Source organism: Dendrobates tinctorius, unplaced genomic scaffold (genome assembly GCF_039654945.1).
Source record: "Dendrobates tinctorius isolate UK_male_01 unplaced genomic scaffold, ASM3965494v1 ptg000086l, whole genome shotgun sequence".
Classification (NCBI taxonomy): domain Eukaryota; kingdom Metazoa; phylum Chordata; class Amphibia; order Anura; family Dendrobatidae; genus Dendrobates; species Dendrobates tinctorius.
In genome coordinates this window covers 2,021,736-2,093,824 of record NW_027361754.1, presented here as the reverse complement: position 1 = coordinate 2,093,824, position 72,089 = coordinate 2,021,736, and the positions used below count along the sequence as shown (strand labels likewise).

General features: G+C 44.5%; 1 protein-coding gene across 2 annotated transcripts; it reads left to right on the top strand.

Annotated features, from left to right (window-relative positions):
* Positions 1 to 37,013: 37,013 nt before the first annotated feature.
* Positions 37,014 to 71,736, top strand: MSANTD2 (Myb/SANT DNA binding domain containing 2). 2 transcript variants are annotated; one of them, XM_073584879.1, is made up of 5 exons: positions 37,014 to 37,484; positions 59,074 to 59,326; positions 59,529 to 59,675; positions 69,649 to 69,706; positions 70,587 to 71,736. In XM_073584879.1, exons 1-5 carry the CDS (start codon positions 37,038 to 37,040, stop codon positions 71,413 to 71,415), a joined length of 1,734 nt encoding a protein of 577 aa, XP_073440980.1. In that variant the 5' UTR covers positions 37,014 to 37,037; the 3' UTR covers positions 71,416 to 71,736. The 2 variants fall into 2 exon arrangements, with proteins under 2 accessions (XP_073440980.1, XP_073440981.1); XM_073584880.1 differs by lacking the exon at positions 59,529 to 59,675.
* The last annotated feature ends 353 nt before the right edge of the window (positions 71,737 to 72,089 follow it).

Genomic DNA, 72,089 nt, shown 5'->3' with positions numbered 1-72,089 from the left:
TTCACCCTCAGACCAATGAGCAGATAGAGAGAACAAAACAGACCTTGGAGTCGTATTTGAGATGTTTTATTTCCGCTGATCAGGATGATTGGGTTTCATTTTTGCCCTTGGCTGAATTTGCTTTAAATAATAGAACTAGTTCTGCCACTTTGATGTCACCTTTTTTTTGTAACTTTGGGTTTCATCCTCGATTTTCTTCAGGGCAGGTGGAGCCTTCTGCCTGCCCAGGTGTTGACACTGTGGTGGAGAGAATGCACCAGATCTGGGACCAAGTGGTGGATAAGTTATCTCTCTCCCAGGAAAAGGCCCAGCGGTTTTCCAATCGACATAGGACCATTGGTCCCCAGTTTAAGATTGGTGATATGGTGTGGTTATCATCAAAAAATATTGCTATGAAGGTGGCTTTTCCTAAGTTTAAGCCTAGATTTATTGGACCTTACAAGATTTTGGAGATTATTAATCCGGTCTCTTTTCGTTTGGCTCTTCCTGTCACATTTAAAATCCATAATGTGTTCCATAAGTCCTTGTTGAAGAGGTTTGTTGAACCAGTTGTTCCTGGGGTGGCACCTCCAGACCCTGTATTGGTTGAAGGTAACATGGAATATGAGGTAGAGAAAATACTGGATTCCCGTCTGGCTAGACGGAGACTCCAGTATTTGGTTAAGTGGAAGGGTTATGGTCAGGAGGATAATTCCTGGGTCTCTGCCTCTGATATTCATGCCAAAAGATTGGTGCGTGCATTTCATCGGGCTCACCCTGATCGCCCTGGTGGCGTGGTTGAGGGTTCGGTGACCCCTCCTCAAGGGGGAGGTACTGTTGTGAGTTCATTTTCCCCTTCGTCACTGAGGTCTGGTGAACTCCCTATTCTGGTGAAGGAAGGTAATGAGCCTGATTATCAGGCACCTGAGTCTAATGAGGATGACTGGCTGAGTGGAGTCACAGACTGGATATAAGGCTGCCGACGCCCTTCTGCCCTGCGGGTGATTTCTCTGTGGACTCCTAGGACACCAGTCTGATTCCTGCTCCTAAAGCTAAGTTTTCTGTTTTGGCTGTTAGCCTTTTTGTTTTTTGTTTTCCTTGCTTTTCAGTATTCTGCCATCCCCTGCTGGGGTGAGCTGAATCTCCTTTTGCCTGTAGCTCTGTCTTCAGTATATTCCTGAGTGCTGACATAGCTTTTTGAAGCCTAGCGTCTTCAGGGCCTTTTTCACTGTCAGTTTGTTGGCTCTTATTTTCATAGGGTTTTTCACGGATTGCAGACAGCAGCCTTCCTGTCCTTTCCTATGTAGTTAGCTTGGGCCCCTCTTTGCTCTGTCTATCTTTCTGTCTGTGTTAGTATTTTCATCTTGCTTCACTGTCATTATATGTTGGGGGCTGCCTATTGCTTTGGGGTCTGCTCTGGGGCAGTTCAGATTTCCCCTTTCTTTCTTTAGGCCTATTTAATTCTCCGGCTGTGATCGAGGGGTCTAGGACATCGTAGGAACCTTCCACGGCTACTGCTAGTTGTGTTGATAGGTTCAGGGGTCTGCAATCCGATAGCTGCCAACTTTTCTGGTTTTCTGGACTTAGCTAGCATTTCTGTTTTTGCCTCCTACGGTGACTCAATCATAACAGAAACTCCTTTGCACTGCACGTAATACTGCTGATCAAAACAAAAATTATTGTGATTTAATATGAAAAGAACAGCCTGGATAATAAAATTGCACAAGTAAGGAGAATAGTTGCTAAAATTAAAAAGGTGGAAATCCAAAGCTTTGATAATTGCAGACTGGGGTATCGGCGTATAAAGGGCAATTACATCACACATAACCCAGTGAAAATTCTTCTTCCATCTAATACTAGAGAGGTGATCTAGAGCATCTTTGGTATCTTGCAAAAACCCTAGTGTCCATGCACATAAGGGCTGTAGTAAGGCATCCAACCACTGACTGAGATGCTCTGCAACTGAACCTATGCCTGAGATTATTGGCTGCATGGGAGGGGGCAATATGCATTTGTGCACTTTTGGTAAAGCGTGCATAATGGGTAAAATCGGAGGATCAACCTTGAGATATTCAACTTGATTTGTAATGAAAAGATCGAATGCAAATCCCTCATCAATTAATCTAAGTTTCAAGCTTAAATTGTTGAGTTGGATCATGTCAATTTTCTGTATGTAGTAATGTCCTATAACAACAAATTGACTTGATTGCGATACATCTCAGTATCCATAACTATGACTATTCCACCTTTATCCGTGGTTTTGACGGTTATTTCAGGTTTATTTTTTAAATCCTGTATAGCTTTATATTGGGACAAGTTCAGATTAGACTTGATTTTCTCGTTGTAGCTGCTGTGTCCAATTTTTTAAGCTCTCTTTCAATTACCATTTGGAAGCGGTCCATGCATTCTACTTTGGACTGAACAGGGTAAAATAAAGAATTTTTTGTGTGAAAACCTTCAGCATAATTTACCAACTTCTGATCAGATGGGTTGTTTGCATTGAGATCATATAGATTCCTGAGAGTAATCTGTTCTAAAAAAGTCAATCCATGAAACTCATTGGAAGTTGTGTTGCTACCTGTGACAACTGGATCAGATGAAGAAAAATAATGTCTCCTAACCCCTTAACGACCGCCGATACACCTTTTAATGGAAGTAGTTAAGGGTACTTAAACCACAGCGCTGTTAATTAACAGCGCTGTGGAAAAAGTAAATAGCATCCACCAGAGTCGGAATTTCTCTGGGGTCTCGGCTGCCGGAGGTAGCCGAGACCCCAGAGAACATGATTTGGGTCTGTATTTACCGACCCCAGTGTTGCGATCGCTGTTATTAACCGTATAACAGAAACAAAAAAAGACGCTATTTAGCGTTTACTTTCTCCTCTGATGTGATCGCACATCAGAGGGGAAAGGAGTCCCCGGGTCCCCCGATCTGCCCTGGTACCTCCCGGTGTCCCCCCCCATCCTCCAAGGGCTCCCGCAGCTCCTGGCGTCTTCTTCCTGTAAAGAAAATGTCGGGAGCATGAGCAGTGCGCCGCTGAGATCTGCCGGCCGGCACTCGGCAGATTCCATTCATTCATTCCAGGTACATTTTGATCACTGTGATAAACCCTATCACAGTGATCAAAATAAAAAAAGGTAAATAAACCCCCCCCTTTATCACCACCGTCGTTAAGGAAAAATAATAAAATAAATATATATTTACATTTTTCCATTAGGGTTACAATTGGGCTAAAGGTAGGGTTATGGTTGGAATTAGGGTTACAATTAGGGTTGGGATTAGGGCTACGGTTGGGATTAGGGTTAGGATTAGGGCTATGGTATATTTCCACGTAGCGTATGCTGTAAGGATTTCCTGCCGACTTAACGCTGCGTACAGCCGCAGCGTTCAATCCGCAGAGTTCAGATGTTACAGCATAGTGGAGGGGATTTTATGAAATCCGGTCTCCACTATGCGTGCAGGGACGAGGGTGTCATATCCAAAATTACGGACATGCGGCGCATCTTTCTAGACCACAGCATGTCTATTTATTTTGCGGAGACATTCCGTCTCCGCAAGATAAATAACCCAGTCTATGGATAGGATGCGGTGATTCCGGATGTGTTCAATGAACACATTCGGAATCACCGCACGTACAAAAGCCGGCAGCGCTTTTGGCCGAGCTGGGTATCTGCTGCGTCCAAAGCGCTGCCAGCACGCAGCGTGGAAACATACCCTTAGGGTTGGGATTAGGGTTGTGTTGGAGTTTGGGTTGCAATTAGGAGTGTGTTGGGGTTAGGGTTGTGATTAGGGTTATGGTTAGGGTTGGGATTAGGGATGTGTTGGGGTTAGGGTTGGAGTTAGAATTGAGGTGTTTCCACTGTTTAGGCACATCAGGGGGTCTCCAAAAGCAACATGGCGCTACTATTGATTCCAGCCAATTTTGCATTCAAAAAGACATACGGTGCTCCCTCCCTTTTGAGCTCTGCCATGCGCCCAAACAGTGGTTTCCCCCACATATGGGGCATCATTGTACTCAGGGCAATTTGCACAACTTTGGGGGTCTAATTTCTCCTGTTATACTTGGGAAAATAAAAAATTGTGGGCTAAAAATTAATTTTTTGGAAAAAAAATGATTTTTTAATTTCACGGTTCTGCGTTAAAAACTTCTGTGAAGCACTTGAGGGTTCAAAGTGCTCACCACACATCTAGATAAGCTCCTTGGTGGATCTAGTTTCCAAAATATGGTCACTTGTGGGAGGTTTCTACTGTTTAGGCACATCAGGGACTCTGCAAACGTAACATGACGCCCGACCATTCCATCAAAGTCTGCATTCCAAAAGTCACAACTTCCCTTTTGAGCCCTGACGTGTGCCCAAACAGTGGTTCCCCCCTCATATGGGGTACCAGCATACTCAGGACAAATTGGAAAACAAGTCTTGGGTCCAATTTCCCCTGTTACCCTTGTGAAAATAAAAAATTACGGGCTAAAAAAAAATCATTTTTGTGGAAAAAAAATATGATTTTTTATGTTTACAGCTCTGCGTTATAAACTTTAGTGAAATACTTGGGGGTTCAAAGTTCTCACAACACAACTAGATAAGGTCCTTGGGGGTCTAGTTTCCAAAATGGGGTCACTTGTGGGGGGTCTCTACTGTTTAGGCACATCAGGGGCTCTGCAAATGCAACATGACGTCCGCAGACCATTCCATCAAAGTCTGCATTCCAAAACAGGGCTCCTTCCCTTCTGAGCTCTGCCGTGCGCCCAAACAGTGGTTTACCCCCACATATGGGGTATTGGCGTACTCAGGACAAATTGCACAACAACTTTTGTGGTCTATTTTCTCCTGTTATCCTTGTGAAAATAATTTTGGGGCAAAAAGATCATTTTTGTGGAAAAAATATAATTTTTTTTCACAGCTCTACGTTATAAACTTCTGTGAAGCACTTGGGGGTTCAAAGTGCTCACCACACATCTAGATAAGGGGTCTAGTTTCCAAAATGGTGTCACTTGTGGGGGGTTTCCACTGTTTAGGCACATCAGGAGCTCTGCAAAGGTAACATGGCATCCGATCTCAATTCCAGCCAATTTAGCATTGAAAAAGTCAAATGGCGCTCCTTCCCTTCCGAGCTCTGCCGTGCACCCAAACATAAGTTTACACTCACATATGGGGTATAGGCATATTCAGGAGAAATTGCACAACAAATTTTGTGGTTCATTTTCTCTCTTAACACTTGTGAAAATAAAAAAAAATTGGTTCTGAAGTAAATTTTTTGTAAAAAAAAGTTAATTTTTTCCTTCTACTTTGCTTCAGCTCATGTGAAGCATGTAAAGGGTTAATTAACTTCTTGAATGTGATTTTGAGCAACTTGAGGGGTCCAGTATATAGGATGGTGTCACTTTTGGGTATTTTCTGTCATGTACACCCCTCAAAGTGACTTTAAATGTGATGTGGTCCCAAAAAAAATGGTTTTGTAAATTTTTTTGTAAAAATGAGAAATCGCTGGTCAACTTTTAACACTTATAACTTCCTAACAAAAAAAATGTTGTTTCCAAAATTGTGCTGATGTAAAGTAGACAAGTGGGAAATGTTATTTATTAAGTAATTTGTGCGACATATCTCTCTGATTTAAGGGCATAAAAATTTAAAGTTTGAAAATTAGAGAAAACCACACATAAAGGAAAGCAGGGGAAAAACCAGCAGCAGCAATCATACAGTGATATATGCAGACCCAGTGGTATCTACAGCTGATAACCCCACAGACTATATAATTATAATTGTTAGGACAGTCAAATCACTGAACACAGCACAACACACAAGAACACATTGACCATAAGTCCTGAATGTAAAAATATATATACTTTATTATTTTATAAATAAAGGTACTTGAGGTATTTTAAAAGTAACAAAGCATCAGTGTTTTATAATTATAAAAATATACATAAGAGGGCAGTACTATCCATTTCATAAGGGCATATTATTGCAGTAAATGGTGCAAACAAATGCACTGTGTTCCAAATTATCATGCAAAAAGAGTTTAGGAGTGATAAGGTTACAATTTTCTTGTTTGTCATTAAACTCATTGATGGTGATGTGTGTCAGGGCTCTTTATATCACTGAAAGCAATTGCAGATACCTGTGCAAATTAGTTTGGCAGGTTTGTCCAAATAAAGGCAAGACTACTTAAGAAGGCTGTTCCACATTATTAAGCAGCCTACATTTTTTGTCAAAATGGGAAAGAAAAAGGATGTGTCGGCTGCTGAGAAGCAACAAATTGTGGAGTATTTAGGTCAAGGCATGACTACAATCAACATTGCCAAGACACTTCATCGTGATCATCGCACAATCAAGAAGTATGTAACTGATTCCCAGCACACACGTGTGCGTGCTGATAAGGAAAAATTGAGGACTCTTTCCAACAGGCAATTGCGTCAGGTTAAAAGAGCAGCTGCAAAAATGCCTTGTCATAGCAGCAGACAAGTTTTTGAAGCTGCTGGTGCCTCCAACGTCCCCCGAACAACAAGATGCAGGGTCCTTCAGAGGTTTGCAGCTGTGCGTAAGCCATCCTGTCGACCACTTCTATCCACTGTACACAAGCAGAAATGGCTCCAGTGGGCCAAACGATACATGAAGACTGACTTTCAAACTGTTTTTTCACCGATGAGTGCCGTGCAACGCTCGATGGTCCAGATGGATGGAGTGGATGATGGCTGGTTGATGGACACCCCATGAAAACACGGCTAAGGCGCCAACAAGGAGGAGGTGGCGTAATGTTTTGGGCTGGAATCATGGGGAGATAGATTGTCGGCCCCTTTAGGATCCCTGAAGGGGTAAAGATGAACTCCATAATCTATGTGGAGTTTCTAAAACAGCACTTCCTGCCATGATTCAAGAGGAAGAACCGTGCTTTCTGCGGCAAGATCATTTTCATGCATGATAATGCACCGTCTCATGCTGCAAATAACACATCTGCATCTCTGGCTGCTATGGGCATAAAAGAGGACAAACTTATGGTGTGGCCATCATCTTCCCCTGACCTCAACCCCATTGAGAACCTCTGGAGCATCATCAAAAGGAGTGTCTATGATGGCGGGAGGCAGTTCACATCTAAGCAACAGCTCTGGGAGGGTATTCTGTCCACATGCAAAACAATTGAAGCACAAACCATCCAAAAACTGACAAATTCAATGGACTAGAGAGTTCAGAAGCTTCTTTCGAACAAGGGGTCCTATGTGCAAATGTAACATCACCTAGACTAAAGTTTTGACTTGAAAACTGTTTGATTTCATTTTGTAATAATCTGTTAATGCTTATAATTTCACAATTGACCATTTTTTTGTTCAAAATAAAACTAAAAAGGTTGAAAACTCTGCTGTGCATAATAATTTGGAACATGCATTTTGAGTATTTATTTTTAAAAATATACTGTTTTCATAGGCAGTTTGTTCAAAAACATTGCAATTATACTAGAATATTAGATGACTGGAAAATAACAATGACTGCAATTCATATAGGTAATTTAGAGAAAATATGAGGAAATATTTTTTGCATAATAATTTGGAACACAGTGTATATATATCAACTGTGAAAAAAAAAATTTCTTCAGCTCATGTGAAGCATGTAAAGGGTTAATTAACTTCTTGAATGTGATTTTGAGCAACTTGAGGGGTCCAGTTTTTAGAATGGTGTCACTTTTGGGTATTTTCTGTCATGTACACCCCTCAAAAAAAATGTTTTGGTAAATTTTGTTGTAAAAATGAGAAATCGCTGGTCAACTTTTAACACTTATAACTTCCTAACAAAAAAAATGTTGTTTCCAAAATTGTGCTGATGTAAAGTAGACAAGTGGGAAATGTTATTTATTAAGTAATTTGTGTGACATATCTCTCTGATTTAAGGGCATAAAAATTTAAAGTTTGAAAATTGCAAAATTTTAAAAATTTTCACCATATTTCCATTTTTTTCATAAATAAACACAAGTCATATCGAAGAAATTACCACCTGCATGAAGTACAATATGTCACGAAAAAACAATCTCAGAATCAGCGGGATCCGTTAAAGCGTTCCAGAGTTATAGCCTCATAATGTGACAGTGGTCAGAATTGTAAAAATTGGCCTGGTCATTAAGCTGTAAAATGGCTCTGCCACTAAGGGGTTAATAATTAAATTACGAACAAACTTGACGACATCAAGCAATGTATGAAATAGGTCAAATTTTTTATCAGGAGCAAAATTTAATCCCACAGAAAGAACCTGCATCTGTTCCTCAGATAGCGTGCAACCAGAAATATTCAAAACATTGGAGTATTTCTTTAAGAACGATTCTTGTTCTAGTTGCGGGTGCCATTCTTGTGTTTGAGTGTTTACGGCCCCTCCGTCTTTTGCGGGGTTTTTTTAAACGCTGTTTCTTAGGTTGATAATAATATGAAACATTTGATTGATCTGAAAAGGAATTACTCCCTGTGTGAACTTCATCTGAACTGCCTTCACTGGATTTAATATCGGATGAACTGAATGAAACTCGTCGCTGAGGTATATCAAAATTATCATGACTTTTTTCAATATGGGGTGCAAGGGCTGCGGTGAATTATGCCATCTGCCCCACTCGTATACCTGATTTTTCTGATAATCTGATGTGTCAGGTTGGAATTTATTTTTCTTGCGGATCATCCTGGAGCTTTCTAATTTAGACACAGATTGTCGGATATTGGATAAAAAATCCTTGTCCTCAGTGTTATTTTTCTTTTGCAGATTTGAATTAATGGAATTAATTTCAGACTCTAAATTCATTAATTTCTCCTCTTCATATTTCATGATCAGCTGCATTAATATGATGGAACAACTGGAAAGAATTTGGTTACATTCCGACACAAACTCCTGTGAAAAAATAGTGGTGGGTATTTTTGTAATTCTTAGTCCCCTTGGGATCATATTTTTGCGGACATAATTAACCAAAGTTGTAAAATCCCACCATAATTTGGTTTCACCAATCATTAATTTCTCCAACTTTTTAATATCCACAGAAGAATTATCCACAAATTCAGAAACTAAATCTGACGAGTCCAATGTAAATAACTGAGCAGCTTTATGTGCTCGTTCAAATCCTGTATCCATGTCAAAAAATATCAAAAGAAAGGGCAAAAAATAGCCCAACCACAATTTATGCTGCAGTCAATAATTTCCAAAGTTCAGGAATTAAATGCAATGATGCAACAGCTATCAGGTGTGCACGGTAACAAAAACTAGCATGCAAATTGAAAAGAAGAATCAGCTCACCTGCTGCAGCATGTGGTGTGAGGAAGCACGGAATCCATGTAGTTTCATGTGCAACAAATCCCCCCCCCCCCCCAAAAAAAAGGGGTAAAAAAATTCAAAAAAATTCAAAAATTTATTAGTTCACAGATAAAAATAGGATGAGACAGAACATAGTTCACATGGTCAAGTGTAGCAGTTTCAAACACGCTAGATGTTCTTTCTCAAAGCTACCATGTCCTTTTCCTGAAAATGTAGCTTTGAGAAAGAACACCTAGCGTGTTTGAAACGCGTAAACTACTACACTTGACCATGTGAACTATGTCCTGTCTCATCCTATTTTTATCTCTGAACTAATAAAGTTTGGAATTTTTTGGAATCTGGTCCACCTCCCTTTTTTTTTTGGATATGTTGCACATGCAACTACATGGATTCCGTGCTTCCTCACACCACATGCTGCAGCAGGTGAGCTGGTTCTTTCTTTTTTTCATTGTGCATGCTAGTTTTTGCATTTATTTATTTAAATCACAATCAATAGAAAATTTCCAAAAGATCACATAACAAAAACAATTAAAACCACATGATAACACATAAAAACAATAGTTAACCCCTTTACCACCAAGGGTGGTTTGCACGTTAATGACCAGGCCAATTTTTACAATTCTGACCAGTCCTTTTATGAGGTAATAACTCAGGAACGCTTCAACGGATCCTAACGATTCTGAGATTGTTTTTTCGTGACATATTGGGCTTCATGTTAGTGGTTAATTTAGGTCGATAATTTTTGCGCTTATTTGTGAAAAAAAAAGGAAATTTGGCGAAAATTTTGAAAATTTCGCAATTTTCAAATTCTGAATTTTTATTCTGTTAAACCAGAGCGGTATGTGACACAAAATAGTTACTAAATAACATTTCCCACGTCTACTTTACATCAGCACAATTTTGGAAACATTTTTTTTTGATAGGGAGTTTTAAGGGTTAAAAGTTGACCAGCGATTTCTCATTTTTACAACAAAATTTACAAAACCATTTTTTTTAGGGACCATCTCACATTTGAAGTCACTTTGAGGGGTCTATATGGCAAAAAATACCAAAATGTGACACTATTCTAAGAACTGCACCCCTCAAGCTACTCAAAACTACATTCAAGAAGATTATTAACCCTTCAGGTGCTTCACAGGAACGAAAGCAACGTGGAAGGAAAAAATGGACGTTTTAATTTTTCCAACAAAAATTTTCTTTTAGCATCAATTTTTTCATTTTCACGTGGGTAACAGGATAAAATGGATCATAAAATTTGTTGGGCAATTTCTCCCTTGTACATCGATACCTCATATGTGGTCATAAACCACTGTTTGGGCGCACGGCAGGGCTCAGAAGGGAAGGAGCACCATTTGACTTTTTCAATGGAAAATATGCTGGAATATTTAGCGTTTGCCATGTCGCGTTTGGAGAGCCCCTATGCGCCTAAACATTGGAGCTCCCCCACAAGTGACCCCATTTTGGAAACTATACCCTCCAAGGAACTTATCTAGATGCATAATGAGCAATTTGAACCCCAGGTGCTTCACAAATTGATCCGTAAAAAAAAATAAATACTTTTTTTTCACAAAAAATTTCTTTTAACCTGTTTTTTCATTTTCACATGGGCAACAGGATAAAATTGATCCTAAAATTTGTTGGGCAATTTCTCCTGAGTGCACCGATACCTCATATGTGGTCATAAACCACTGTTTATGCACGCGGCAGGGCTCAGAAGGGAAGGAGCGCCATTTGACTTTTTGAATGGTAAATATGCTGGAATATTTAGCGGTAGCCATGTCACATTTGGAGAGTCCCTGTGTGCCTAAACATTGGAGCTCCCCCACAAATGACCCCATTTTGGAAACTAGACCCTCCAAGGAACTTATCTAGATGCATAATGAGCAATTTGAACCCCCAGGTGCTTCACAAATTGATCCGTTAAAAAAAAAAAGTACTTTTTTTTCACAAAAATTTTCTTTTAGCCTCGGTTTTTTCATTTTCACATGGGCAACAGGATAAAACGGATCCTAAAATTTGTTGGTCAATTTCTCCTGAGTACACCGATACCTCATATGTGGTCATAAACCACTGTTTGGGCGCACGGCAGGGTCCGGAAGGGAAGGAGCGCCATTTGACTTTTTGAATGGAAAATTAGCTCCAATCATTAGCGGACACCATGTCGTGTTTGGAGAGCCCTGTGTGCATAACATTGGAGCTCCCCCACAAGTGTCCGCATTTTGGAAACTAGACCCCCTAAGGAGCTTATCTAGATGTGTGGTGAGCACGTTGAACCCCCAAGTGCTTCACAGAAGTGTATAACGCAGAACCGTGAAAATAAAAAAAAAAAATCTTCCCTCAAAAAATGATTTTTAGCCCACTATTTTTTATTTTCACAAGGGTAATAAGATAAACTGGACCCCAAAAGTTGTTGTCCAATTTGTCCTGAGTACGCTGGTACCCCATAAGTGGGGGGGGACCACTGTTTGGGCACACGTTGGGGCTCGGAAGGGACGTAGTGACGTTTTGAAATGTCGACTTGATGGAATGGTCTGCGGGCGTCATGTTACGTTTGCAGAGCCCCGATGTACCGAAACAGTGGAAACCCCCCACAAATGACACCATTTTGGAAACTAGATCCCCTAAGGAGCTTATCTAGATGTGTTGTGAACACGTTGAACCCCCAAGTGCTTCACAGAAGTGTATAACGCAGAGCTGTGAAAATAAAAAAATTTTTCTCCACAAAAATTATTTTTTTTAGGCCCCAATTTTTAATTTTCTCAAGGGTAACAGGAGAAATTAGACCCCCAAAGTTCTTGTGCAATTTTTCCTGAGTACATTGATACCCCATATGTGGGGGTAAACCACTGTTTGGGCACACGTCGGGGCTCGGAATGGAGGCAGCAAAATTGGCTGGAATAAATGGTGGCGCCATGTCGTGTTTGGAGACCCCCTGATGTGCCTAAACAGTGGAAACCCCTCAATTCTATCTCCAACCCTAACCCCAACACAACCCTAACCCCAACTCTAATCATAACCCCAACACACCCCTAACCCTAACTCTAACCATAATCACAAACCTAACCCCAACCCACCCCTAACCCTATTTCTAACCCTAACCCTATTTCTAACCCTAATTGAAAAATAAAAATATTTTATTATTTGTCCCTATGGGGGGTGATAAGGGGGGCGGTGATTTACTTTTTTTTTAATTTTGATCACTGTGAGAGTTTACCACAGTGATCAAAATTAAAAAAAATGAATCTGCCGCCGGGCGCACTGCGCATGCGCCCGCCATTTTCCAAGATGGCGGCGCCCATAGACCGGGACGGCTAGGGGGGTGAGTATTGTGGGGGGGATCGGAAGGTGGGGGGGAGCGGAGGGAAGGGGGAGGGGGCAGATTGTGACTGCGGCGGCGCCGTCAGTCGGTGGTTAACTTAGTGTCTCCAGCCAAGTCCGATGCTATTTCAGCATCGGCCATGGCTGGATTGTAATATTTCATCAATTTTCATTAATGAAATATTACTATCGCACTGATTGGCTGTTAAAAGTGAAACAGCCAATCAGAGCGATCGTAGCCACGTGGGGGCGAAGCCACGACCCTGTGGTGAAGAACAAAGCCCCCTGTATCTGCGGGACGGGTGACCTTTCAGTGACCCCGGTCACCCGACCCGCAGGGGGGCTTTAACCCCTTAAGCCCCAAGGGTGGTTTGCACGTTCATGACCGGGCCAATTTTTACAATTCTGACCACTGTCCCTTTATGAGGTTATAACTCTGAAACGCTTCCATAGATCCCAGTGATTCTGACACTGCTTTCTCGTGACATATTGTACTTCATGTTAGTGGTAAAATTTAATTCATATAACTTGCGTTTATTTGTGAAAAAAACGGAAATTTGGCGAAAATTTTGAAAATTTCGCAATTTTCCAAATTTCAATTTTTATGCCCTTAAATCACAGAGATACGGCACACAAAAAAACTTAATAAATAACATTTCCCACATGTTTAATTTACATCAGCACAATTTTGGAACCAAAATTTTTTTTTGTTAGGAAGTTATAAGGGTTAAAACACCATTTTATTTTTACGGACCACATCACATTTGAAGCCACTTTGAGGGGTCTAAATGATAGAAAATACCCAAAAGTGACACCATTCTAAAAACTGCACCCCTTAAGGTGCTCAAAAACACATTCAAGAAGTTTATTAACCCTTTAGGTGCGTCACATGAATTTTTTGAATATTTAAAAAAAAAATGAACATTTAACTTTTTTTCACTAAAAAAATACTTCAGGTTCAATTTTTTTTATTTTACCAAGGGTAACAGGAGAAATTGGACTGCAAAAGTTATTGTGCAATTTGTCCTGAGTATGCTGATACCTGATATGTGGGGGGGAACCACTGTTTTGGCGCATGGCAGACCTCAGAAGGGAAGGAGCGCCGTTTGACTTTTTCAATGCAAAATAGGCTGGAATTCAGATCGGACGCCATGTCCCATTTGGAGAGCCCCTGATGTACCTAAACAGTAGAAACCCCCCACAAGTGACCCCACTTTGGATACTAGACAACCCAAGGAACTTATCTAGATATGTGGTGAGAACTTTGAACCCACAAGGGCTTCACAAAAGTTTATAACGTACAGCGGTACAATTAAAAAATCATTTTTTCCACAAAAATGATCTTTTCACCCCCCAATTTTTATTTTTCCAAGGGTAACAGGACCCTAAAAGTTATTGTGCAATTTGTCCTGAGTACGCTGATACCCCATATGTGGGTGTAAATGACTATTTGGGTGCATGGCAGAGCTCAGAAGGGAAGCGGTGCCATTTGACGTTTTTGGCTGGAATTGAGATCGGACACCATGTCGCGATTGGAAAACCCCTGATGTACCAAAACAGTGGAAACCCCCCACAAATGACACCATTTTGGAAACTAGATCCCCCAAGGAACTTATCTAGATGTGTGGTGAGAACTTTGAACCCTCAAGGGCTTCACAGAAGTTTATAACATATAGCGGTACAATTAAAAAATCATATTTTTTCCACAAAAATGATCTTTTCACCGTCAATTCTTATTTTTCCAAGGGTAACAGGACCCTAAAAGATATTGTGCAATTTGTTCTGAGTGCGCTGATACCCCACATGTGGGGGTAAACCACTATTTGGGCGCATGGCAGAGCTCAGAAGGGAAGCAGCGCCATTTGACGTTTTTGACTGGAATTGAGATCAGACACCATGTCGCGTTTGGAAAGCCCCTGATGTACCAAAACAGTAGAAACCCCCCACAAATGACTCCATTTTGGAAACTAGACCCCCCAAGGAACTTATATAGACCTGTGGTGAGAACTTTGAACCCCCCAGTGCTTCACAGAAGTTTATAACGCCCGGGCATGAAAATAAAGAAATCGTATTTTTTCCACAAACATCATCTTTTAGTCCCCATTTTTTTTATTTTCCCAAGGGCAACAGGAGAAATTGGACCCCAAAAGTTGTTGTCCAATTTGTTCTGAGTACACTGACACACCATATGTGGGAGAAAACTACTGTATGGCACACGTCGGGGCTCGGAAGGGAAGTAGTGACGTTTTGGAATGCAGACGTTGATGGAATGGTCTGCAGGTGTCATGTTGCCTTTGGAGAGCCCCTAATGTACCTAAACAGTGGAAACCCCCCACAAATGACCCCATTTTGGAAACTAGACCCCCCAAGGAACTTATCTAGATGTGTGGTTAGAACTTTGAACCCCCAAGGGCTTCACAGAAGTTTATAACGTACGGCCGCAAAATTAAAAAATCATATTTTTTCCACAAAAATGATCTTTTCACCCCCAATTTTTTTTTCCCAAGGGTAACAGGACCCCAAAAGTTATTGTGCAATTTGTCCTGAGTAAGCTGATATCCCACATGTGGGGGTAAACCACTATTTGGGCACATGGCAGAGCTCGGAAGGGAAGCAGCGCCATTTGACTTTTTTGGCTGGAATTGAGATCGGAGGCCATGCTGCGTTTGGAAAGCCCCAGATGTGCCTAAACAGTGGAAACTCCCCACAAATGACACCATTTTGGAAGCCAGACCCCCCCAAGGAACTTATCTAGATGTGTGGTGAGCACTTTGAACCCCCAAAGGCTTCACAGAAGTTTATAACCCCAGGGCGTGAAAATAAAAAAAAAAACATTTTTTCCACAAACATGATCTTTTAGTCCCCAATTTTTTTTATTTTCCCAAGGGTAACAGGAGAAATTGGACCCCAAAGGTTGTTGTCCAATTTGCCCTGAGTACGCTGATGCCCCATATGTGGGACAAAACTACTGTATGGGCACACAATGGGGCTTGGAAGGGAAGTAGTGACGTTTTGGAATGCAGACTTTGATGGAATGGTCTGCGGGTGTCATGTCGCATTTGGAGAGCCTCTGATGTGCATAAACTGTTGAAACCCCCTACAAGTAACCCCATTTTGGAAACTACCGTATTTTTCGGACTATAAGATGCACCGGACCATAAGACGCACCCCTATTTTCAGAAGGAAAATAGGGAAAAAAATAATAATGTGTCAAATGGGGGTCCGTCTTACAGTCCGAATTCAGCTTACCTGGGAAGGGATCCGGCACAGGTGGAGTAGTCACAGGGGTCATTCAGTGGTCCAGGCTCGTGCGGTGGCGGCGGCTCTGTGCTGGGGCAGCTGCACTGGGGCTGGTGGGCTGTGCAGGGGCAGCTGTGCTGGGGCAGGGGCAGCTGTGGGAGGGGCAGCTGTGGCAGGGGCTGCTGTGCTGGGGCAGCTGTGGCAGGGACAGGTGTGGCAGGGACAGGTGGGCTCTGCGGTGGTGGCAGCGGGCGGCGCTCTGCAGTGCGGTGGTGGCAGCGGGCTGTGCTCCGGTGCAGGGGCGGCGGCTCCGCCGACGTTTCTTCGCAGCCCGGAGGCCACCGCACACCCCTTGCTGGGCGCCGCCATGTTGCGGTGGCCTCCGGGAGCATGGCCGCCGGCAAGATGGCCGCCGGTCCGGGGACGGCGCATGCGCAGCTTCAGATCTCGTGCCGAGATTTGAATCTCGCCCCCCGAGATCTCGGCACGAGATCTGAAGCTGCGCATGCGCCGTCCCCGGACCGGCGGCCATCTTGCCGGCGTCCATGCTCCCGGAGGCCACCGCAACATGGCAGCGCCCAGCAAGGGGTGTGCGGTGGCCTCCGGGCTGCGAAGAAACGCCGGCGGAGCCGCCGCCCCTGCACCGGAGCACAGCCCGCTGCCACCACCGCACCGCAGAGCGCCGCCACCACTGCACCGCAGAGCCTCGCCCGCTGCCACCAGCGCACCAGGTACCGTGCATTGCGACCATAAGACGCACCCCCCACTTTCCCCAAAAATTTTGGGGGAAAAAAGTGCGTCTTATGGTCCGAAAAATACGGTAGATCCCCCCAAGGAACTTATCAAGATGTGTGGTGAGCACTTTGAACCCCCAAGTGCTTCACAGATGTTTATAACGTAGAGCCATAAAAATAAAAAGATAATTTTTTTCCCACAAAAATATTTTTGCCCCCAATTTTTTATTTTCCCAAGGGTAACAGGAGAAATTGGACCCCAGAGGTTGTTGTCCAATTTGTCCTGAGTAGGCTGATACCCCATATGTGGGGGTAAACTACTGTTTGGGCGCATGGCAGAGCTTGGAAGGGAAGGAGCACCGTTTGACTTTTTCAACGCAGAATTGGCTGGAATTGAGATCAGACGCCATGTTGCGTTTGGAGAGTACCTGATGTGCCTAAACAGTGGAAACCCCCCAATTCTAACTCCAACCCTAACCCCAACACACCCCTAACCCTAGCCCTAATGGGAAAATGGAAATACTTTTTTTTAAATTTTATTATTTTTCCCTAACTAAGGGGGTGATAAAGGGGCGTTTGATTTACTATTTTTAGCGGGTTTTTATGTTTGGCAGCTGTCATATGCTAAAAGACGCTTTTTATTGTAAAAATAGCTTGTGCATCACCACATTTTGATAGCTATAATTTTTCCATATTTTGACCCACAGTCATGTGAGGTCATATTTTTTGCGGGACAAGCTGACGTTTTTATTGGTACCATATACGGGCACGTGACATTTTTTGATCGCTTTTTATTCCGATTTTTGGGACGCAGAATGAACAAAAACCAGCATTTCATGTATTTCATTCGGGGATGCGTTTACACCGTTCCGCGTGTGGTAAAATTGTGCATAGTGCCGTGTCAGCTGATAATCAGCTGACACCAGGCCGCGATCAGCGGCGCTCTCCCCCAGGGGCGCCGCTGATCGCTATGACGTACTATCCTGTCCATGGGAATTAAGTCCCAGGTCACATGGATGGGATAGTACGTCTGATGGCAGAAAGGGGTTAATAAAGCTAAAACAAGTTTCAAACTTTTTTGAATTGTTTTAGCAGTGCCCGGTATTAACAGGCGAGACTCGTCCCGAGTTTCTCACATGTGTGATCTCGGTCTTAAAGGGAATGTCACCCCATTTTTGGACTATAAGCTGCCGGCACCGCCATCAGGGGCTTATCTACAGCATTCTGTAATGCTGTAGATAAGCCCCCGATGTAACCTGAAAGATAAGAAAAATGAGTTATATTATACTCACCCAGGGGCGGTCCGGAGTGTGTCGCGGTCCGGCTCCTCCCATCTTCTAGCAGTGACGTCCTCTTCTTTGCTTCCCGTCGCGGCCCCTGCGCAGGCGTACTTTCTCTGCCCTGTTGAGGGCAGAGCAGAGTACTGCAGTGCACAGGCGCCGGACCTCTCTAACCTGGTCCTGACCCGAGAACCGGACCGTCCTGGGTGAGTATAATTTAACTCATTTTTCTTATCTTTCAGGTTACATCGGGGGCTTATCTACAGCATTACAGAATGCAGTAGATAAGCCCCTGATGGCGGTGCCGGCAGCTGATAGTCCAAAAATGGGGTGACAGATTCCCTTTAAGGTGACATTCTTTTCTATGACATTCATGCCCATAAGCAGTAGACTGTTTAGGATTGATCCTACTGCCAGTTTCCCTTTAAGTGGTATGCAACTCTTAATGAATTTGGTGCATCCTCCTGCATCACTCTCCTTATACCGGGTGTAGGAGGCACCCGTCGTAAATAGGAGCCTATATCTGTGTCTCAACTGGAATATTCAGTCTTCTTGAAAGTGCTGACAATGTTTGGTGTTTCTGGCACGCACAGTACTGCTTAAGGAATGTGCCTCTGACTGTGGAGCCCCATAGACAAAAGCTAATAAATTACGGACAGTGCCCAATTTACCCCCCCTCGCACCACTCCCCTCGGTAATGTACTAATTGGGATGCCCTGCTGTCCAATGGTCCTTAAAGGGGAAGGTATCTACGGCCACACTTACAGGGGTTAAATCTAGGTGCCCAGGTCAGCAACTTCCTTTTCCCTCCGGTGGTCACTCACTTGGAAACTTTGGAAAGTTGAGCGAATCTTCTCTGATATTTGGGCTATAGGGGGTGATGTAAATGTGACGTCTGTGTTTGGTGCTGTTACTGTATCATTATAACGCTGCAGAGCGCTCTGCTCGATCGGGTTTGACCGAACGGAGCGCTCTACAACAGCGATCTGGGGTCGCAAACTGGTCACCAGGCGTCCCCTAGCAGGCATTACATTAGCACCTGCTGGAGACAGCGTGGCGACAGGTCCGTGAAGTCTCACACCGTCCTCCGCGCATCCCCGTGCAGGCATTACATTAGCGCCTGCAGAGGACGTTGCAGAGAACAATTCTTGGGGTCTGTAACCGGTCTCCAGGCTTCCCTGTTCAGGCGCTGTATGAGCGCCCGCAGGAGGCAGCGTGGAGACCGGTCTATAGCTGTCCCGGCATCGTTCAAGCCGGGACAGGAAGTGATGAGATGGAGGGGGCGGAGCCGGATAGTGACGCGCCGGAAGCTGGGCAAGGACTTCAGACCCCTGTGCCCAGCGTGTCCCAACCCACTGACGGTTACCGCGCCTAGCAGCTCCAGACCCCGCAGACGTCTTCCCCACTTGTAGCTGGTCCGGATGGCGGGTGCCCCTCCCAGACAGCTGACCCACCCACGCCGGAGGAACCTCGCCCGCAGCAGGAGTGGGCACCAACAGGGGAGGAAGAGCGAGAGGCAAGGCACCGGATCCAGAATCCCGGCCGGTACATGGGCCAGGTGGGGAGCAGGGGGTGGCGCGAGGAGCTGGAGGTGCAGCCGTGGGATATGCAGGGACCGCTGTGCCTGGGGAGGGAACGGGGGGCTGGGATGGCTCGGACGCTGTGAAGAGATGATGCAGGGATATGAGCACTGAGGGTGCTAATCATAGTTTGAATCCAGTGTTCACCTTCCTGCGCCGCTCTCAGCTGCAGGGCCTCGATCCATTCGTCCGACATGGCTACCAAATAAAGAAATTTTGCAAACCCCCGCCTTCTCATATCCCGACAATAGCAGTGCTTTAGGTAACGCTATAAATGCCCCCTTGCTATACAGCACAGCGTTATCGGTTATAGCGGATTCACATGCCCCTAACACCCCCCATAGCTGTAATGGATGCAGGTGTAGACACCATACATCTTCCCAATCCTCCTCCTATGATTCCCGTGTTAATTCCCACTACCCCTCTTAGAGTCGCCCTTCCCGTTATGACTGCAGACACAGGTCACATACTAGCCGACGCAGAGATAGGGAATCTCAATCCACATCAGGAGGATCTGAGGCGTCTCTGAGTCCCGATAGGCGACATCGGGCGCACAGCGAATGACAAAATTCGGGGGGCTAATTTAGAGGTTTTCAGCAGGGAGACCGATTCCTCAGGGCTTACAGCCATTATGACCACCAGGTCGTTGCCCAACATGGACCTAGAGTTCCGCCATCACCTGGCTTTACTCAGGCTCCATCGCACGACATTCAGTTACACGCTCCAAATATGGCTCTCAGCCGGGAAGACGCCTCTTAATCCCCCGGCCCTTCCAGCCACTGCATTAGCCAGTCTATCGCCCTAGCAGGAGCCGGAGTTCATCCATCCTTAGCTATCACCCCTCCTGCACCTGCGGGAGCAGGGGTTCCACCAGCATCGGTCACCACTCCATCACACGACGGTGAGTGTTAAAGGGTCAATGATGAATTAACGGTGAACGGGGTAATCACAAGGGAGAATGAGCTAGCCTCAGCGATTAAGGAGCTAATTCAACACTTAACGCTACTATGCGGTACAGCTGAAAACAACACATTTCAGTCAGCGAGTCTGCACAAGAACGCCTTTTTCTGCGGGATCAGCCCGCTAGGCGCACACATAGATCAAGAGACTAGACAAAAAATATGGAATAATGACTACGTCGACATATGGTTTCTATTGTCAGTCGACCAACAGACAGTGGACAGAGAAAGGAAAAGCGAACGGTTATACGATAGGAATAGATTGAAAATAGCACAAACCATGAATAATTGGCTACAAGCGTTCGCAGTAATGGGCTGTATTATAGGCCAGAAGCATCCGGAACGTTGCTCCGAATTATTTATATATCGGAATCTGATATATAATTCGTATAAATCCCATGGCGGTTCAGCCTGGCAGCGGTATGATGAGTTCCGCAGGCGGCTGGCCCTACAGCCTGATCTAGGATGAGGGGGTCAAAGCAACAGATGTGTGGCTGCGACTGATATCGCAGAAGCAGCCCCCCTTTTCATCCGCAACCACTAATTACTCCGCAGGTCAACACTCAGTGGTCGTACGAAAACCCGGGGCCTGCTGGCTATTTAACGAGGGAAGCTGCCGCTTCCAGGGGCTATGTAAGTTTAGACACGACTGCTTAGCTTGCGGGGGGGGGGGGGACACCCAATAGCAAGGTGTACTCGTCAAGCAAACAAGGCGCCTACAAGGTAAAACCTTGGTGAGCGTAACCGCGATGGCCCCCTGGCTAGACCTCTACCCTAATAAGGAAGCGGCACGGCTATTACACTCTGGCTTCACAGACAGTTTCTTTATCCATATCAAGTTTTTTTTGTTTGTCGGTCCCAAAAACTCTGCTCCCTCCTACTTGACAAATTTAAAATTACATCAAGTCATTTTGGTGTCCCGCTATCACCCGAAAAAACAGTCATAGAATCATAGAATCGTAGAGTTGGAAGGGACCTCCTGGGCCATCTGGTCCAACCCCCTGCTCAAAGCAGGATTCGCTAAATCATCCCAGTCAGATGTCTGTCCAGCCTCTGTTTGAAGACTTCCATTGAAGGAGAACTCACCACTTCTCGTGGCAGCCTGTTCCACTCATTGATCACTAACTGTCAAAAAGTTTTTTCTAATATCTAATCTGTGTCTCTTCCCATTCAGTTTCATCCCATTGCTTCTAGTCTTTCCTTGTGCAAATGAGAATAAAGTTGATCCTTCTACAATGTGACAGCCCTTTAGATATTTGTAGACAGCTATTAAGTCTCCTCTCAGTCTTCTCTTTTGCAAACTAAACATTCCCAAATCCTGCAACCTTTCCTCATAAGACAGGGTTTGCAGACCGGTCACCATTCTGGTCGCTCTTTTCTGAACTTGCTCCAGTTTGTTGATGTCTTTTTTAAAATGTGGTGCCCAAAACTGGACACAATATTCCAGATGAGGTCTGACCAAAGAGGAGTAGAGGGAAATAATGACTTCACGTGATCTAGACTGTATGCTTCTGTTAATACATCCTAGAATTGCATTTGCCTTTTTTGCTGCTGCATCACACTGTTGACTCATATTCAGTCTGTGATCTATTAGTATACCCAAGTCTTTTTCACATGTGCTGTCACTTAGCCCTATTCCTCCCATTCTATATATGCTTTTTTCATTTTTATTGCCCAGATGTAGTACTTTGCATTTCTCCCTGTTAAAAACCATTCTGTTAGTTGCTGCCCACTTCTCCAGTTTATTTAAATCTTTTTGAATCCTCTCTCTCTCTTCTCTAGTATTAGCTATCCCTCCTAGCTTTGTGTCATCAGCAAATTTAATCAGTTTACCCTCAATTCCTTCATCTAAATCGTTGATAAAGATGTTGAACAATACAGGGCCCAGGACAGAGCCCTGTGGTACCCCACTTGAGACATTCTTCCAACTGGATGTGCAGCCATTTACGACCACTCTTTGGGTCCGATCACTAAGCCAGTTATGAATCCACCTAACAGTTGCCTTGTCCATTCCATACTTAGTCATTTTTTCAATAAGGATTGTATGAGAGACTTTGTCAAATGCTTTGCTGAAGTCAAGATATACTATATCTACAGCATTTCCTTGATCCACCCAATCAGTGATACCGTCATAGAAGGAAATTAAGTTAGTCTGACATGACTTATTAGTTAGAAACCCATGCTGACTCTGTTTAATCACTTCATTCTTATCCAGGTATTGACATACATGTTGTTTAATAATTTGTTCAAAGATCTTTCCTGGTATAGAAGTCAGACTCACCGGCCTATAGTTGCCTGGGTCCACCTTCTTCCCCTTTTTGAAGATAGGAACAACATTTGCTCTTCTCCAGTCTTCTGGCACTTCTCCTGTTCTCCAAGAATTTTCAAAGATTATGGAGAGGGGTTCAAAAATTTCTTCTGCTATCTCCTTCAGTACTCTGGGGTGTAATTCATCTGGACCTGGAGACTTGAATTCATTTAGGTTAGCTAAGTGTTTCCTCACTATCTTTCTGTTTATAGATATCCTGGATTCTTCTATTCCCTTAATAGGACAGTGAATAACAGTTGATGTTGCATTTGCTTTCTGAGAGAAAACAGATGCAAAATAGGAATTTAAAAGTTCAGCCTTCTCAACATCCTGTCTTACCATTTCATCATTTTCATCCTGTAAAAATCCTATAGCATCTTTGACTTTTCTTTTACTTTTGACATATCCCCAAAATCCTTTATGATTGCTTTTGACATCTCTTGCAAGCCTCAGTTCATTTTCAGCTTTAGATAATCTGATTTGTGCCCTGCAGGTTCTGCAGACAGCATTATATTCTTCTTTAGATATGCCTCCCTCTTTCCATTTTATAAACATTTTTTTCTTCCTTTTTAGCATGTGCTTAAGTTCTGTGTTCATCCATCCTGGTTTCCTTAAATGCTTCCTATTCTTCCCTCTTTTCGGAATTGTTAACAACTGTGCTTTGAGAATTTCATTTTTCAAGATTTCCCATCCTTCCTGGACATTTTTGTCTTTAAGGATATCCAGCCATTGGATCCCTCCAATTCTCTTTCTGAATCCCTTAAAATCTGCCTTTCTGAAATCTAACCTTGACGTCTGAGTCTTCACAGGTCTTCCACCTCTAGTAATCCAAAATTCTAAAATAGCATGGTCGCTACCTCCTAGGGTCCCAGCCACTTTTACCTCCTCAACCATTTCCTCCCTGTTTATAAGGATTAGATCCAAGGTAGCAGTTCCCCTTGTTTTCTCCCTTACCTTTTGGAAGATAAAGTTGTCAGCAAGAGAGGATAAGAATTTCCTTGACCTGTTAGTTTTGCCTGAGAGAGATTCCCAACAAATGTCTGGATAGTTGAAATCTCCCATGACAACTATGTCATATTTTTTGGAGAACTTGGACATCTGATGCATAAAGAGTTCATCTATATCTTCGGCTTGCACAGGCGGCCTGTAGTAAATGCCTACAATGGTGTCCTTTCCATTGTTCTGTCCTTGTATTCTTACCCAAACAGTTTCCACAGAACTCCCAGTCTCTGAAGCTTCAATCTCTGTGCAGATATACACGTTTCGAACATACAATGCGACACCCCCTCCTCGTTTATCAAGTCTGTTTCTTGCAAATAAGTTGTATCCTTCTAGTCTTGTATTCCAATCATGTGTATTGTCCCACCAAGTTTCAGTGATTCCAATTACATCATATTTCTGTTCCTGTGTTAGTAGTTCCAATTCTCCTTGTTTGTTGCCCATGCTTTGTGCATTAGTATAGAAACATTTTAGTTTGTGATTGGTTTCTCTTTCTCCAATATTTTTATTAATTAGATTCTTTCGTCTTTGTTCTTCCTTTCCACTTCTAATAGCAGAGTTCTCAATAGCATTTGTCAGGTGTATGGCTTTTTCTGGTCTTTTGCGTCCCTTCCCATGTTGTTCTAGTTTAAAGCTCTCCTTACAAGTGTAGCAAGGCGACTTCCAAATACATGCTTTCCAGTCTTCGTAAGGTGCACCCCATCTCTAGCAAGTAGTCCATCGTATAAGTAGTTCACTCCGTGATCCAGAAATCCAAATCGTTGCTGACGGCACCATCGACGTAGCCAGTTGTTCACCTGCAGAATCTTATTCCACCTCCTTGTTCCATGGCCATCCACTGGGAGGATGGAAGAGAACACGACCACCGCCGCTCACAGTTCTTTCACTTTCTTGCCTAAGTCTTCAAAGTCTCTGCAGATGATTTCCAGGTCATTTCTTGCGGTGTCATTTGTCCCCACATGTAGTAGCAGTCGAACCATGCAACGTACTGCTTTTCTTGGGCATTGAAATAGACACCAATGCGATGGTCTTTCGGTTACCTACAGAGAAAATTCAGAAAACACTACAGATGCTGGAAGATTTCTGTAATGTTAAAAAAGTCACCCTCCAACAGATGCAGGCCTTGCTTGGCCTACTGACATTCGCCAGCCGCGTAATGCCGGTCGGCAGAGCATTCTCTCGCAGATTCTTTAGCAACAAAGGGCATTTCCCAGCCAGGCCATAGAATTAGGCTTACTCGCTCGTTAAAAGCAGATTTAGTTGTGTGGAAATCTTTCCTGCAATCATACAAAGGTCATACATGCGTCATGGCTAAAGAAACGTCAAAGACATAGAGCTTGCAATAGGATGGGGGAAAAAACATGGTTTTGCAGCAATCTATAATGACCAATGGTGCAAAAGCAACTGGCCGGAGCTATGGACCACATCACGCTGGGGACGCGATCCAGCTCTGTTGGAAATTTCCTCAATAGTTGCATCTGTCAAGATATGGGCCAAGCAGTTGAGAAACGCCAACATTCGGTTTCAAACTAAAAATATGACAACCGCTAAGTGCTTGAACCATATGTCAGCTGCATCTTTGCCCATATTTGCTCTTTTACGCCGTTTAGCCCTGCTATGCTTAGAAAACAATATCTGGTGTTGAGCCACACTAGTGGCGGAGATAGATGATAATCTCATTAACCCACTTTTATCTTCTGATTGGCAGGCCTTCAGAACAGTTTCCCAACCTTCGGGCATTTAGTGTTCGCCATCCCTATGGGACACAGCGGCCAATCACTGATGCCCTTAATCCGTGCCTCAGTTTCGCCGGCTACCTGGCAGGTTTATGGTAAGGCTTGGGAAGAGTGGTGCTCATTAATTCAGGGTAGACCAGTTGACAAGTGCGACCGAGCAAGAGGTGTAGTGACAACGGAATTTTTGGTTCGGTTAAGGGAAGGGGCGTCGGGTACAGCAGTGCAACAGAAATTATCGGGATTAGCTTTTCTCTTTCAACTAATGGGGTGGGCCAATGTAACAAAACTCTTTTTTATCAAGAGAGCCATCAGAGGGTTGAAAAGGCTTCAACCAAGCCAAGAATGTCGCCACCCCATTTCACTGAGTTTATTGCATAACATTATTTCAATGGCCCCATCGGTCTGCAACACGCAATACGAGGCTACCCTCATATCAGCAGCCTTCACTATCGCCTTTTTCGGTGCACTGCGCATTAGTGAATTGTTACCTCGATCAAAAAGTGCGTCGGAAGGCGGTTTAATTAATAAGGACATAGTCATATGCAGTGACGCTCTGCGCATACGAGTGCGAAAATCCAAATGTGATCCAACTGGGAGGGGCACGTGGGTGCTGGTTATATCAGAAAATGACCCAGTATGCCCACTTAAAATAGTCAAAGATTATGTGGTAATAAGACAGGAAAGCAGATTTTTTTCTCGCCCATACAGACGGGTCCCCCCTTACCAAGTATCAATTTCAGGCAATTTTCGCGTTATGCTTAAAAAAAATCTGGCACTAATCCGAAGGAATACGGGACGCATTCTTTCCGAATCGGGCCAGTCACCGAAGCTAGGGCAGGAGTATCGGAGGCCGAGGTGCAGAGAATGGGTCGATGGAAATCCACATGCTTCGCTAGGTACATAAGACCTGATTTCCTGAACTAATACATTTTATCTCTTACAGGAGTTGAAGTTTGGGTTTTAGGACATTCATGTCTATTGGGCGGCAAAGAGGGCCGAGCTATGGCCTGGTGGAAAGAGTCTAGGCTTCCCGGGCCTAGAAGTCAACTGGAGGGGGATAAGAGGCCTCCAATGGCAACAGATGTTCCAAGAGATGGTTGACATCTCCAGGAGAGTGAAGCGCCCGGTGATAATTGTGCTACACGTTGGGGGCAATGATCTTGGCAAGCGTAAAATCGCTGATCTCTACAAATGAATGACGACAGACATCGAACGTTTTACCTGTTTATTCGAGAATATGGTATTGGTGTGGTCACAAATGATACCACGAGCTGTCTGGCGGGGTGCAAGAGATGAAAAAAGCCATAGAACGAGAAAGAAAAAAGTCCTTGCGCGGATGGCAAAATTCATGAGGGGAAAATGTGGCATTGTTTTTCGTCATCACCAGCTGGAAGGAAACGGCACAGGATTATTAAGACCGGACGGCGTTCACCTTTCGGATATCGGCCTCGACATATTTTTGTCCGGCTTGCAGGATGGAGTTGAACAGGCCCTGATGTTGATAGGTGGGGGTCGGAGTCCTGTGTAGATCATACAGTCATGGCCAAAAGTTTTGAGAATGACACAAATATTAATTTTTACAAAGTCTACTGCTTCATTTCTTCTAATGGCAATTTGCATATACTCCAGAATGTTATAAAGAGTGATCAGCTTAACAGCAATTACTTGCAAAGTCAATATCTGCCTAGAAAATGAACTTTATCCCCCAAAACACATTTCAACATCATTGCAGCCCTGCCTTAAAAGGACCGGCTAACATCGTTTCAGTGATTGCTCCATTAACACAGGTGTGGGTGTTGATGAGGACAGGGCTGGAGATCAATCTGTCATGATTAAGTAAGAATGACACCACTGGACACTTTAAAAGGAGGCTGTTGCTTGGCATCATTGTTTCTCTTCTGTTAACCATGGTTATCTCTAAAGAAACACGTGCAGTCATCATTGCACTGCACAAAAATGGCCTAACAGGGAAGAGTATCGCAGCTAGAAAGATTGCACCTCAGTCAACAATCTATCGCATCATCAAGAACTTCAAGGAGAGAGGTTCCCTTGTTGCCAAAAAGGCTCCAGGGCGCCCAAGAAAGACCATCAAGCGCCAGGTCCGTCTCTTAGAAGTGTTTCAGCTGCGGGATCGGGCTACCAGCAGTGCAGAGCTTGCTCAGGAATGGCAGCAGGCAGGTGTGAGTGCATCTGCACACACTGTGAAGCGGAGACTCTTGGAGCAAGGCCTGGTCTCAAGAAGGGCAGCAAAGAAGCCACTTCTCTCCAGGAAAAACATCATGGACAGACTGATATTCTGCAAGAGGTACAGGGAGTGGACTGCTGAGGACTGGGGTAAAGTCATTTTCTCTGATGAATCCCCTTTTCGATTGTTTGGGACATCTGGAAAACGGCTTATTCGGAGAAGACCAGGTGAGCGCTACCACCAGTCTTGTCTCATGCCAACTGTCAAGCATCCTGAAACCATTCATGTGTGGGGTTGCTTCTCCGCCAAGGGAATGGGCTCTCTCTCAGTCTTGCCTAAAAACACAGCCATGAATAAAGAATGGTACCAGAATGTCCTCCAAGAGCAACTTCTCCCAACCGTCCAAGAGCAGTTTGGCGATCAACAATGCCTTTTTCAACATGATGGAGCACCTTGCCATAAAGCAAAGGTGATAACTAAATGGCTCAGGGAACAAAACATAGAGATTTTGGGACCATGGCCTGGAAACTCCCCAGATCTTAATACCATTGAGAACTTTTGGTCAATCATCAAGAGACGGGTGGACAAACAAAAACCATCAAATTCAGACAAAATAAAAGCATTGATTTTGCAAGAATAGACTGCTATCAGTCAGGATTTGATCCAGAAGTTTATTGAGAGCATGCCAGGGAGAATTGCTGAGGTCCTGAAGAAGGGTCAACACTGCAAATATTGACTTGCTGCATTAACTATTAACTCATTCTAACTGTCAATATAACCTTTTGCTACTCATAATATGATTGCAATTATATTTCTGTATGTGATAAAAACATCTGACAAACACACATAAAAACCAGAGGCCAGCAGATCATGTGAAAATATAATATTTGTGTCATTCTCAAAACTTTTGGCCATGACTGTACACAGGATCTTCCGTGGCGAAAGAAGTAAAGGATGGCAAAGGTTCGTGACCGCTCGTTGGCCAAATCGCCTGTGTATTGCAGACAGGATCTCAGCCATGAGCCTCCTGTTACGCAATGTAATTGCCCTTCTCTGCTTAGGTAATTAATAAACTGTGACAGATCTGTACAACCCATCTAGGTCTGGCTGTGTTTTATTTACGGGATTGGTGGGAAGGGGGGGGGGTGAAGGCACTGCTTAAGACAACACACAGTTCTCCACAGTCATTCATTGTAGCGAATTACTATGGTTTACTGAGGACAAGGAGAGCCGGTCAGTCTGCATTTCCAGAGCTATTGCTGAATGGTCACTGAATGAATAACGGTATGTGCACATGTTGCAGATTAGCCTGCGGAATTTTCTGCAGAGAATACGCATCTTTTGGCAGAAAACGTAGGCTAAAACGCTTGCGTTTTCACTGCGGAATTGATGCATATTCCATTGCGTTTGTGATGTGCGGATTTGGTTTGTGAACTTTGGAGAGCGAGAGAGAATGGAAACCACAGCTGCGGATCCGCAAAAAGAATTGACATGCTGTGGTTGCGGTTGAGTTTTCCTGTAGGTAAAACCTGCTGTCTGGGCAGTAAAGAAGCTGCTTACAAAAAGCAGGCTTTTGCTGAGTTTTTCAGGACCACAAAACTCAAGATTTGCTTCCACTATACAACCATGAACAATGCAAGGTGTTAGGGCACCAATGTAAGACATATGTGAAGCCATAAAACCATTGTGGGGAAAAAAAGGCAATTTGATCAAATTATTTAGTGGAAAAAGAGTTTTATGTCTGAAAAAATAGTGACTGTTCTGAACAAAAAAATTCACGAGTTCATGAAAAAGTACACAATTACAAATGTAACAGTGGGGGGGTGAATTTAAATGAAGACATTCATAGAGCATTGCGTTTGTATGACAATGGTTACTTTCACACTTTGGTTGGCCCTTGAGTTGATCAGGTATTGTTCAATTTCACACCTTGGTCAGCCAATGTTTACTTTACACATATTACTAATTTAATTAATCATAATTACATTGAACTAATCCTAAACTGCCACTCAGTTGAAGAGACCAAGACATTATGGCTTAAACTAAAATCACAAAAATTAATGGTTTCCACAAACTGCTGTACATGCTTTTTTCAAGAAAAACTATGTAAAACCCAATACCTGAGTTTTTTGCATTTATTGCTTTCAATCGATGAAAAAAAGAGTCCAAAAACGCTTATTGAAGGGACATGCTGCAATTTTCAAAAAAGCAGCAGTTTTCCAATTCAGTCAGGTAAAAAAAATAAATGTGTGTGCATGAGATTTCTGAAATCTCATAGCTTTTCCTGGTACTGAGAAACGCAGCTTAAAAATTGCAAAAAAAAAAAAAATGCAGCAAAAACACAAGATGTGACATAGCCTATGTATGAATCATGATGGCGGGTCATTTTCACAATGAATGAAGCAAAAACAAAACCAATTAAAAAATATCGGAATTGTGGTTTTTCCCCAATTTCATCCCACTTGAATTTTTCTACTTAGTTTTCAATACTTTCCTTGATAAAAAGGTATCAACTGATCTTAAAACGTGTACTGGAAAAATAAAGAAATGTTGCACCCAATTTTGCCCACAGAGTAGACCGCTATATTTCTATGGCAACAGACCACATTCAGACCCTGTGTACTCACGGGTATCCTACATTTTGCTTATGTAAAAAATGTACCTACCGCTCTATGATCACTGCATAGTGGTTTATTAAGCCAGGGTACGTTCAGTTTTTGAAGTTGAAAATCTGACCTGGTCTTCAAGAGTAATCCATGTTTTTTTTTTAAAAAAAAGGAAAGTGAAGTTTTATGTGGTTTTTGACACTTTTTCATTTTGCATGTCTTTTATTTCTGTTGTGCAGTTTTTCAAACTTTGATGGAAAAGAACTGTGGATTCATAAGGCTGGTTTCACATTAGCGTTTTTTTGCGCAGCGCGTCCATGCGCATGCGTCATTCGCACCTATGTTTAACATGTAGGGTGCATTGTCTAGCGTTTGCAAGCGTTTTCGTGCGCATGCGTTTTTTCGGCGTGTGCGCCTAGGCGCGCCCGACGCAACCTGTTGCATTTTTGGGTCCGTCCAACGGCGTAAAAAAAAAACAACCTCATGCGCACGCTTGCACACGGAATGCGACAAAATAACACATTACAGTCTATGGGAACGCAGGCGTTAACATGGCTAGAAACTGGTTAAAACGCATGCGCCTAAAAACGCAGACGCATGCAAAACGCATGATGTGTTTTTGCATGCATTTCTATTGAGCACGAAGCGCTGCTCTAAAAAACGCTAATGTGAAAGTAGCCTAAGAAGCGCATTATAATGAGTATTTGAAGATCCTTTTTATGTGGATTTTGGACGGGATCTGAGTGAACATACTGACATACCATACATGTATAGTGGCATTATATAGGTATTATAATGTGGTACTATTGGTCTGTATATAGGTCTATGTATAGTTGCTTTTATTCATTGACAGTATAGCAGTATTATTCAGTTGTGATGTAGTGGTAATGTGTGGCGGTATATTTGTGCCAGTGACAGGTAGGTGTATTGCCAACTGTTTAGCAATAAGGTTCGGATACGGCTTTAAAGGCTACTACTTGGATATCACACAATTTTATTATACAATGATTATAATACAACAAATTAATGGAATGGCAGATATATTACCCTGTCTTGTTAATTAATTTCATGTTAATCATACAATTATTATGAATTATAGTACATAGAGAAATAAGTATCCATACTATACATTACCAAGCATTGTAGCATCACTTCTCTACTGGAGGGACCACAGTGTCGAGAAGGAAAATACTCTGGTCTTGCCATCAAAGAAACCGTGCACCCATGATAGCTTCTGGAAATGTCCCTTCCTGGAAATGTCCCCTCTCCTCACTGACATAGGGTCCACCTTTTTATACACAACACTCCCACATTACAACTGTGCAGTATGTTTAGTCTGCATCAGAATCTTGAATCTGCACAGTACGTTGTTGTCTTGACAACAGCACAAGACTTCAAGGTCTGTTTGTTATAGACTACTACAATCTTAGTTTGTTTGCGCTAACCAGAGATTTGTTTGCCATTAGCATGTCTCTTAACAATAGCACAATGTTTTGCTACTGATTATAACCCAGGATCTGTTTGTCTCTGGTCAACTTGTCAAAGTTGTCTATCACTGTTCAAAGTTCAACATATGTTGCTTGTTACAAAGTTAACTCTTCATGCTCATAGCATAACACTCTAAGATGGGCAGCATGACTTCCATAATCACCTATTCTGAAAACTGGATACCTATCGTAACTCAAGCACACACTCATACATGTCAAGATGTGTATCACAATCGGTCCTCGATTATTGATGTAATGCATGACCCAATATTGCTACATGAGACCATAACATTTTGGTCTCTCGTCAATCGAGAATCATACTATTATTGAGCACAAGACTTCCTTGTTCAAGCAGCATAAATATTCATTATCTATACAGTTGTTATTCCTATTGTAAGAATACACCACACAGAATTAGTTGGAAAGCTCCTTGTAGAATTCCCATCAACCACCCCCCAAGTTAAAGTATTCAGTATCTATCACTGTTTGTCAACGCAAATATCACAGTGGTCACTTGTGTACAAATCAGGATAATGAATCTTTGAAACACAGAGCTTCAAAGACCACAGAACAATTCCTTGTCTTACGGTATTGACACAGAGCAAACGCTTTGTGGCTCAGTGTCAAAGTTCAGCATTAAGGCTGTGTGCACACGCTGCGGATTAGGTGCTGATTCATCCGCGCGGATTTTGTAAAATCCGCAGAAGAAACCGCAGGTCAAAATACTTGCGGTTTTACCTGCGGATTGCTCTTCGGTTTTGCCCTGCGGTTTTTCATCTCCTCAATGGAGGAGATGGCAAACCGCAGGGGAATACGGAGAAAGAATTGACATATCAATTCTTTCTGCGGATTGGAAACCGCAGATAATCCGCGCGGAAAATTCCACACCATCTGCATGGCGGTTTTTGATTCCCATAGGGAATCATGGTACTGTACACCGCAGCAAAATCCGCAGCGTGTGCACACAGCCTAATGATATTACACCATAGTATATTGCAATATAGTCTTTGGATTCAAACAACATTATTTCATATTTGCAATACTTTCCATCCTTGGTCTAATGACCACACTATATCAAAGCATATAAAGAATATATTACAATATGTAGGCTATAAGATATCCATATTTTTATTAGCACCACAGTAGGGTGAGTCTCCATGTAGCGTATTGCTTGCGTGAGAACGCAGCGGAAACCCATTTCCGCCCAAAGCGCCGCCCCCTGTTGTACGTTCGGTGATAACTCTCCCGAATTCTCCCCTAGCCTCTGGAATGCCATGCCTCAACACGTCAGATTATACACCACCTTCGGATCCTTCAAACGGAACCTGAAAACCCATCTTTTCAGGAAAGCTTACAGCCTGCAATGACCATTCTGCCGCCTCATCACCACCAGAGCTGCTGCACCTCCGACCTTCTGTCTCTTCCCCACTATCCCGTAGAATGTAAGTCCGCAAGGACAGGGTCCCCTCCCCTCTGTACCAGTCTGTCATTGTAAATTTGTTTACTGTTAACAATATCTATAACTTTGTATGTAACCCCCCTTCTCATGTACAGCACCATTGAATTAATGGCGCTATATAAATAAATAATGTGTTCATTGACGGGTCGTTTTGACGGTGCGGCGACTTGCGCCGAACACAACGTGTTGCATTTTGTTGCGGTCGCCACACCGTCAAAACGACGCATGCGGAGGCATCCGCATACATCGGCATGGCCTGTGTACCCAATGCTAAAGATAGGGAATGCAGGCCGCATGCCGACATAGGCGGAGCTGAATGGAGGTGCGGCAGTGGGTGGAGCTGAACGGAGGAAGTCCGCATCCCTCCGCAGCTCTGCCATATGCTAGTGTGAAACTAGCCTTAAGCGCTCAGTGAAAGTTAAACTTTTTAGGTAATGTCTCCTCAGTACTCTGTGACAGTTACTCCTGTCATGTAATGTCTCCTAAATGCTCAGTGACAGTTGTTCCTGAGTCAGGTAATGTCTCTTCAGCACTCAAGGACAGTTGTTCCTGTCAGGTAATGTCTCCTATAAGCGCTCATTGACAGTTACACCTGTTAGGTAATGTCTCCTCAGCACTCTGTGACAGTTACTCCTGACAGGTAATATCTCCTCAGCACTCAGTGACAGTTATTCCTGTCAGGTAATGTCTCCTAAGCGCTCAGTGACAGTTGTTTCTATCAGGTAATGTCTCTCCAACGCTCAGTGACACTTGTTCTCAAGGCAGGTAATGTCTCTTCAGCGCTCAGTGACAGTTGTTCTTGTCAGGTAATGTCTCCTCAGCACTCAATGACAGTTGTACCTGTCAGGTAATGTCTATCCAATGCTCAGTGACAGTTGTTCCTGAGTCAGGTAATGTCTCCTCAGCACTCAGTGACAGTGGTTCTTGTCAGGTAATGTCTCCTCAGTGCTCAATGACAGTTGTACCTGTCAGGTAATGTTTCTCCAATGCTCAGTGACAATTGTTCCTGAGTCAGGTAATGTCTCCTCAGCGCTCAGTGAGTTATTCCTGTCAGGTTATCAGGGCCGGCATTTGGGGCAAACAGACCAGGTAGCTACCTAGGGCCCCAGCTCCCCCAGCAAGCGGCACATCATGCAGCTGCTATGGGGCCCCTGTGAAGCAGGGGGGCCCGCCTGCCCCCAGCGCCGGCTCCCCCGCCGCCGCACTGAACTGTAGCGGCATCATAGACGCCAGTAGAGTTCTCCCATCATTTCCCGCTCTGCCTCTGACACAGCGGGTGCACAATGACGTTATCGCGTACTCACTGTATACCAGGCAGAGCAGGAGACGGGAGCAGCGCGGGCACGAGGAGAAGGTGAGGATTCTTTTTTTTAATGCAACAGTGAGTACTGTACCATGGTGCTGTGCTGGGGGGGAGCTGTATACCATGGTGCTGTGCTGGGGGGGAGCTGTATACCATGGTGCTGTGCTGGGGGGGAGCTGTATACCATGGTGCTGTGCTGTATACCATGGTGCGGTGCTGGGGAGAGGGGGCTGTATACCATGGTGCTGTGCAGGGGGGGCTGTACACCATTGTGTTGTGCTGGGGGGAGGGGTGCTGTATACCATTGTGCTGTGCTGGGGGGAGGGGGGGTTGTATACCATGGTGCTGTGCTGGAGGGGGGCTGTATACCATGATGCTGTGCTGGCGGGAGGAGGGCTGTATTCCATGGTGCTGTATATCATGGTGCTGTGCTGGGGGGGTTGTGCTCTATACCATGGTGTTGTGCTGGGGGGAGGGGGGCTGAATACCATGGTGCTGGGGGGAGGGGGGCTCTATACCATGGTGCTGTGCTGTATACTATGGGGCTGTGCTGGGGGGAGGGGGGCTCTATACCATGGTGCTGTGCTGGGGGGGAGGGGGCTGTATACCATGGTACTGTGCTGTATACCATGTGATGCTGTGCTACATACCATGTGGTACTGTGCTATATACTATGCGGCTGTTATATACCATGGGGGGTACATATTCTATGGGGGAGGCTGTTATAATATGGGGGGGCTACATTATATTCTATGGGGAGGTGGGCTGTATTATGTTCTATTCGGGGCTACATTATATTCAATGGGGGGCTGTATTATATTCTATGGGGGTTATTGCATCATACTCTATGAGGGGGCTACATTATACTATATGAGGGGGCTGCATTGCATTCTATGGGGGGGCTAGATTATATTTTATGGGGGGGCTTAATTATACTTTATGGAGGGGCTGCATTATATTCTGTGGGGGGTTACATTATATTTTGTGGGGTGGCTGCATTATACTCTATGGGGGGGTTACATTATATTGTATGGCGGGGCTGCATTATACTGTATTGAGGGCTATGGGGAACACATACTATGTGAAGTGAATTGTACTACATGGATGACTGGCGGTATATTATACTATATGGAGTACTATGAGGAGTGTATTATACCATATGGAGGACTGAGCAGTGTATTTTAATATATGGAGAACTATGAGGAGTGTATTATGCTATATGGAGCACTATGAGGAGTGTATTATACTATAGGGAGGACTGAGCAGTGTATTTTAATATATGGAGGACTATGGGGCACATTATATTATATGGAGGACTATGGGGTGTAAACTGCAGATATGCTGCTAACATGATATTGTATGGGGACAGATTGATCCATTAGTGATAGTTCTGTCCTCATCATTCTTTCTCAGACGGTGGAAAGAGACTGGGAAACAAGTGCTGAACGACTTCAATATTGTCGATCACACTCACTTAGCGGCCTGAACTCAGCGCATGTAACTACAATCGAAATGCTTCTGTGTGATGTGCAATATGTTAGCATTTGGTCCCCATTTTAAACTTTGCCTAGGGCCCCACTTTGCCTAAAACCGGCCCTGCAGGTTATGTCTCCTAAGCGCTCAGTGACACTTGTTCCTGTCAGGTAATGTCTCCTAAGCGCTCAGTGACACTTGTTCCTGTCAGGTAATGTCTCCTAAGCGCTCAGTGACACTTGTTCCTGTCAGGTAATGTCTCCTAAGCGCTCAGTGACACTTGTTCCTGTCAGGTAATGTCTCCTAAGCGCTCAGTGACTGTTGTTCCTGTCAGGTAATGTCTCCCAAGCGCTCAGTGACACTTGTTCCTGTCAGGTAATCTCTCCTAAGCGCTCAGTGACTGTTGTTCCTGTCAGGTAATGTCTCCCAAGCGCTCAGTGACTGTTGTTCCTGTCAGGTAACGTCTCCCAAGCGCTCAGTGACTGTTGTTCCTGTCAGGTAATGTCTCCCAAGCGCTCAGTGACTGTTGTTCCTGTCAGGTAATGTCTCCCAAGCGCTCAGTGACTGTTGTTCCTGTCAGGTAATGTCTCCCAAGCGCTCAGTGACTGTTGTTCCTGTCAGGTAATGTCTCCTAAGCGCTCAGTGACTGTTGTTCCTGTCAGGTAATGTCTCCCAAGGGCTCAGTGACTGTTGTTCCTGTCAGGTAATATCTCCTAAGCGCTCAGTGATTGTTGTTCCTGTCAGGTAATGTCTCTCCAACGCTCAGTGACAATTGTTCCTGAGTCAGGTAATGTCTTTTTGGCGCTCAATGACAGTTGTTCCTGTCAGGTAATGTCTCCTAAGCGCTCAGTGACAGTTGTTCCTGTCAGGTAATGTCTCCTAAGCGCTCAGTGACAGTTACTCCTGTCAGGAAATGTCTCCTCAGCACTCAGCGCTAGTTATTCCTGTCAGTTAATGTCACCTCAGCGGTCAGCGACAGTTGTTCTTGTCAGGTAGTGTCACCTCAGGCACCATTCCTCTTTCCCGCCTCTTTTTGCTGGCAAGCGTCCCTGTATGGTAACTCTAGCGGTCCCTCCCCCGGTTCATCGTCACTTCCGGCCGCACACAAGGGGAAAGATGGCGGCGCCCTGTAATTCGGAGCTTCCGTCCGAGGCTTCGTCTTGCCTGAAAATCCCGAAGAACGAGGTTTTATCGCCACCCTCCCCCGGGCTCAGCGATGGGAACCGTTCTTTGTCCAACCCGTCCACTCCGAGCCGCTCATCTCCTCTCAGCGCCGGCGTGTCTGGCGGCGGGGCGGCCCCGGCGGGCCTGAGTGGGGCCTCTCCCTCTGTGTCCTTTTCTACAGCCTGCCGCGGCATGTCCTGGACCCCGGCCGAGACTAACGCACTCATCGCCGTGTGGGGAAACGAGCGACTGGTGGAAGCGCGGTACCAGCAGCTGGAGGGCGCCGGCACCATCTTTGGAACCAAGGCACCCGGGCCCGCCATGTACGACCGGGTCTCTCGGGCCCTGGCCGAGCTCGGTTATGAGCGCACCCCCAGCCAGTGCCGTGAGCGGATGAAGGTAACTGCCGGAGCCTCGTTGGGGTCTCACACACGACCCGCCACAGTGTCCTTCTCACCATGACCGGTCACCGCCACTCTTCACATCTCCTGTGCTGTCCGGAGCACACAGAGGTGACACCTGAGGGAGAGCCGTCATCGCCACTGCGAAGGGGAGGAGCTGGGGGCCGGTAACCAATCAGTACTCAGTTCCCACTTTCCAACGGTCCTGAGAACTGAGCCGGCATCTGATTGGCTGCTGCCTTCTGCATTGTATGGTGTAGTCATTGTGACACATTCCGCACCCTAGAGTATGTGTTCTTGATCAGTAAGGTTAAGTGCACACATGGATTTTCCTCCTGCAGATTTTTCCGCGCAGATTTGAAGAAATCCGCAGGTCAAATGACCTGCATTTTTCCTGCGGTTTTTGTGCAGTTTTCCCCATGCGGATTTGGAGAATGGAGCAGGTGGAAAACCGCACAAAAGAAGTGACATGCTGCATATTTTGTACTGCACAAAAACCGCAGCGTCTGCACAGCGGTTTTTTTTGTAATTGATTTACATTGTACTGTAAATCACTTTGCAGATCCGCAGCGTTTCTGCGCGGTAAAATCCGCTGCGGATCCGCAGGAGAAAATGCATCGTGTGCACATGGCCTAATTGCTGCCGCTGTCAAACCTGCAGCGTCCAGCTGTTACATAGTGGATGGGACATGTCCACAGATGCTTGCTGCTCACCCGCAGACGGACATGTCTCTCTCTGGACCGCAGCATGTTCATTTCTCCCATAAAATGTATTGGACACCGTAAATCCTCTCCGTTCAGTGATCAGACTGGATTCACCTGCATACAGTAGACGGCAGTGGGCCAAAGTGCTGCCACTTCCAGATCATGTGCACCCAGCCATAATCATCATAATGTTCTGCTCTGTGTATATATACACTGGCTGCAGGGGTGACCTGTGTATATACTGTGTGTGTGTATACACTGTCTGCAGGTGTGACCTGTGTATACACTGTGTGTGTATGTGTGTGTGTATATATATATATATATATATATATATATATATATATACACACTGCCTGCAGGTGTGACCTGTGTATACACTGTGAGTGTGTGTATATATATATATATATATATATATATATATATATATATATACACACACACACTGGCTGCAGGTGTGACCTGTGTATACACTGTGTGTATGTATATATATACACACTGGCTGCAGGTGTGACCTGTGTTTACACTTTATGTACGTGTATATATACACTGCAGGTGTGACCTGCGTGTATATATACACTGACTGCAGGTGTCCTCTGTGTATACACAGTGTGTGTATATACACTGCAGGTGTGACCTGTGTATACACTGTGTGTGTATATATACACTGACTGCAGGTGTGACCCGTGTATGCACTGTGTACGTGTGTGTGTGCGTGTGTGTGTGTATGTGTATATATATATATATACACACACTTCTTTCTTTCTTCATTTTTTTTTTTTATATAGCGCTAACATATTCCTCAGCGCTTTACAGTTTGCACACATTATCTTCGCTGTCCCCGATGGGGCTCACAATCTAAATTCCCTGTCAGTATGTCTTTGGAATGTGAGAGGAAACCAGAGTACCCGGAGGAAACCCACGCAAACACGGGGAGAACATACAAACTCCTTGCAGATGTTGTCCTTGGTGGGATTCAAACCCAGCACTGCAAGGCTGCAGTGCTATCCACTGGATCCGCCCACTGACTGCAGATGTGACCTGTGTATATATACACTGACTGCAGGTGTCATCTGTGTATACACAGTGTGTGTGTGCAGTATATACCCTGGCTGCAGGTGTGACCTGTGTATATACTGTGTGTATGTGTGTGTATACACTGTGTGTGTATACACTGTGTGTGTATACACTGTGTGTATGTGTGTGTATACACTGTGTGTGTATACACTGTGTGTATGTGTGTGTATACACTGTGTGTGTATACACTGTGTGTGTATACACTGTGTGTGTGTGTATACACTGTGTATGTGTGTGTATACACTGTGTGTGTGTGTATACACTGTGTGTGTATACACTGTGTGTGTATATGTATGTACACTGACTGCAGATGTGACCTGTGTATATATACATTGGCTACAGGTGTGACCTGTGTATACACTGTGTGTACGTGTATATATACACTGACTGCAGGTGTCATCTATGTATGCACAGTGTGTGTGTGTGTGTGTGTATATACACTGGCTGCAGGTGTGAACTGTGTATACACTGACTGCAGGTGTCATCTGTGTATACGGTAAGAGCAGTGAGGCTCTGGAATTCTCTTCCTGAGGAAGTGGTGATGGCCAACTCACTGAATGAATTTAAGAAAGGAATGGATGCTTTTCTTGTGAGTAACAGTATAGAAGGTTACAAATAACAGAATATTATAGGTGGCTGGTTGACCCAGCTTAGTGGAAGGAATTTTTTCCCTATGGAGAAAATTGGTTTCTACTCTGTGGGTTTTTTGCCTTCCCCAGGATCAACAATGCAGAACAGCTGCACTACAAATAGGCTGAACTAGATGGACATAAGGTCTTCCTTCAGCCTTCAAAACTGTTACTATGTTACAGTGTGTATGTATATACACTGGCTGCAGGTGTGACCTGTGTATACAGTGTGTGTACGTGTATATATACACTGACTGCAGGTGTCATCTGTGTATACACACACAGTGTGCATATGTACATACACTGACTGCAGGTGTGACCTGTGTATACACTGTGTACATGTATATATACACTGCAGGTTTCATCTGTGTATACACAGTGTGTGTATATACACTGGCTACAGGTGTTACTTGTGTACACACTGGCTGCAGGTGTGACCTGTGTTTACACACTGTGTGTACGTGTATATATACACTGCAGGTGTTATCTGTATACACAGTGACACAGTGTGTGTGTGTATATAGACTGCAGGTGTGACTTGCGTGTACACTGTGTACGTGTATATATACACTGGCTGCAGGTGTGACCTGTGTTTACACACTGTGTGTGCGTGTATATATACACTGACTGCAGGTGTCATCTGTGTATACACAGTGTGTGTGTATATATACACTGGCTGCAGGTGTGACTGGTGTATACACAGTGTGTGTGTATATATACACTGGCTGCAGGTGTGACTGGTGTATACACAGTGTGTGTGTATATATACACTGGCTGCAGGTGTGACTGGTGTATACACAGTGTGTGTGTATATATACACTGGCTGCAGGTGTGACTGGTGTATACACAGTGTGTGTGTATATATACACTGGCTGCAGGTGTGACTGGTGTATACACAGTGTGTGTGTATATATACACTGGCTGCAGGTGTGACTGGTGTATACACAGTGTGTGTGTATATATACACTGGCTGCAGGTGTGACTGGTGTATACACAGTGTGTGTGTATATATACACTGGCTGCAGGTGTGACTGGTGTATACACAGTGTGTGTGTATATATACACTGGCTGCAGGTGTGACTGGTGTATACACAGTGTGTGTGTATATATACACTGGCTGCAGGTGTGACTGGTGTATACACAGTGTGTGTATATATACACTGGCTGCAGGTGTGACTGGTGTATACACAGTGTGTGTGTATATATACACTGGCTGCAGGTGTGACTGGTGTATACACAGTGTGTGTGTATATATACACTGGCTGCAGGTGTGACTGGTGTATACACAGTGTGTGTGTATATATACACTGGCTGCAGGTGTGACTGGTGTATACACTGTGTGTGTGTATACACTGGCTGCAGGTGTGACTTGCGTGTACACTGTGTACGTGTATATATACACTGACTGCAGGTGTCATAGTGTATACACAGTGTGTGTGTGTATGTATGTATATATATATATATATATATATATATATATATATATATATATATATATATATATATATATATATATATATATATATACACACATACATACAGTGGGGAAAAAAAGTATTTAGTCAGTCAGCAATAGTGCAAGTTCCACCACTTAAAAAGATGAGAGGCGTCTGTAATTTACATCATAGGTAGACCTCATCTATGGGAGACAAACTGAGAAAAAAAAATCCAGAAAATCACATTGTCTGTTTTTTTTTCATTTTATTTGCATATTATGGTGGAAAATAAGTATTTGGTCAGAAACAAGCAATCAAGATTTCTGGCTCTCACAGACCTGTAACTTCTTCTTTTTTAGTCTCCTCTTTCCTCCACTCATTACCTGTAGTAATGGCACCTGTTTAAACTTGTTATCAGTATAAAAAGACACCTGTGCACACCCTCAAACAGTCTGACTCCAAACTCCACTATGGTGAAGACCAAAGAGCTGTCAAAGGACACCAGAAACAAAATTGTAGCCCTGCACCAGGCTGGGAAGACTGAATCTGCAATAGCCAACCAGCTTGGAGTGAAGAAATCAACTGTGGGAGCAATAATTAGAAAATGGAAGACATACAAGACCACTGATAATTTCCCTCGATCTGGTGCTCCACGCAAAATCCCACCCCGTGGGGTCAGAATGATCACAAGAACGGTGAGCAAAAATCCCAGAACCACGCGGGGGGACCTAGTGAATGAACTGCAGAGAGCTGGGACCAATGTAACAAGGCCTACCATAAGTAACACACTACGCCACCATGGACTCAGATCCTGCAGTGCCAGACGTGTCCCACTGCTTAAGCCTGTACATGTCCGGGCCCGTCTGAAGTTTGCTAGAGAGCATTTGGATGATCCAGAGGAGTTTTGGGAGAATGTCCTATGGTCTGATGAAACCAAACTGGAACTGTTTGGTAGAAACACAACTTGTCGTGTTTGGAGGAAAAAGAATACTGAGTTGCATCCATCAAACACCATACCTACTGTAAAGCATGGTGGTGGAAACATCATGCTTTGGGGCTGTTTCTCTGCAAAGGGGCCAGGACGACTGATCCGGGTACATGAAAGAATGAATGGGGCCATGTATCGTGAGATTTTGAGTGCAAACCTCCTTCCATCAGCAAGGGCATTGAAGATGAAACGTGGCTGGGTCTTTCAACATGACAATGATCCAAAGCACACCGCCAGGGCAACGAAGGAGTGGCTTCGTAAGAAGCATTTCAAGGTCCTGGAGTGGCCTAGCCAGTCTCCAGATCTCAACCCTATAGAAAACCTTTGGAGGGAGTTGAAAGTCCGTGTTGCCAAGCGAAAAGCCAAAAACATCACTGCTCTAGAGGAGATCTGCATGGAGGAATGGGCCAACATACCAACAACAGTGTGTGGCAACTTTGTGAAGACTTACAGAAAACGTTTGACCTCTGTCATTGCCAACAAAGGATATATCACAAAGTATTGAGATGAAATTTTGTTTCTGACCAAATACTTATTTTCCACCATAATATGCAAATAAAATGAAAAAAAAACAGACAATGTGATTTTCTGGATTTTTTTTTCTCAGTTTGTCTCCCATAGTTGAGGTCTACCTATGATGTAAATTACAGACGCCTCTCATCTTTTTAAGTGGTGGAACTTGCACTATTGCTGACTGACTAAATACTTTTTTTCCCCACTGTGTGTGTGTGTGTATATATATATATATATATATATATATATATATATATATATATATATATATATATACATACACACACACACACTCACACACACTGGCTGCAGGTGTGATTTGTGTATACACTGTGTGCGTATATATACTGGCTGCAGGTGTGACCTGTGTTTACACTGTGTGTATATATACACACTGACTGCAGGTGTCATGTGTATATACACTGGCTGCAGGTGTGACTTGTGTGTAAGTGTATATATACACTGAAGGTGTGACCTGTGTATATGCTGTGTGCATATATACACACACATTGACTGCAGCTGGGATAATGTGTGTATACCTACTGAATGCAGATGCAATGTTACATGTATATACAGTGGGGAAAACAAGTATTTGATACCTCTGATTTTGCCGTTTTTTCCACCTACAAATAATGGAGAGGTCTGTAATTTTTATCATGGGTGCATTTCATCTGTGAGAGAGAAACTAAAAATAACCAGAAAATCACATTGTATGATTTTTGTATAATTAATTTGCATTTTATTGCATGAAATAAGCATTTGATACAATAGAAAAACAGAACTTAATGTTTGGTACAGAAACCTTCGTTTGCAATTAGAGGTCAGACATTTCCTGCGGTTTTTGACCAGGTTTGCAGACACTGCAGCAGGGATTTTGGCCCCATCTTCCATACAGATCTCCAGGTTTTGGGGCTGTAGCCAAGGCTGTGGAGTCGGTAAGCCAAACCTGCGACTCCGACTCCTCAATTTCCCTTACACCGACTCCGACTCCCACATATATTGCTTATATTTAAGCGAAAAATGTATTGTAGTACAATGTGAACATCAGACATTTAATAATTTTTATGATACAATAATCAAGATATTTAGAACATATCTATTTATTGGAATACAACTTTAGAACACAAAAAACTGTAATAAAATGTAAATGTCATACACTATGTAATATCGATTACATATATACAGTACAGACCAAAAGTTTGGACACACCTCATTCAAAGAGTTTTCTTTATTTTCATGACTATGAAAACTGTAGATTCACTCTGAAGGCATCAAAACTATGAATTAAAGGTACTGTCAGACTTAGCGATGCACCAGTGATCCCGACCAGCGATATGACGCAGTCAGGATCGCTGGTGCATCGCTAAGTGGTCGCTAGTGAGCTGCCACACAGGCAGATCTCACTAGCGACATCGCTGGGGACGGGGGTCGCTACTTACCTGTCACACCAGGCGATCCTGCGTCCTCCCGCCCAGCTCCACGCGTCGCTCGTCGTCACAGCAGGAAGCGCCACAGGAAGCTGACGACGAGAAACAGTCCAGCCTGTTCTCGCGCGATCAGCGATAAGCAGCGGGTTGTAGGTAATTATCAGACACAGCGATATCTCTAGCAATATCGCTATAACGTCACAAGTTATAGCGATATCTCTTAGTGTGACAGGCCCTTAACACGTGGAATTATATAATTAACAAAAAAGTGTGACACAACTGAAAATATGTCTTATATTCTAGGTTCTTCAAAGTAGCCACCTTTTGCTTTGATTACTGCTTTGCAGACTCTTGGCATTCTCTTGATGAGCTTCAAGAGGTAGTCACCGGAAATGGTCTTCTAACAGTCTTGAAGGAGTTCCCAGAGATGCTTAGCACTTGTTGGCCCTTTTGCCTTCACTCTGTTATCCAGCTCACCCCAAACCATCTCGATTGGGTTCAGGTCTGGTGACTGTGGAGGCCAGGTCATCTGGCGTAGCACCCCATCACTCTCCTTCTTGGTCAGATAGCCCTTACACAGCCTGGAGGTCTGTTTGGGGTCATTGTCCTGTTGAAAAATAAATGATGGTCCAACTAAACGCAAATCGGATGGAATAGCATGCCGCTGCAAGATGCTGTGGTAGCCATGCAGGGTCAGTATGCCTTCAATTTTGAATAAATCCCCAACAGTGTCACCAGCAAAGCACCCCCACACCATCACACCTCCTCCATGCTTCACGGTGGGAACCAGGCATGTAGAGTCCATCCGTTCACCTTTTCTGCGTCGCACAAAGACACGGTGGTTGGAACCAAAGAGCTCAAATGTGGACTCATCAAACCAAAGCACAGATTTCCACTGGTCTAATGTCCATTAGCCCAAACAAATCTCTTCTGCTTGTTGCCTGTCCTTAGCAGTGGTTTCCTAGCAGCTATTTTACCATGAAGGCCTGCTGCACAAAGTCTCCTCTTAACAGTTGTTGTAGAGATGTGTCTGCTGCTAGAACTCTGTGTGGCATTGACCTGGTCTCTAATCTGAGCTGCTGTTAACCTGCGATTTCTGAGGATGGTGACTCGGATGAACTTATCCTCCGCAGCAGAGGTGACTCTTGGTTTTCCTTTCCTGGGGCGGTGTTCATGTGAGCCAGTTTCTTTGTAGCGCTTGATGGTTTTTGCCACTGTACTTGGGGACACTTTCAAAGCTTTCCCAAATTTTCTGACTGACCTTCCTTTCTTAAAGTAATGATGGCCATTTGTTTTTCTTTACTTAGCTGCTTTTTTCTTGCCATAATACAAATTCTAACAGTCTATTCAGTAGGACTATCAGCTGTGACTTCTGCACAACACAACTGATGGTCCCAACCCCATTTATAAGGCAAGAAATCCCACTTATTAAACCTGACAGGGCACACCTGTGAAGTGAAAACCATTTCTGGTGACTACCCCTTGAAGCTCATCAAGAGAATGCCAAGAGTGTGCAAAGCAGTAATCAAAGCAAGAGGTGGCTACTTTGAAGAACCTAGAATATAAGACATACAGTATTTTCAGTTGTTTCACACTTTTTTGTTAATTATATAATTCCACATATGTTAGTTCATAGTTTTGATGCCTCCAGAGTGAATCTACAATTTTCATAGTCATGAAAATAAAGAAAACTCAGATATATATATATATATATATATCTATCTATCTATCACTATGACTTATCTCAGCTAAGACAAAGCGTAGATCCTCAGGCAACATTCACACCATGGGCGATGCCAGGATCAAACCTAGGGAGGGGGGGCAGGACCTCATACTGCACACCTCAGCTGCTGCAGAACCTCATACTTCACACCCCTACATTTGAAAATAAAGCCTGCACCTTAAGAAGATGTGGTGAATGCAGTCTATTTATTCCAACTATCAGTTGATGTTGATGTATTACTGAAGACGAGCAATGCCTGTCCTGTTCGTCCTTTTGGACAGCTATGAGGTGTACCTGACTGGTGCTACCCGGCTTTCATTCTTTTTGGTACAGATAAGAGATGGATGGATAAATGGATAGATAGATGGATAGAGCATATTTCTAATCTGCTTTTGCTATTGAAAACATTATCTATGAGCTCAAAAACCTTTCATGTGATGCGGTTTTTTAAAAAGCTGATCTGCTTTTGCAGCTGAAAAACGTATCCTCAAAAAGCGCAGGAAAAATGCTGTGTGTGAATGTAGCCTTAGATCAGGAATAGAACAGCCATTTATAGGCCACTTCATAACTTTCCCAAATTCCTATGAAAAAATATTCAGCACATTCTGCATTGAACTACTGTACCCAATTTATTATATATTTTAGGAGTCGGTCCATTTTATACCGACTCCACCAAAATGAGCACCGACTCCACAGCCCTGGCTGTAGCTGGGCAATATTGAGTTTCAGCTCCTTCCAAAGATTTTCTATTGGGTTCAGATCTGGAGACTGGCTAGGCCTCTGCAGGACCTTGAAATACTTCTTTGACTGGGGTCACACTTGCGAGATTTAATGCGAGAAACTCGCGCCTCAATACCCGTCATTGCCGCCGGCACTCGAGACCAGAGTGTGCGGCTGCATGTATTTCTATGCAGCTGAACACACTGGTCTCGAGTGCCGGATATTGAGGGAAGAGACTCGCGCAAGTTTCTTGCATTGCACTCACAAGTGTAACCCCAACCTTACAGATCCACTCCTTAGTTGCCCTGGCTGTGTGTTTTGGGTCATTGTTATGCTGGAAAACCAAGCCACGACACTTCTTCAATACTCTTAAGGTACTGTCACACTAAGCGATATCGCTAGCAATATCGCTATAACTTGTGACGTTATAGCGATATTGCTAGCGACATCGCTGTGTCTGATACTTACCTACGACCCGCTCCCCCGCTGGTTATCGCTGATCGCGCGAGAACGTCCAGGACCGCTTCTCGTCGTCAGCTTCCTGCGGCGCTTCCTGCTGTGGCGACGCGTGGAGCCGGGCGGAAGGACGCAGGATCGCCTGGTGTGACAGGTAAGTAGCGACCCCCGTCCCCAGCGATGTCGCTAGTGAGATCTGCCTGTGTGGCAGCTCACTAGTGACCACTTAGCAATGTACCAGCGATCCTGACCGCGTCATATCGCTGGTCGGGATCGCTGGTACATCGCTAAGTGTGACAGTACCTTTACTGAGGAAAGGAAGTTGTTGGCCAAAATCTTGCGATACATGACCCCATCCATCGTTCATTAAATATGGTGCAGTTGTCCTGCCCCCTTTGCAGAAAAGCACCCCCAAAGTATGATTGTTTCTCCCATCATTCTTCACGGTTGTAGTCATCCTTCTTCCTCCTCCAAACACGGCGAGTGGAGTTGATACCAAAAAAGCCGGATTACTTACCGGTAATGCTCTTTTAATGAGTCCACGACAGCACCCACTTGGAGAGAGGGATCTGCCCATAGGAACAGGAAACCTACAGAGATAAGAGGGCGGTCCGCCTCTCCCCCTCAGTTGGATTTCAGAGTACCAGGAGGACCGCCAATTATTAGGCCATTTTATTGTCCAATATTCTAATTTTATTAGCTTTACAACTAAGAAGGTGTATATACATAATGTTAACTTCTAGGGAGGGTTAGTGAACGGGTGCTGTCGTGGACTCATTAAAAGAGCATTACCGGTAAGTAATCCGGCTTTTTACTCTTCGCCACGACAGCACCCACTTGGAGAGACTTTCAGAGACCTTCACCTGGGAGGGACCACCGTGCCGAGGACCGCTCTACCAAAGGCTAGGTCAGATGAGCATGATAAATCAAGCCTATAGTGATTATAAAAGGTAGAGGGTGTAGACCAGGTTGCCGCCTTACATATAGATTCGATTGCGACGTCTCCCCTTTCTGCCCAAGAGGAAGCCATAGCTCTGGCGGAATGTGCTTTGATACCCTCCGGAGGATTTTCATTGCTCTCGGAATATGCCAGACTGATCGCGTCTCTGATCCACCGAGACAGAGTACCTCTTGTGACTTCATATCCCTTCTTTTGGCCGTGGAAGGAAACAAACAGAGCCCTACTCTTCCTCCAGCTGCTAGATCTCTCGATGTATTGTAACACAGCTCTTCTAACGTCTAGTGTATGGAACTTTTCTTCCTCTGGAGAAGAAGGGTTACTAAAAAATGAAGGGAGGTGGATCTCTTGAGATCTATGAAACTTCCCTGCTACCTTTGGCAAGTATGAGGGGTCTGGTTTTAATATTAGCTGATCCTGAAATGTCAACAGAAAAGGAGGTTCTATTGAGAGTGCTTGTATGTCGCTAACTCTTCTGGCTGAGGTTAGTGCAACTAGCAGTACCGTTTTGAAGGATAGGTGTTTAAGGGATATTGAGTCTAATGGTTCAAAGGGAGGACGTGTTAGAGCCTCCAGAACCAGGTTTAAGTCCCAAGGAGGAACTCTAGGTATGTGCATTGGTTCGCTCCGTTCACAGGCCGAGATGAATCTGCCTATCCATCTATTGCCTGCCACGTTATAACTATAGAGGGCCCCTAGAGCCGATACCTGGACTTTTAGTGTATTAACAGATAGGCCTAATTCTTTTCCTCTCGTAGGAACTCTAGGATCGCTGTGATTGGAATTTCTCCAGAATCAGGGCCTGTGTGTGATTCTAGGAATTTTCTCCATACTCTGGTGTAAATTTTTGTCGTTGCCACTTTCCGACTTAGTAGGAGTGTACTGACTAATCCCTTCGAGAATCCCCTTGATCTCAACATTTCCCTTTCAAGTTCCAGGCCGTCAAGTGGAGATTGTCCACTTGAGGATGGAAGAATGGCCCCTGAGAGAGGAGCCTGGGGGTTGAAGGGAGCACCCACGGGTCTGTCACTGACATTGCTTGCAGGCACGAAAACCATGGCCTTCTGGGCCAGAATGGTGCTATTAAGATTATCCGTGCTTCTTCTGCTCTGATCTTCCTGATCACCTGTGGTAGTAGTATAATTGGTGGAAAAGCATATGCCAGTTTGAATTGCCACGGGGCCTGGAGTGCATCCAGAATTTCCGGATTGTCTGTTATATTTAGAGAGGAGAACCTTCGCACCTGCCTGTTTTCTCTGGTGGCGAAGAGATCTATTTGGGGTAGACCCCATAGCGACACGATGCGTGTGAATATCCCCCGGTCTAGACACCACTCTCCTTGTCGCAGTGTATGGCGGCTTAGAAAATCTGCCTGGACATTGTCTCTTCCCCTTATGTGGAGGGCTAAAAGAGACAAAAAATGTTTTTCTGCTAGGGATAAAATCCTTCTTGCGGAAGACATTAAGATGACTGATCGAGTTCCGCCTTGTCTGTTCAGATACGCGACTACTGTGGTGTTGTCCGAAAGGATTCTTACGTTTTCCCCTTGCAACTGTGGAAGAAAATGACAAATTGCATGATAGACTGCTTTTAGTTCTTTTAAATTTGACGAATCCTTATCTTCGCCTATATCCTATATCCCATAGGCCTTGGACAAAAATATTCCCCATATGGGCTCCCCATCCTGTGGGGCTAGCGTCCGTGATAATTATATGGGAGGGTGTTATAACCCAAGGTACTCCCCCCGCTAGGTTATCGTCCGTTAGCCACCATGCAAGGGAGGTTAGGACTCCCTGGGATAGCGTAATTTTCTTTGTCAGATTCCCCCGGACACGAGATTCCTCTGAGAATTTGGTGTTGTAGCTTCCTCGTGTGGAACTGGGCCCACCGAACTGCCGGGATGCAAGCCGTGAGGGATCCCAGAAGGGACATTGCTTCCCTTAAGGACATGTATGGTCGATCTATTGCTATCCTAACCTTCTTTTTAATTGCTGAAATTTTTACCTGTGGCAGCAGACACTTTTGGTATATGGAGTCTAGCTCGAGACCCAGGAAGGATTGGATAGACTGCGGCTCGATTCTGGACTTCTTGAAGTTTATTATCCACCCTAGGGCCTGTAGGGACAAGATTGTATCAGCAACTCGCTCATTACATTGTCGAATTGAATTCCCTACTATCAAGAAATTATCCAGATCGGGTACTATTAGTGTATCTTTCTGGCGTAAAAAAGCCATCACTTCCAGCATCACCTTTGTAAATACTCGTGGTGCGATGGAAATGCCGAATGGCATGGCTGTGAACTGGAGATGTTGTATTTTGCCATCGAGGAGGACCGCCACTCTGAGGTATTTCTGATATCTGTAATGGATGGGAATATGATAATAAGCGTCCTTCAGATCCAAGCCTGCCATCATACAATTGGGGAAGAGAAGTTTAATCGTGGATCTTATGGATTCCATCTTAAATTTATGATTTATTATAAATGAATTTAATTTCTTTAGGTTGATTATCGTCTGGAATGATCCGTCTGGTTTAGATACCAGAAAGAGAGGGGAGTAAAATCCTCTCCCTTCCTGCCCTTTAGGAACCTGGACCAAAACTTTTTTGTTCAGTAGGTTCCAAATTTCAGCTTCTAGGGCCTGCTGTTGGATCGGTGAGCTGAAGGATGTTATAATTAATGAATTACTGGGTACATGATGGAATTTTATCTTTAACCCTTCTTTAATAATGCCCAGAACCCAAGGGCTAGCCGTAATTTTCTCCCATTCTCGAAGAAAATTTTTTAGCCTTCCTCCTACTGGAGGGATTGGTTCCTCAGTTCCTGTCCCTGCGGAAGGAGGATCCCCTAAACATGGCACCTTTGCCTTTTCCTTCCTTTGTGGTCCAGCAGTTTTGATTTTCTGCTGTTCTTCCCCGACCAAATGGTCTTCTCCTAAACGCCCTCCTATAGAATGGGAGAGGAGGGTTAGGGAATCCTTTTTTCCTTTCTTTTGCCTTCATAAGGATTTCATCTAAGGCTTTCCCGAATAAGAACTCACCCTCGCAAGGAATGGTACACAGCTTTGTTTTGGACTGGGTGTCACCTCTCCAGCTTTTAAGCCATAGGCTACGTCTGGCGTTATTAGCAAATCCTGCTGTTCTGGCTGCCATGCGTAAGGAATCCGCAGAGGCATCTGCTATATATGCTGCTGCGCCACGGATTAGTGGTATGGCGGCACGTAGCTTGTCTCTGGAGATCTTCTGGTCTATCTGCTGGTCTAATTGATCGATCCAGACTAGCATAGAACGAGCTGTGCATGTACTGGCTATTGCCGGTTTAAACGTACCGGTAGCCGCCTCCCATGCCCTTTTTAAAGCAGCGTCTGCTTTGCGGTCAAGAGGGTCTTTTAGCACCCCTGTGTCCTCAACCGGTAGGATCGTTTGCTTTGAGGCGGAGGCCACTGCTGCGTCCACCTTCGGGACCTTACCCCATGTCGACAAGTCTTCGTCGTTAAAGGGGTACCTTCTCTTTGAGGTTGAGGGCAGATATCCTCTCTGGTCCTGTCTCTCCCATTCCTTCTTAACCAGAGCTTTTATTGCTGGAATGACCGGAAAAACTCTCCTTTTCCTATCCGTGAGCCCCGCAAACATAATTTCCTGAGTCGTTTGTGGCTCCTTTGTGTCTGTGCATCCCATTGTATTCCTTACTGATTTAACTAAATTATCCATATTATCTAAAGGAAAACAGCAACGGCTCTCCATCTTTGAGGAGGATGCTGATGTGGATGCATTGGAATCATCTGAGGCTATTTCGCCCTCATCGGTGTCTACGGCCCCTGATGGCTTAGTAGTTTCGATACTAGTAGGCCTGCTAGACTGGTTTAAGGCCTGTAGTTCTCTAATTATGGCCCTTATATCAACGGCTGATGTTGATGCCTGTTTCGCCGTTTCGTTAACGCATCTTTTGCACAGTCTTTTTGTGTAAGAGTCCGGTAGCGGACATATACACAGGGCACATTCTTTATTTTTTGACTTTTCCTTCCTCTTAGTCTGAGATGGAGACATTATGACGGAGGAGAGAGGGAGATTGAGAGAGAGAGAGAGACATATCAGCTTGATAGGCAGAGCGACGTCCACTCACCCAGAGAAGCTGTAGGTACCGGCTCAGGAGGCTGAGAAGGAGGCTTGTTAGCGTGGCTTCTGTGGCTACGATCCGAGGAACCTCGTCTTGCGTGGTCCTTGGCTGCTGCTGCATCGCCTGCCTGGGGATGCGTGTCCTGCCTTGGTGAAGACATGATTGCACGCCGTATACTTTTGCCCCCGGCCTTTTGTAAGCCCCTTCATACCTGGTACCTCCCCCTCCAGGTGCGCCTATCTGCGGCTTATTAGTATGCGCTTCAGCGCTCCTCTAGCCGCCGCTCAGCTAGTAAAATCATCATCATATATTTTTTTTTTTTTTCTCTTCCTCTCTGGAGGGGGCGGGGAGCGCCTGCGTCTGTGGTGCCGCCCAGCCGCGCATGCGCTGTGAGCCGAGGAGCCTCCGGTGACCCGGAAGCTCCTCCTTACCACTTCCTGCCGAGCTGTATGAGCGTTCTCCTGGACGCTGAAGCCCCTCAGGATCGCCGGAGGCTGCCGTTTTCTCCGGTTCCTGCGCCCCCACATGGACCGGAATAGATCTCCTGCCGGTGTCATGTTATCTTCAGAAGAACACCGGTCGGCGCCACCCGGTACCGGTGTTTCTGGCTCGTAGTATATCCCAGCCGAGGAGGGAGCCGGATTCCAGCACTCCCCCGTCACTGCCTCTGGACCGGAACCCCTGCCGTTCTCGCAGCAACTGCACAGGCGGTTCCTTGGCCCAGGTAAGACTGTAGTGTATCCTGCGATTTCCCCTTAGGAACAGGAAACCAACTGAGGGGGAGAGGCGGACCGCCCTCTTTTATCTCTGTAGGTTTCCTGTTCCTATGGGCGGATCCCTCTCTCCAAGTGGGTGCTGTCGTGGCGAAGAGTAAAAGTTCTATTTTGGTCTCATGTGACCACATGACCTTCTCCCATGCCTCCTCTGGATCATCCAGATTGTCATTGGCGACATTCTTCCATTTTCTAATTGTGCCAACAGTGGTTGCCTTCTCACCAAGCTGCTTGCCTATTGTCCTGTGACCCATCCGAGCCTTGTGCAGGTCTACAGTTTTGTCCCTGGTGTCTTTAGACAGCTCTTTGGTCTTGGCTATGGTGGAGAGTTTGGAGTGTGATTGAGTGTGTTGACAGGTGTCTTTTATACTGGTAACGAGTTTAAACAGATGTAATTAATACAGGTAATGAGTGTAGAGTAGGAGGCTTCATAAAAAAAAAAAACTAACAGGTCTGTAAGAGCCAGAATTCTCGCTGGTTGGTCGGCGATCAAATACTTATTTCATGCAATAAAATGCAAATTAATTATGTAAAAATCATACAATGTGATTTTCTGGATTTTATTTTTGGATTCTGTTTATCACAGCTGAAGTGTACCTACGATAAAAGTTACAGATCTTTCCATTCTTTGTAGGTGGGAAAGCTTGCAAAATTGGCAGATTATCAAATACTCGTTTTCCCCACTGTATACACTCACTGCAGCCTGGACAGTATAAATACATAAAGCGACTGCAGGTTTGATCTATTATATACAGTATTATGCAAAAGTTTTAGGCAGGTGTGGAAAAAATACTGCAGAGTAATACTGTTTTAAGAAATAAAAGAGTTAATAGTTAAATTTTAAACAAAATGGAAAGTGAATCGGCCTTTGACTCTCTTGAATGGCCTTTTCTCCTTGCATGTTTGCAGAGGTATGGATTCGGTGATAGATTCCAAAAATTGGTCAGTGTTTTATACATGAAGCCTAAAGGGGGTTTTACACACAGCGATATCGCTATAACGTCACCGATCTTGTGACGTTATAGCGATATCGCTATGTGTGATACTTACCTTCGACCGGCTCCCCCGCTGTCCATCGCTGATCGCGCAAGAATGTCCAGCTCCATTTCTCGTCGTCAGCTTCCTGCTGTGACGACGAGCGACGCGTGGAGGCGGGCGGGAGGACGCAAGATCGCTGTGTGTGAAAGGTGAGTATCGTGTGCTGCGTCGCTGCTGCATCGCTGTGAGGTCTGCCTGTGTGACAGCTCACTAGCGATCATTTAGCGATGCACCAGTGATCCTGACTGGGTCGGATTGCTGTTGCATCGTTAAATGTAAAAGGGCCTTAAGGCCCGGGTCATTGTAAATATTTCCATATCTGAGCCATTTTCATTGCATAGGGGAACTCGTCAGGGGTGTCCCCTTTCCCCGGCCCTTTTTGCCCTTGCTATTGAGGCACTGGCAATATAAGATCTTCCCCTGGTGTTGCTGGTATAGAAATAGCGGGTCGGACAGATACCATAGGCCTGTATGCCGATGATATGGTGATTTTTATGGACAAAGCGGAGGAAACCCTGACAAGAGTGATCACGACTATAAATAAATTCGGTAAATATTCTGGCCTGTACATAAATTGGGAGAAATCTGCTTTGATGCCTCTTTCCCATGCTCCAATGCCACGACTTGAGACTCTCTCCTCACTACCCATTGTAACCAGTTTTAAATATCTGGGTGTCCATATTTCTCAAGGCAGTAAATTTGATCTGAAACGTAATATACATCCACTACTGGAGACGGTCAAATTCGCGATTTGGGGTAAACTTCCATTGTCTGTAGCTGGATGTATCAATTTAATCAAAATGATATTGCTTCCCAAGCTTAGCTACTTTCTCCAACATAGTGCTGTAGTGGTGCCCAGATCCTTTTTCGCTTATCTGAATTCCCAGATCACATCCTTTATATGGGGGAAAACCAGGCCCAAACTTAAACTATCCACTCTACAGTGACCCAAGAGGTGAGAAGGGGCAGCGTTACCCGATTTCTTCCTGTATTATCTGGGTGGACAGGCCAAAGCCATAAGTACATGGATGCCCGATGGTCACCTCCCTAATTCTGAAGACCATCTACTTCATGCCGCACAAATTGGTTGCCCGCTGGGTTTTTTGGAAATGAAGAAAGTAAATGTCTCACGATTGTTGCCCCTGCTTCGTCTGGCACGATCAATATGGAAACAAGATTCAGGCTATGTGCCCACGTAGCGTTTAAATCCGGACACTGAAAACTGGACTCCTTCCCAGAAATTGCGCGTTTTTTTCCGCGATTATGTTCGCGATTTTCACGTTCGATATTCAAGCACTTTCCAAGCGATTTGAAGCATCGCTTGGAAAGTGATTGACAGGTTGGTCACACTCGTCAAATATAGTGCTTGACAAGTGTGACCAGGTTTTTACTATTGAGGCCGCCTATGCGGCATCAATAGTAAAAGAATGTAAAAAATAATTAAAAAATAAAAAATCGGGGTATATTTACCTTCCGACGTCCTGCGCTGCCATCCCGGGCCTCAGCGTTCCCAGTAATGCCTTGCGAGACCTGTGATGACTTTGGTCTCGCGTTGTTATAGCGATCTCATGAGACCGCTAGAGTCATGCGAGACTACGTCATTACAGGACCTTGCCGCAAGACATTACTGGGAACGCTGAGGCCCGGGATGGCAGCGCGGGACGTCGGAAGGTAAATATACCCCGATTTATTTATTTATTTATTTTTTTTTTTTTATAGGGGTATGGTACCCAGGGCCTGGAGGACAGTCTCCTCTCCTCCACACCTTGGGTACCAACCGCACATGATATGCTTAACTTCGCACATGGTGGGCATAGCCACATGCATGAAGTAAGCGATTCTCATGCATTCCTATGGGTGCGGAATCGCGGCAATTCTTTGCGATTCTGCACAAAAGAATGAGCATGCTGCGATTTTTTTTCCGCGATGCGATTTCGCCGCGGAGAAAAGCGCAGCATTAGCACAGCATGTGCGGAATACCATAGGAATGCATGGGGGGCGTTCTGTACAAGATTTTTAAACGTTTTCGCGCCAAAAATCGCAGCAAAAACGCTTAAAAATCGCATCGTGGGCACACAGCCTCAGAGGGTGGTTGGATTTGGGGATATTATAGCTGAGATGCCCCTATGGAATGACTACCTTCCGGCGTTACTTGAACATCCATCCGCCGACTTCTGGGCTCAGTATAGTGTTTCTACGATAGGTGATCTACGTATCTGATCATGGAATTTTGGTGTCTTTTGAACAACTGCAAGTTACTCGCAATGTTCCGGGGTCCCAGTTCTTTCTTTATTTACAACTAAGGTCAGCTTTTCAATCACACATGAGATATATAGGTATAAATAATGCTATTTCGTCTCTACCCTTGATAGGGATCCTTAAATCACAAGGCCCCCAAGGTCTCATCTCTTCTCTGTATACATACATGCTGTCAGTGGGGACAGAATCTACCATAGACTCCTTTAAGAAGAAATGGGAGAGGCTCATCCCAGATACACAGGGAGAGGAGTGGGAAGAAATTCTGGAGTCACCAACCAGGGTATCTCTGTCCGTCAATAACAGGTTGATACAATTATATATTATAAATCAATCATATTTGACTCCAACTCGACTCTTTAAGATGGGCCAATACCGATCATTGGAATGTTTGAGATGTCATTCAGTAGATGCAGACTTTATTCATATGATCTGGTACTGTCCTCTTGTTGCACAATATTGGAGGGAAGTGACATCACTACTGACATCTCTGGTACAAATTCCTGTTCCCCTTGAGCCGTTGGTTTGTCTATTTGGAGTATGGGATGAGGAGATATGGGGTCAATATGTTGGGATTTTTCTACGGGAGACACTGTTTATGGCACGAAAGGTACTGGCATTACGGTGGATGGGGAGTTCGTCTCCCTCTCTCGGGTCCTGGATCAATTTGGTAAATTTGATTATCCCATATGAACGCACGTTATATCAAAACAGAGGGTGCCCGGGTAAATTCGAAAAGATTTGGGAGAGGTGGAACTCCTCTCACCTCACTTTGCAGAGTAGAGATGTCACATAGTGAACAACTAATTATGTGGATGTAGGCTGCGGAATAGTTTGTTTTTGTAGATGTAGGTATGGTTTAGAAGCTAGGTAGATTTCATCACTGGAATAATAACACAAAGGCATTGTGATTTAATTGACATTATGTTTTGCTTTATTTTGTATACAACTGGTGTGCACATTTTGCTTTACATTTTAATGTCATATGAAGCATATGTATGTCTTGTATCAAGCTTAACATAACATGCCAGTGTGTGTGTTGTATATCTGTTTATGGTTTAATAACCGAATTTAAAAAAAAAAAAGGAAAGTGAATGAGCAAAAGAAAAATGTAAGGCTATGTTCACATTTTACCCTCGCGCCAGTAGCACCTTTTGCGGCTTATGTCTGAAGCCCTAGAAAATGGGATCCAGAAGTGTGCGCTGACGAGACAATTGACTGTTATGATGTAGACTGAGTCACTGTGTTCTGTCAGACATAATTTTCATCCGTATCTGCCTATTTGCGGGTGGGCTACAAGGTGTGTGCATCTTGCTGCCCACCTCAAATAGGCCGATACGGCCGAAAATAACGTCTGACAGTTCATGCTGACTCCATCTGCATCACTGTAGTCAATGGCCTTGTCAGTGCACACTCCTGGATCCTGTTTCCAGGGTTTTAGCCTGAGCCCCGACGAAGCCACTGATATGAGTGTGAAACCCAATGTGAACATAGCCTTGCATTTCTCTTTGGTTCATTCACTTTACAATTTGTTACTTGATAAAAAAAATTACTATTTTCCGAAGATTCTTACTTTGGAGTACTTTTTTCTCTTGCACAGTTCTGCACATATTGCTGCAGTATCTTTGGGATTTCTTGAGCCGTATTCAGGGGCTCCAGAAGAACTGTCACAGTAGCAATCGGAAAGGTGACTGATACATTTAATGTCCATGACATGTAGCACCAGATTATATTAAGAGAGAAGAATGATCTAAATGGGCCAGACAGGCCTGATAATCGCTGATGCACGATCGATGATGAGACTCCTTATATACGTGTCACATCATCAATTCATCTTTCATCTGTGGTTTTGTTTTCACGTGTGTGCACTACAAGCAGATGGGGTTGTCTGCTGTAATGTTTTATTAGAACTATTGGACAACCCCTTCGAGTTCTCTGCTTTCTCTGCGTTAGTAGTTTGTTTCCTGACAACCTCTGTTTACGGCTGAGACATGTGAGTACTGCAGCCAATGAGGAGCCGCCGTCAGACGTGACAGTCTTCTGGCGCTTTCTCCGTGCTCGGACGCGTGGTGACTGTATTGTGCAGATGTGGTAAGGGTTAATGCGTCCTACATTGTGGAATCGGCATCAGACACTTGTCTGCAAATTTGCGTATGGATTGTGTAGGTGTTGCGATACTGAAATGTGAATGCACCTGTCAGCACACTGTGCACATGGCTCAGTCATAAGAATTATAGTGTAGAACCATATGTTAATTGGGCTGGAGGTGCACTGGGGTATGTCAGTAGTGGTACTGCTACATCCTTCTACACTGACACGCCCCTCTTGCACTTCCATCTTGATTTACATACGTTTTCTACAGGAGATTTCTTACGACTGGCTAATCGCATCTCTGCAGAGGAGGTGCCTCTATTTTGGAGGTACAGCCGTTTACCTCCACTTCCTCTTCCCTTAATCCCTGTATGTACATTTTGTGGTTTATGCATGGAAACCAGTGCAGATGAGGGCTGACGCTGTCACTCATGACAACCTAAAAACGGTCCAGAGCTGGAGGCATTGATCGCCTGGTCTTGAGGCCACGTCTGTTTCTTGTGGTGTGGTTGGCTTTATACAGGGTTCAGCCCCATCTGTGCACATTACACACGGATGTTTCTGTAGTGAGCCCCGGTGTAGGGCGGCTCCCAACATTCTGTCATCATTGATTCCACAGTGACGCCTGGGGGATAAAATGGGACATCTAACCTAGATGGTGTATTTACCCCTCCATGTTGTTTCAGACCCTTCGCAGATGTTACAGTCGGGTAAAAGAGCGCGGCGTTGGCAAACGGAAGAGCAGCTACACTTTCGAGCAGCTGGAACGGGTCTTCGGACAAGGAGGATGGGACACGCAGCCATGTCAACCCGTGCTCATCAACAGTAGCGGCTTGTACCAGGAGATGGAGTCTGATGGCAGCACCATGGAGGACTATTCACAGGAGGACTGGGGCAACCACAGCCAGGACATCCAGGGCTTTCCTGGGGAGGATTTAGGTAAGACTTGATAGCTAGAACTTTCCCATCCTTCCATTATGTCTGTACATAAAATGCCTGGGGAGATGTTGTTATCCTCCGGTGTGACTGTATCTAACCTGTATAAATGTATATATTCCTTACAAATCGTTCCTCTCTTCCCTATAAATGACTGCAGCCTAGATAACGGCAAATGGCATAAAACATTCTCACACTTGCACAGGGGTAGAAAAGTCTAACATTTCATACTTGACACCTGCGCCATTCCGCAATGCCGGCGAGCCACTTACACGGGGAGAGTCACAGTGCGGAGTCTTCAGTGGAGGCAGTGAGACAGTAGAAGACATTGGGAAGAGGTCGGAGGAGCCAGGTGAGGTTCAGCCGGTGGACGCCACCAATGTCTGTGTGTGTAAAATAGATGAGATCTAGAGGTCTGGCCTCTGCTTTCTGTTCTTGATGCAAGTCCTTGTGATGTCTGGTCTCCAAGCTGTCATTCTGCTTTCCAGACTCTCCAATAGCAAATCGGCCTCTGTTTCCGATTCCTGGGCCCATATTTGCTATTGTGAAGTCTGGAGCAAACTAGTGACGGTGTATAAAATACATATACTTTTTCTTTTGTCTATATGTACACTTTTTTTTTTTTCTAAATGTGGCGTCAGTGTGGATGAGGTGCAGGGATCCTATATCTGCACTCGGCAGACCCCCACAATCCCAAGTTGATGACCTATTTTGGAGATAAGGTCACCAATACATATATTTATTTTATTTTTTTGGAATAAAGAAAAATTTGTAGAAACCAAAAATTTCCTTTTTAGGCAGATACAACATTTTGATCGCTTCTTGTTGCATTTCTTGCAGAGTCGCTGCAACTGTAAAGCCGTAGTTCTGATGTTTTTCTTTTCTTCTCTTTGCAGTTTTTAGCATATTGTAATCCGATTTCTTATATTTTATTATTATTATTCTACTTCTTCTCCGCGTTTTCTGCAATTGATGCGGCCCGAACCGCTCGGCGCCGAGACCCCATTCAGGCGGCGTTTCGAAGCCCTCGGTGGGGACAGATGTGCTATGTATTTTTGGAGTCGATCCGATTTGTAGTTAAAAAATTGCATTTTAAGCAAAAATTTTCCCATAGGAATTAATGGCGACCTTTCCATGACCCCCAACTGACATGGATTGAAGCCACAGTGCAGGTGCAGTGACCTTACAAAGATGTCAGCTATGCAAATACAGCTTGACCCGTATTAGCTAATAGAAGCTGACAGATCACTGATTCAAGGTCTGAAAGGCGCAGCGCGCCAATGGCTTCTGAAAAGCCCCACCCAGTGATGGCTAACCTTGGCACTCCAGCTGTTGCAGCCTGCAGCAGTTGAGGCATGCTGGGAGTTGTAATTCTCCAACAGCTGGAGTACCAAGGTTTGCCATCACTGCAGTCGGACGCCAAAGTGGCTTTAGAAGCTCAGTGTGCCAAAGTGGTCCCTGAGGGGCCCGGAGCGCCAAAGTGGCAGCATGTGTCAACATGGCTAAAGTGGCTACCAAGTGGCCAAAGTGGCTACTGAGGTGCCGAATGTGCCAAAGTGGCTACCAAGTGGCCAAAGTGGCTACAGAGGTGCCGAATGTGCCAAAGTGGCTACAAAGGTGCCGAATGTGCCAAAGTGGCTACCCAGTGGCCAAAGTGGCTACTGAGGTTGCCGAATGTGCCAAAGTGGCTACCAAGTGGCCAAAGTGGCTACCGAGGTTCCAAATGTGCTAAAGTGGCTACCAAGTGGCCAAAGTGGCTACCGAGGTGCCAAATGTGCTAAAGTGGCTACCGAGGTGCCAAATGTGCTAAAGTTGCTACCAAGTGGCCAAAGTGGCTACTGAGGTTGCCGAATGTGCCAAAGTGGCTACCAAGTGGCCAAAGTGGCTACCAAGGTGCCAAATGTGCTAAAGTGGCTACCGAGGTGCCACATTTGCTAAAGTGGCTACCAAGTGGCCAAAGTGGCTACTGAGGTGCCAAAGTGGCTATACACAACATTCATAGTCTAACTTTACTTTCTTACAGTCGACAACTGATACACTGCTGTAAATCTGGCAGCGCTGTTCAAGCACCATGTATTTCCTTCAGGAAATGCCTATCTAGTTAATTTTATACTTTGATACATCTGACTTTTACTGATGTGGACATAACAAATGTTGTTTTTTTTTAATGTGTATATATACACCGTATATACTCGTGCATAAACAGAGTTTTTCAGCACTTTTTTGTGCTGAAGGCGCCCCCCCTCGGCTTATACACGAGTCATTGTCCCCGGGGGAGGAGGCGCGGCAGAGAAGCGGGTCACAGGAGCCAGAGGCTAACTATGTCGGCTGCTAAAGAGAAATGAATATTTACTTCACTGGCAATGAATATTCATTTCTCTTACAGCGCGTACAGCCGCAGCCGCCGGCTTCCAGCAGCTGTAAAAGAAACAAACAAGCTCCTACTTACCTTCCCTGCACGCCCTCGCAGTATCTTGTTCCGGCTTCCCGCAGCTCTTGCGGCCGGGCGATCACGTGTCCTGGCTGAGTGGAGAGAGGTGAATATTCATTACTTTAATGCTGTGAGGGCACGCAGGGAAGGTAAGTAGGAGTGGGGTTTTTTTTTAAAGCTTTTCTCATGGGGGGGGGGGGGGGGGAGTGCATTTAACCCCTTCATGACCAAGCCTATTTTGACCTTAATGACCAGGCCATTTTTTGCAATTCTGACCAGTGTCCCGTTATGGGGTAATAACTCAGGAACGCTTCAACGGATCCTAGCAATTCTGAGATTGTTTTTTCGTGACACATTGGGCTTCATGTTAGTGGTAAATTTAGGTCGATAATTTTTGCGTTTTATTTGTGAAAAAATCAGAAATTTGGCGAAAATTTCGCAATTTTCAAATTTTGAATTTTTATTCTGTTAAACCAGGGAGGTATGTGACACAAAATAGTTACTAAATAACATTTCCCACATGTCTACATCAGCACAATTTTGGAAACAACATTTTTTTTTGTTAGGGAGTTATAAGGGTTAAAAGTTGACCAGCTATTTCTCATTTTTACAACAAAATTTACAAAACCATTTTTTTTTAGGGACCACCTCACATTTGAAGTCACTTTGAGGGGTCTATATGGCAGAAAATACCTAAAAACTGCACCCCTCAAGCTACTCAAAACTACATCCAAGAAGATTATTAACCCTTCAGGTGCTTCACAGGAACTAAAGCAATGAGGAAAGAAAAAATGGACATTTAATTTTTCCAACAAAAATTTTCTTTTAGCAACAATTTTTTCATTTTCACGTGGGTAACAGGATAAAATGAATCATAAAATTTGTCGGGCAATTTCTCCTGAGTACATCGATACCTCATATGTGGTCATAAACCACTGTTTGGGCCCATGGCAGGGCTCAGAAGGGAAGGAGCGCCATTTGACTTTTTGAATGGAAAATATGCTGGAATATTTAGCGGTTGCCATGTCGCGTTTGGAGAGCCCCTGTGCGCCTAAACATTGGAGCTCCCCCACAAATGACCCCATTTTGGAAACTAGACCCTCCAAGGAACTTATCTAGATGCATAATGAGCAATTTGAACCCCCAGGTGCTTCGCAAATTGATCCGTAAAAAAAAAGTACTTTTTTTCACAAAAATGTTCTTTTAGCCTCAGTTTTTTCATTTTCACATGGGCAACAGGATAACATGGATCCTAAAATTTGTTGGTCAATTTCTCCTGAGTACACCGATACCTCATATGTGGTCATAAACCACTGTTTGGGCGCACGGCAGGGCCCGGAAGGGAAGGAGCGCCATTTTTGAATGGAAAATTAGCTCCAATCGTTAGCGGACACCATGTCGTGTTTGGAGAGCCCCTGTGTGCCTAAACATTGGAGCTCCCCCACAAGTGAACCCATTTTGGAAACTAGACCCCCTAAGGAGCTTATCTACATGTGTGGTGAGCACTCTGAACCCCCCAAGTGCTTTACAGAAGTTTATAACGCAGAACCGTGAAAATAAAAAATATTTTTTTTCCTCAAAAAATGATTTTTAGCCCACTATTTTTTATTTTCACAAGGGTAATAAGATAAATTGGACCCCAAGAGTTGTTGTCCAGTTTATCCTGAGTACGCTGGTACGCCATAAGTGGGGAGGGACCACTGTTTGGGCACACGTTGGGGCTCGGAAGGGAAGTAGTGACGTTTTGAAATGTCGACTTGATGGAATGGTCTGCGGGCATCATGTTACGTTTGCAGAGCCCCTGATGTACCAAAACAGTGGAAACCCCCACAAATGACCCCATTATGGAAACTAGACCCCCTAAGGAGCTTACCCAGATGTGTGGTGAGCACGTTGAACTACCAAGTGCTTCACAGAAGTGTATAACGCAGAACCGTGAAAATAAAAAAAATTTTCTCCACAAAAATTATTTTTTTAGCCCCCAATTTCTAATTTTCCCAAGGGTAACAGAAGAAATTAGACCCCCAAAGTTCTTGTGCAATTTTTCCTGAGTACACTGATACCCCATATGTGGGGGTAAACCACTGTTTGAGCACACGTCGGGGCTCGAAATGGAGGCAGCACTGTTCGACTTTTTGAACGCAAAATTGGCTGGAATAAATGGTGGCGCCATGTTGTGTTTGGAGACCCCCTGATGTGCCTAAACAGTGGAAACCCCTCAATTCTATCTCCAACCCTATCCCCAACACACCCCAAACCCTAATCATAACCCCAACACACCCCTAACCCTAATACCAACTCTAACCCTAATCACAAGCCTAACCCTAATCCCAACCCACCCCTAACCCTAGCCCTATTTCTAACCCTAACCCTATTTCTAACCCTAATTGAAAAATAAAAATATTTTATTATTTGTCCCTATGGGGGGTGATAAGGGGGGGCGGTGATTTACTTTTTTTTTATTTTGATCACTGTGAGAGTTTATCACAGTGATCAAAAATAAAAAAAATGAATCTGCCGCCGGGAAATGCCGGTGGGCGCATTGCGCATGCGCCCACCATTTTCCAAGATGGCGGCGCCCATGGAACGGGACACCGGGACGGCCGGGGGGGGGGGGTTAGTGAGTATCGTGGGGGGGGAGCGGAGGGAAGGGGGAGGGGGGCAGATTGTAACAGTGGCGGACGATCGCCGCCGTAAGTCAGTGGCGGCGCCCGATCGGTGCCGTCAGTCGGCGGGGGGGTTAACTTAGCATTGGACATGGCTGGAGACACTATTTCAGCATCGGCCATGGCTGGATTGTAATATTTCATCAATTTTCATTGATGAAATATTACTATCGCTCTGATTGGCTGTTTCACTTTTAACAGTCAATCAGAGCGATCGTAGCCACGTGGCGGCGAAGCCACGCCCCCTGTGGTGAAGAACAAAGCCCCCTGTATCTGCGGGTCGGGTAACCTTTCAGTGACCCAGTCACCCGACCCGCAGGGGGGCTTTAACCCCTTCACTACCAAGGGTGGTTTGCACGTTCATGACCGGGCCAATTTTTACAATTCTGACCACTGTCCCTTTGAGGTAATAACTCTGAAACACTTCCATGGATCCCAGTGATTCTGACATTGTTTTCTCGTGACATATTGTACTTCATGTTAATGGTAAAATTTCATTCAAATAACTTGCGTTTATTTGTGAAAAAAACGGAAATTTGGCGAAAATTTTTAAAATTTCGCAATATTCCAAATTTCAATTTTTATGCCCTTAAATCACAGAGATATGGCACACAAAAAACTTGATAAGTAACATTTCCCACATGTTTACATCAGCACAATTTTGGAAACAAAATTTTTTTTTGTTAGGAAGTTATAAGGGTTAAAAATTGACCAGCGATTTCTCATTTTTGCAACACCATTTTATTTTTACGGACCACATCACATTTGAAGCCACTTTGCAGGGTGTATATGATAGAAAATACCCAAAAGTGACACCATTCTAAAAACTGCACCCCTTAAGGTGCTCAAAACCACATACAAGAAGTTTATTAACCCTTTAGGTGCAACACAGGAATTTTTTGAATATTTAAAAAAAAATGAACATTTAACTTTTTTTCACAAAAAAAATACTTCAGGTTCAATTTTTTTTATTTTACCAAGGGTAACAGGAGAAATTGGACTGCAAAAGTTATTGTGCAATTTGTCTTGAGTACGCTGATACCTGATATGTGGGGGGGAATCACTGTTTCGGCGCATGGCAGAGCTCAGAAGGGAAGGAGCGCCGTCTGACTTTTTCAATGCAAAAGTGGCTGGAATTCAGATCGGACGCCATGTCGCGTTTGGAGAGCCCCTGATGTGCCTAAACAGTGGAAACCCCCCACAAGCGACCCCATTTTGGAAACTAGACCCCCCCAAGGAACTTATCTAGATATGTGGTGAGAACTTTGAACCCACAAGGGCTTCACAGAAGTTTATAACGTACAGCGGTACAATTAAAAAAAATCATATTTTTTCCACAAAAATTATCTTTTCACCCCCAATTTTCATTTTACCAAGGGTAACAGGACCCTAAAAGTTATTGTGCAATTTGTCCTGAGTACGCTGATACCCCACATGTTGGGGTAAACCACTATTTGGGCGCAAGGCAGAGCCTGGAAGGGAAGGAGCGCCATTTGACGTTTTTGGCTGGAATTGAGATCGGACACCATGTCGCGATTGGAAAACCCCTGATGTACCAAAACAGTGGAAACCCCCCACAAATGACACTATTTTGGAAACTAGATCCCCCAAGGAACTTATCTAGATGTGTGGTGAGAACTTTGAACCCCCCAGTGCTTCACAGAAGTTTATAATGCCTGGGCGTGAAAATAAAAAAATCGTATTTTTTCCACAAACATTATCTTTTAGTCACCAACTTTTTTATTTTCCCAATGGTACCAGGAGAAATTGGACCCCAAAAGTTGTTGTCCAATTTGTCCTGAGTACGCTGACACCCCATATGTGGGAGAAAACTACTGTATGGGCACATGTCGGGACTCGGAAGGGAAGTAGTGACGTTTTGGAATGCAGACTTTGATGGCATGGTCTGCGGGTGTCATGTTGCTTTTGGAGAGCCCCTGATGTACCTAAACTATTGAAACTCCCCACAAGTGACCCCATTTTGGAAACTAGACCCCCCATGGAACTTATCTAGATGTGTAGTGAGCACTTTGAACCCCCAAGTGCTTCACAGAAGTTTATAAACGCCCGGGCGTGAAAATAAAACAATCATTTTTTTCTGCAAAAATGATATTTTTGCCCCCAATTTTTTATTTTCCTAAGGGTAACAGGAGAAATTGGACCCCAAAAGTTGTTTTGCAATTTGTCCTGAGTAGGCTGATACCCCATATGTGGGGGTAAAACACTGTTTGGGCGCATGGCAGAGTTTGGAAGGAGCACCATTTGACTTTTTCAACGCAGAATTGGCCGGAATTGAGATCAGACGCCATGTTGCATTTGGAGAGCACCTGATGTGCCCAAACAGTGGAAACCCCTAATTCTAACACACCCCTAATCCTAATCCTAGCCCTAACCCTAGCCCTAATGGGAAAATGGAAATAAATACATTTTTTCTTTTAATTTTATTATTTTTCCCTAACTAAGGGGGTGATAACGGGGGGTTTGATTTACTATTTACGGCGGTTTTTATGTTTGGCAGCTGTCGCACGCTAAAAGGCACTTTTTATTATAAAAATAGTTTTTGCATCACCACATATTGAGAGCTATAATTTTTCCATATTTTGACCCACCGAGTCATGTGAGGTCTTATTTTTTGCGGGACGAGTTGACGTTGTTATTGGTACCATTTTCGGGCACGTGACATTTTTTGATCGCTTTTTATTTCGTTTTTTGGGACACAGAATTTACAAAAACCAGCGTTTCATGAAATTCTTTTGGGTGGTGCGTTTACGCCGTTCCGGATGCGGTAAAATTTATAAGGCGGTTTTATTCTTCGGGTCAGTACGGTTACAGCGATACCTCATTTAGGTCTTTTTTTAATGTTTTGGTGCTTTTATACAGTGAAAACAATTTTATGTAAAAAAATAATTATTTTTGCATCACTTTATTCTGCGAGCTATAACTTTTTTATTTTTTCGCTGATGATGCTGTGTGGTGGCTCGTTTTTTGCGTGACAAGATGACGTTTTCAGCGGTACCATGGATATTTATATGCGTCTTTTTGATCGCGCGTTATTGCACTTTTTGTTCGGCGGTATGATAATAAATCATTATTTTTTGCTTCGTTTTTTATTTTTATTTTTTAAGGGGTTTGCTTAAGGGGTTAACTATTGGGACAGTTTTATAGGGCGGGTCGTTACGGACGCGGCGATACCAAATGTGTACTTTTATTGTTTTTTTTGTTTTTTGTTTTTTTTCCAAGAAATGAATATATTGGGAAATATTTTTTTTTTTTTAATTATTTTTACACTTTTTTTTTCACTTTATTACAATGTCCCAGGGGGGACATAACTGTCCAGTGACAGATCGCTGATCTGTCACATCACAGATCACTGTGACAGATCAGCGATCTGTCACAGGCAGTCCAGAAGGCTTCCTCATGCCTGCGCTTTGCAGGCACTGAGGAAGCCAGCTTCCTGCAGGCCCCCGGAGGTCCCCGCCGCCATATTGGATCCGGGGACCTGCAGGAAAGGAGCCCCGCTGCCGTGGGGGGCTCAGGGAAGCACGGAGGGAGCCCCCTCCATGCCGATGCTTCCCTTTAACCCCCGGTACACCGCGATCGTGTTTGATCGCGATGTGCAAGGGGTTAACGTGTTGGGGCCGTCGGTGACCGCCCCTGACACATTGTGCCGGGTGTCAGCTGTGATAATCAGCTGACACCCGGCCGCGATCACCGGCGCTCACCACGTGGGCGCCGCTGATCGCTGTGACGTAATATTCCGTCCATGGTAATTAGGTCCAGGGTCACATGGACGGAATATTACGTCCATTGTAGGTAAGAGGTTAAAGTCATGACGCCACATAGGCGTCACTGGTCAGATTGGCACCAGTTTTTATGACGCTTATGTGGCGTCATTGGTCGGAAAGGGGTTAAGGATAGGGATGAGGCACCATGCATACAAGGATAGAGATGAGGAGCCATGCATACCAGGACAGTAGGGGGTAGCCATGCATACCAGGACAGGGATAAGGAGTCATGCAGACAAGGATAGAGATGAAGGGACAATGCATACCCAGCTTACACTCGAGTCAATACGTTTTCCCAGTTTTTCGTGGCCAAATTAGGTGCCTCTGCTTATACTCTGGTCAACTTATACATGAGTATTTATGGTATATCTTTATTTTTAATGGAAGAGTGATTTGAATGTGTGTAGTGTACTTTCTTTTTTTTCTTAATATTTCTTTAAAACATATATTTTTTAACACCTGCAATCATCTGATTGTAATACAGATGAATAAACATAGTAAAAGTCATGGTGGCCTATGACGCCGAGCCACAGGCCTTCAGCAAACCCCCTTGCTGCAATGACTGTAGCACCGCAGGGGTCTGATGGCCGTTTAGGACGGCACTCCCTGGTACCATGCGCTATAAATGCTGCTGTATGAGATTGACAGTCGCGTTTCACTGGTTACCAGCTGCATATGTAGCTCACCTTTCCTCGTTGTTATTGAAGAGGCCAGGCATGGTGCGGTAACAGCTCGTGAGTCTGTGCCGTTCGTCTAGTGCCGACAAGTGACGTACTTGTAAGGTGCTCATAGTTAGGCTATGTGCACACGTTGCGGATTAGTCTGCGTTTTTTTCTGCAGAGAATCTGCATCTCTTGGCAGAAAACGCAGGTTAAAATGCATGGTGTTTTCCAGCGGATTTGATGCAGATTGCTTGTGGTTTTGATGCGGATTCTAGTGCGTTTTAGCTATGCGGATTTGTTGTAAACTTTGTCCCTTGTGCTTCGAGAGAGAGAGTTGTATGTGCCAGAATGGAAACCGCAGCTGCGGATCCGCAAACAATTGACATGCTGCAGAAAATAAAACTGATCCGCAGCCAAATCCACAACATGTGCACATACCCTTATGGGGGGCATGAAATTTTGGCTACATATTACAAGTAGGTATTGACCGGATCTGGTTGTGAACTGTTCTGCGGTGTTACCAGGAGATTCTCCGCTGCTGCCGACAGGAGACTGTGGAAGTTTATAGCAGCCTGAATTTTCTGTGACACGCCCATCTCCTTTGTATCGATGGATTTCCTCTATATTTTCACCTTTTTAGGCAAAATTTGCATGTAACACATTTGGATTTTGAAACATTTTATAAATTCATCCTGTAGTATGAAACTTGCGTCCACACTGGACACGCTGCGATCTTAAATATCCACGCCGCTGATCTAAATCCTTACTCTTTTTATTTTAGAAGAAATCAGTATTCCTAAAAGACCGCCAAAGAACAAAGAGCCCGCAGAGGATGTACAGTAAGTATCTGCCCCGAGGCTCTGACCAGGTGATGCCATCTGCTGCCCGAATGTCTCGCTGTTGTGTTGAATGTCTCCCACTCTCTTCTCTGGTGGAGTGGACAAGCTGAAAAAGTGGCCGGATTATTATCCTGGGTCCTGAAGTCACGTGAAAGGCAAATTAGGAAATATTTAGTATTTTATCATGTACTGTGAGAAGAGGGGCAGAGGTCTAGGCGACACTGTGTTCTAGTTGATAGGGCCCGGCAATAAATGAGAACCCCGGCTCGGTAGAGATTTTCGGCATTTACATGTGAACGTTACTTTGCTTACCTAGCTATGTATTCTTGCTTAAATGGGATTTCCAGGTTAGTGGCCATGGAGAATTGTCTGTGACCATTTACACTAGTCAGGTCATTAGTAATTAATTGCTAACAATGCAACATTTAGTAAGTGGTTTTTCAGCGGACGAACCACCGGTCACATTCGGGTGGGCTTTCCAGGATGTATTTAACTTATGGGCTATTTAGTGCAACCACTTTCCTCACCCACTGACACTTGTGTGGGGAGGGGGAGATAGCCAAGAACTTAGCCCGGATTCCCACGTTGTTGTGCCACGTTGCCCGTTTCCATCCATGCACTTCACTGTGAATTGCTGCGTTTTGCGACGTTGCATATTTTTCCAGGTGGAAGCGATTTTAACATGTTTCACCGACTGGTTAATAACCATTTTGTGAACCTGCGCCTTTCAGTTCCGTAGCATGGGGCGGCTGCACGATCCCTAGGGGTGGCCCATCTTTGTCACTTGCTGCGTTTCCTTGTTTTTTAGTTGCCTGGTCTTTTGTTGTGGAGTTTGTTCCTTGTGAAACCTCCTTTTAATCCAAGCTGTTGTAACTTGCAGGAAAAGGGAGATTCTGCAGACCATCATGCTCATTCTGGAGTCCGTCCACCTCAAATGGGAGCTGTTCCAAAGCTGGACAGAGTTTTCACGCTTGCACCTCTCGAACAAACTGGCAATATTTGGCGTTGGATACAACACCCGGTGGAAGGAGGACATCCGATACCATTATGCCGAAATCAGTTCCCAGGTTCCGCTTGGAAAGCGTCTACGTGAGTACTTCAACCCCGAGAAGCCGGAGGGGCGGGTGGTGATGACCAGAGTGCAGAAAATGAATTGGAAAAACGTGTACTATAAGTTTCTGGAGATCACCATCAGCGAAGCGCGGTGTCTGGAGCTGCACATGGAGACTGACTGGATTCCTATAGCTCACTCCAAGCCGATCGGCGGAGATATAGTTCAGTACCTCTTACCCGGCGGGATCCCCAAGTGTCCGGGGCTTTACGCTATTGGATACGAGGAATTGAGGAACAAATCTGACAATGCAGTAGTCGATTTAGTCAACGATAGCAATTGCGAGTCTCCGACGGGGCCTGCCTCGAAATCCGACCCAGTAACTGCGAAAATCACCTACTGTTACCTCGGCATCGCCGAGAGCATAACGTTACAGCAGTGCTTGTTCTTTCATTTCCAGTCCACCATCAAGAACCAAAGCAAAGAGTGGGCTAGCATCAATGGATTCTTAGCGCAGAACTGTAAGGTGGAGCCGGGGGTCTCCCCGAAAACTATCTACATCAAGTTTGTTGAGGTGGAGAGAGATTTTCTTTCCGCGGGGTCTTTAGTTGAGTGCCTGGAAAAAGCCATCGGGTACCCCTTAAAGTTCAACAAATGAAACGTGTCCTTTATAAGGACTTGGGCTCGGCCGTCTGCTTTCTCGCCAGGGTTTTGCTGTCGAACTGTGAATGAGTTTGGTCCATTGGGATGAGGACAGGGCGGAGGGGGTAACGCCTGTCTGATATTCGGAAGAATCGTCCCCACTCCGTTTTTTTGAAGACCTTGGAGAATGGGGATCGTGTGTTTGGGGGGTTCAAATGATGTTTTTATAAAAAGAAAAAAAAATTTTATTGTAGAGCCCTGATATGTATTGCTGTATGTACATTCCACATTGGACATAGTTATACTTTCATTTTTTAAAGAAAATAATGTAATTGTTTTACTTTGTTTTTTATTTTATTTTTTTGTTCACATCACACTTTTGCATATCTATTTGTGAGTCGGCAAGTAAAGAATGATGAGAAAAAAAGCCAGGAGGTCATCGCAGCCCAGGTAGATAATATTGTATATAATTTTGATAATCACTTTTTTTTTATACCCATTAAGTGTTTTTAATATTTCCAGCCAGTGTTGCCTGCAAAGACTTTGTTTCTGTGACGTACTGTATCCACTCTTAGCCGTCTTGCCATATCATTTATTTTATTATTATTATTCAGTAAAGTATTATTTTTTTTTTTTATGAAAGTAAGAAATGAAGCATTGAGAAGTCGTGTGCGCACATCCGGTCATATA

What these genes read in the sequence shown, in the direction of transcription:
- MSANTD2 (XM_073584879.1), top strand. Translation starts at nt 37,038, where the DNA reads ATGGCGGCGCCCTGTAATTCGGAGCTTCCGTCCGAGGCTTCGTCTTGC. An exon ending in AGTGCCGTGAGCGGATGAAG is followed by an intron (nt 37,485 to 59,073) that starts GTAACTGCCGGA and finishes ATGTTGTTTCAG; the next exon opens with ACCCTTCGCAGATGTTACAG. An exon ending in GAGCCCGCAGAGGATGTACA is followed by an intron (nt 69,707 to 70,586) that starts GTAAGTATCTGC and finishes TGTAACTTGCAG; the next exon opens with GAAAAGGGAGATTCTGCAGA.